We start from the raw sequence: 72,089 nt of genomic DNA on the forward strand, positions 1-72,089 counted from the left end.
TATTTCAGTATTGCAGAGCCATGGCAATTCTGTGCTGTGAACTTCCCCTATTCATTTATCCTGTTCTGAGCATTGATTGTCACACAAAGTTCTATCATTTTGCCACACCGATGGTGGTACAAATCTTGAACTAAGACTTACACTAGCATTTCTCCAAAATAAGAGGCTTGCTTCATCACAGAGTAGTTTGTGTTGTAAGGGGCCTTCAAAGATGATCTTTTCCAACTCCCCTGCTGTGGGTAGGGACTCCTCCCACTAGAACAGCTTGCTCAGAGCTCCATCAAAACTGGCCTTGAACACTTCCAGCGATGGGACATCCACAACTTCCCTCATCAGCCTGTTCTCGTGCCTCACCACCCTCATCATAAAAAAAATTCTTCCTTATGTCCTGTCTAAACCAAACTATTGAGAGACTGCCAGCTATTCACCAGTCTTCACAGAAGTAATTGTGAACGCTGTTTATTTCTATCTTTAGCACACCTTTTATAGGGTTCTACAGGGTCCGCAGGCAGAGCAAGCTACTATTGGCTAACACACACAGTTTACATTTTTTCTCCTACACACAAGAATATTGTTTTGCCTTACTCTCTCTTCTGCAGGCAAGTTTCAAGGATTTTAGCCCTTAATATCATGACTTATTTCAAAGGCTGGTTTGTGCATTGTCATGGAGTTACTTTACCTTTAAGAAAGTTTAAGTTGCTGGGATCTGCCTGGCGTCTTTTCTCCTGACCAATTATCGGTCATTGCTGAGAATTGACAGCAGTTTAGGCCATTGAAAAGTGGGATCAACTTGTGAACCCTACCTTAAAGTGTAAAACCAGAGCTCTCTTGGTTCTCTTTGTTTCCTGGCTGTGAAGGGCGGCAGAGCTCCAGGCCTCCCGTTCCCTGCCCAGGCCATGAGGCCGGGCGGGGACTGGGCTGGGCCCTGCGGAAGGTTTTCTCCGGGCTCGGGCCGGGCCAAGCTGTTCTCTGGCTCGGCTGCAGGTTTTTTGCTGTAACTAAATTCACTAGAAACTGCTGAGTGAAGAAGGAGAGAGAGAGGCTCTGGACCTGCAGCGGGCTGGGCGCGGCTCCTACACTCTCCAGAGCAGCCATGAGGAACTTTCCATCGCAGACGGCTCCAGCTCCTGCACCGGCCGAGGCCACAGAACTGCCTACAACAGCCTGGGCAAGATTTTAACTCTTTCATTACCCAGATGAGACTTGCGGATTAATCTTTTTATCCAGACAGAGAAAAAGAGAGTGATCAACATGAAAAGAGACTTCATAAACTACCAGTGACAGGAAAGAAAAGAAGCTTCAGAAAAGGTAGAGAATTAAGAAGATGCTTTAATTAAGCTGAAATATCTTTCTGTTAAAACTATGGAAATGGACAATAAGGTCTTGAAAACACTCCTTTAATTCATGACAGTATATAGGGAGGAATAGGGTGTTCAAAGTGTAAATTTTGAGTAAAAAGTAGAGTAATTATGGTACAGTGAAGTGCTGGAAGATTTGAAGCCTTGAGAGGCAATGAGAAAACTGTTTTCTGGTGAAGCTCACAGAAACAGATGAAGAAGACTTTTTGCCTTTGAATAACTTATCCTTAAAAATCCCATCCCTAGACTCATGGCCCATACACACTTGAGAGTGATGTGAAAATGGGAGGAGTGGGCTCTAATAATAGCAGCTCTGGGCAGCTAACATTAGGGCAATGGAAAACTATAACAAAAATAGTTTTTCTTGTGAGAAACTCCATAAATTAACAGGAAGAAACTTCTGTTTCTCTACAAAGACTGGTGAAAAGACTGTAGCAAGAATTGGGACTGTTTTAACCATCAAAGTTCCAAAGTTTTTGTCTCTTTTGTCATGTGAACAAGGGAATAGTGGGTAGACAGGGGATGAAAAGGTTTTTCTGGAAGTTTATTCTGGTGTTCTTATTATTGTAGTTTGTCAATAAACTTTTTTTTTCCTTTTAAGTTTTATGCCTGTTTTGCTCTTGTTCTAATCCATATCTCACAGCAAGAAATAAGTAATTTTCTTAGTTATTGGTTTAAAACCATGCCATCCATACAGGCCTTTACTAATACATAAAATATATCAACAATTCCCCCTTTCTCTTTTTGCACAAACCAGGCTTTGGATAAGATAACATACAACTTAGACTGTCATCTCAATTAACAGTATAAGTAAAGTCCGTCCCCCTTCTAGCACGAGAGACCTCAGCCATCCAGTGATACCCCAGCTGGCGAACCAACTTCCAGTGGGGTCACTATCTTCTTTCAGGGTATGTAACCCATCCTGTAGCTGTTGTAGTTGCTTATGGATGGAAGCTGAATGATCAGTAAGATCCAAGCAGCACTTGCCTTCAAACTCCCCACAACCATGTCCTTGTGCTAAGAGCAAAAAGTCAATTGCAGCTCAATTTTATAATACTGCATGACATACACTACTCACATCGGCTGAAAGCTCACTTAACATTGTGGATGTTAAGTTCAATCCTTCCTTAGTCTAACAAGCGAGCCTTTTTAGAGTTGCTAAGCCTTAATTCATTCAGGCTTCGCTTTGACTGTTTGATGTTCTTCATTTTGCTAGCTATGTTCAACAATTGATGTAAGCTTGGGTGGAACAAAGTGAGTTTCCCAAGATAACAGGGTCTTCTATGTGGACTAGCAGGAATCTAATTCCACGCTCTATCTCCACAGATTAGGAATATGGAATTAGGTAATCGCTTTGGTAATTGTCCTGTGAGATTGCACCGTGAATAAAGGCTTTACTTTCAATGGTAGTAATGAGATCAGCCATAGGGTTGACTGCAGCTCAGTGCTGCATTACTTTGTTAGAATGACTTTTTGTCGGGGGTTCAAACATTATCCATCCACCTGAGGTACTGGTGGAACTTAACAAATCTAATTCTTCTGAGGGTTGTAACATTGAGAACTTTGGTAATTTTTGCTTGCCAACAGGCTTCAAGTTGTCTTAATGTGAAGCCAACAGTGCGACTGCACTCTTGCAACATTGCCAATCGATTCAATCGAGTCTCGTTACTAATTAAACCTTTAAATGCTGGAGGATCCCATTCAGAGACTCCTATGAGACAGGTGCGAAAGGATCTCCAGGGGTGGCTAGGCTTAGACACATTGACCTTTGGCCAGTTCAATGTGCCAGAGTGACCCATATGTTCTGTTGCTTTTGGATGTTAGTTAGCAGACGGTTGGGGTTACACACAGCACAATTACCATAAGCAGTTTGTTCCATGCAAATGGCGTCATGTTTGCAAGCTCACGGCTAAAACTTCAATCGTTAAATGAACTTTCAAAGATGCTTACGCTAGCTCTTGAAGGGGGAATACTTATACTTTATACTAACATAACAATTATTACACAGGCTAAACTCTTTTATCTTAAACTATTATCTAACTACCTTTAACACACGTGCTCTGGTATATATGTAGTCTAAGCATGAAAGCAATTTGCTGAAAGGGTAAACACACAACTACAATTTGCTTTATATACAGTTAGATGGAGTCTCTACACTTTTCTTAGGTCTTCTACAAAATTTCTCCAGCACGATTCAGTCCTGGAACGTTCACTGCTCCTGTGATGCCAGCTGGCAGTTGATCGGTGACTGAGGGCTTTGATGTTCAAGTTGTTCTTCAGATCCTTCTAAATCTTAAAACAAAGGATAACTGAAAAATTGGTAGAGACACAACATCATAATAACAACATAAAAGTTCTGTTGGTAAACTGTCTGTATAGTGTTCAGACACAACTGTGTCCTGACAGCTCCACTTCTGATCCATGTCTGAAGTACCAAGGCTGTGTGATGACATCTCTGTTCACTGGATCTCGTGTGTTCAGAGGCACACAGTCTGGTCAGATGGACAGGTGACCTTTTTGAGCCTGCCAACAAAACACAGACACTTCTCTCCTTGAAGTTAATGAATTACACTAATCAAATGCTTTTAGGGCATCAATCTCCCCCGTTTTCTTTTAAAAAAAGAATAAAAATGAGATGTACTTCTGTTATAAACATCAACATCAACACAAAACCATATACACAATTAATAAGAACTTATACCAGTTAAAAATCAATTAAATCATAAACATTATTAATAACATATGTAATATAAAAGTACTATTAATTACTAAAACACTGCACCAGCATCCCATAGTTAGCAAACAAACAGAAACAAAAAAATCAGTGAAGGATTGGATAATCACCTCCAGAAATTATTCTCCAAGCTCACTTCAAAATTGATCCAGCTGTCATATTAATAGGGTCAAATTGCTGAATCAAAAACTGACTCAAATACTCTTTTGGTACAGAAAACATCTGGATCTGTTGACAAACATTCTGTCCAGGTAAAGTCAAGGCTTGGCCAGGGCCTGGCTTTAAACTGGAAAGATGCCTCTTAACATATTTTTAGAACAAGGTTCTCAACAGTAGCAGCTATGAGATGCTTACAGCGCAGCAAACTCTTAAAATGCATTTGTACAAAGCAAATGATCAGGAGCCTTAGGTACCAGACCAATTAAACCATGCAGCAGTTGGTTTAATCTGAAGCCTCTCCTATGGCAGCTGATCTTCAACAATGGTACATCTTCTTAAAATTCCGGAAACACTGAAAAATAAGAAAGCTATAACAAACAAAAACTGCAGAAATTGCAACAACCAATAGAACTCCCAGTGAAGTCAAGGGTGTCACAGACTGCATTCACTTCTATCCACAAGCAGGTGTTCATCAGTGTTCTATCACAGCTGTTTCAGTTGTAGCTGTCTTCATATCTCTAGGAAAATAACTATACTTTGCAGTTTAAACAAGTGTCTCCAATAAAACATAAAACAATTTAAATTAAACAATATTTAAACCTAACAATAATTATTTATGACAAAAGGAAATAACAAACTTAACCTTAAAAGAATATCTAAGTTAGAAAACTTAACTTAAAAACATTCAAGCCTAAACATTATAAAACTTGACTATCCTTAATTCTATTAACACTTAATCTATATTAAATAAAAACATAACTTAATCTTATTCTGTTACTACAAAAAAGCAACTAAAAATTTGATATATACCTTTTAGACACAATATAACAATAACATGGATTCACTATAAAGATTATAAAACTGTAACAAATACATCACAATTCTATTGTCATCTGGCTTTGAGAATAACCCACAATAACTGCAAATGTTACTAAAAATACTTATTCATAACAGGAATTTACCTAGTATATGCTTAAATTAGTTAGGATTTTAAAGTGCAATTTTTCTAGAGAAAAACCACAACAACACAGGATTTGGCAGGTTGCCATTTAGCTTTTCAAGAACATCAAGTCCAATTTCTAAACTAAAATCCAAAATCCAAATTGGTGTATATGCAGTTATATGTGTTTTATATAACAAAAGGACTCACATTGAAATTACCTTATTAAAATTGTGGAAAAAACAAGCAAATGGATAATATATACTTTAACTTAACTTCGTCTTGTACAGTAAAGTTCTCTTAACTAATTATTTTTTAAACCACAAATCTCTTCTGTAGATAACATTAATTGGAAGGTTTTCCTAGAAGCTGTAAATCACACCATATTTTAACCTTAAGTTCTAAAACCAATTATTGCAAGGCAACTTCTGTTAAAACACTTTAAACACTTTTTTTTTTTTTTAAACTTTCAAAGAACCACAATAATTTCTCCAGTAAAACTCTAAAAACTGCAATTGCATAAACTCATAATTACTTAAAACACAAAATTAACTCTACAGTGGTATATAAAAACATTTTGAAAACCCAATAAATCATGACTTTTTAACAAACTGGGTACTATCCCGGTGCTTTTTCTTAGAGAGGGAGCTGGGGGGGGTTTGACTGCCCACTCTGCTGCTGCTGCAGCTCTGCTCTTATCTTTCTTCACATTCTCTACATACTCTCGCAGAGAGGAAAAATGGAGAGAAAGAAAAAAAAACCTCACAAAGTTAACTTTAACAAATGCAGTTTTTTCTCTCAATCTCTCTTGTTGTTCGCAGATAGAGGAAAAAGAGCACGATTTTACAAAAGCAGGCGATGTTACACGAAAAGTCTCTCACGGCCAGGTGCTAACAACGGCGATCATTGCAGCTTATCAGCATGGCCTTGGAACTTTTCATGCAGTGCTTCTACCCCGAGGGTGCCTTTGTTCTCTGCACCCACCTCAGTGCTCCCCCATGTCCCCCTGGTTCAGGTGGAAACCAGTCTAAATTTGGCTTCTTTTCTTCCAGGGTAGTCAAGATGGAACTTAAATAAGATTGTAATGCTAAAAGTGACTCCAAAAATGAAGCAAATATTTCTGGATGTATCACATCCTGCCATAACTGAACAGATTCTGTTTGTTGTTTCAGCATTCGCTGTGGAACTTTTTTTTTCTCATTATTTTCTTCTCTTTGACTCTCCCTCCCTCTCTTCAAGGGCAGCATAGATAGGAGTGCTTGCCCAGCTGTGGGAGGTAAAGGCATCTGCCGCTGTGACGCAGGTAGAATTACGGGGCTCACAGCCTCAGCATATCTCGCTTTTCTGTTTTTTAAGGTATTAATTACAATCTGCCAAGTTCAACCAAGAGACACAGTGTCCTTGCTCTTTTCCGTGATTGCCGTTTCCCATATCAGAATCCTTATTTCAGTCCATTCTTCGACCGCAAAAAGCAGTGTGGGCACTGCAAATGCCTGTGACAATTAGCCCATATAATGAGCATATCCAGGTCCTTTTCCCGGGCTGCTTTGCCTCGTTTAACGAGGATGCGGAGAAGCAGTTTTTCCGCTGCCGCACATTCCGCTTCCATGCTAGCGGCAAACCACGAGAGGGAAGGTTGCGACCCTTCTACTACACCCTCGCCTCTCGGTCCCCCCCAGTAGCCTGAATTTCCACGTCCTACCGCTCCGCATCTCACTGCGCTCAGGCTGCCTATCTGGTACCAATCCAAGGCAGCATCTATCTGCTCTCAGATCCGCTCCACCAACCTCGGTCCAAGGCTCCATCCCACCGTGCGTGGATCCACTGAAGCCCCCCTGCCTGCAGGGTGTCCCTGTTCGGGCGCCAAATATTGAGAGACTGCCCATCTATTTACCAGTCTTCACAGAACTAATTGTGAACACCGTTTATTTCTATCTTTAGCACACCTTTTATAGGGTTCTACAGGGTCCGCAGGCAGAGCAAGCTACTATTGGCTAACACACACAGTTTACATTTTTTCTCCTACACACAAGAATATTGTTTTGCCTTACTCTCTCTTCTGCAGGCAAGTTTCAAGGATTTTAGCCCTTAATATCATGACTTATTTCAAAGGCTGGTTTGTGCATACAGGCCTTTACTAATATATAAAATATATCAACACCAAACATTTTAAGTTTAAAGTTTAAAACGGTTATCCCCTTGTCCTCTAAGTACAAATCCTTATATAAGTCTTGTTCTATATTTCTTATAATCTCCCTTGTACACTGAAAGACGACAGTAAGGTCTCCCCAAAGCAGTGTCAATGGAATAACTGTTGGACCTATTTCCATATTGGATAAATAAGTCACAATTAAGGGTATATATAAAATCATGGGAATCAACACAATCAGAACACGAATTAAAATTTCATAAAACAAGGGTATCTAATATTCACCTATACACAGTATCTTTTAAAATACAAAAGATCTGTGGTTGATTTTTGGAATGTGTTCCTTTACACGTGTCTCACTGAATGGATATGGTTGGAAGGCACTATGGTAGGTTTCAACCTTCCTGCTCAAACAGGGTCATCCTAGAGCACAAAGCACAGAATTGCGTCGACAATTCTTGAATTTTCCCAGTGAAGGAGACCCCGCAACCTCTCTGCACACTCTGTTCCAGTGCTAAGTCAAGTTCTTCTTTGTATTCAAATGGGAGGTCCTGTGCATACATCTGTGCCCATTGCCTCTTGTCCTGTTGCTCAGCACCACTAAGCAGAGCCTGGATCCTCCCTTTTGACGCCCTCCCACCAGGTACTTATTGACATTGTTCAGGTCCCCTTTCAGTCATCTCTCCTCTGGGCTGAACAGGCCCTGCTCCCTCAACCTTTCCTCATAAGAGGAATGATCCAGTCCCCTCATCACTTTGTTGCCATCCACCGAACTTGCTCCAGCAGCTCCATGTCCTTTTTGTGCTGACAAGCTTAAAAGTAGACAAAGCACTCCAAACGTGTCTCACCAGGGTTGAACAGAAGAGCAGGATGATCTCCCTTGACCTGCTGGCAATGCTCTTCCTTGTGCACCCCAGGATGCCACTGGCCTTCTGGGCCACAAGGGCAAAATTTTGTTTTTTTTTTCATTCAGGTGCAGTTCAGAGCATCTACCAACAAGCAGTGAGATGTCAAACCAATCAAAACTTGGCAGAGAGCTACCTCAGCATTCCGGATGTGGTTGTCTTTGCATCAAATGTAGTAGGGATAGAAGTAATATTCTGGCTTACTTTACACATAAAAATGTGTGAATTTTGCATTAAAAAACTAAAGGTTTGGTGGTAACACAGTGCATTATTTTTCACTTACTGAAATGTACACTCTACTGCTAGTTAAAGATTCTGACTAGTGCTGTCAAACAAGCAATCTGATTTCAGAGGAACGATGTAATTAAAACTACTGCTGGTGGGCATCTGGAACACAATGGGACTGCTTCTATTGTAACAGATTGTAACAGAGATGTAAAGAAGTAATTGAATAGAGAATTTTTTTTCATCTGCAGCTATCGCTACAATACGGATCAAGTAAATTATACATTGCGGGTACATTGTGTGGGTGTGCAGGGGAAGTGAGAGTGTAGCTCAATCCTGACATTTAACTGACATATGTCAGTTCTGCATTGCTTCCCAGCCTAGCCAGGTTTTTGCTACAGCCCTTATGGTGATAGCAGTGATAGAGCCACAAAATAAGCAGTATTCCTCCTGGAAATAAAGAGGAAGTAAAGAGGGTAGGGAAGCAAGGCAGAGGGCCACCTCTTCAAAGTGTTTCTAACTGGTACACCAATAGGTGACAAAACAACAACTTAATGTTTTACCATATTCTTAATGTTTTTCTTCTGTTTCTATTCCACTCCTTTAAATTTACACAAACTAACTCTAAACCTTGCAATATACTCTCCTGTTCACCAGCTGTCACTCAGATTTAACTTGCCCATACCTCACCACTAACTTGGTCCAATGCTTCATTCAGAAGTCACAGAGCACATAGGGTGATAGACACTGACACCAGAGCTTTCTCCTGCCACACCTGAGGACACCTCACAGCACCACAGCAATGACCTGTCTTGCACCAAACTACTTCACATCACCAGATAGATTTAGGAAACTGAAGACAAGCTTCCATGAGGTACCAAACTGGAAGAGATACCGTTTGGGTGGCTTAGTAAAATACCTCCACAGACAAAACCTTCTATTTCAGTACTGAGAGACTAGACCTGACAATACAACTCAGTACTGTGACATCAGGCAAAGCACAATCACAACACAGTGATTAACATTAACAGAGTGATCAAGCATTAACATGTCTAACGTTAAGGCCAGAGGTGTTCTTCACAATAAAAATGCGCCCAAGAGCAGCATGACTGGGGGCTGCCCTGGAAAGAAAAGCCGCAAGCCAGTGTGACTCCGTACTGACAGGTCACTACCAGCCCAGAAGGTTTCCAGCTTTTATCATTCTTTAAGTCTGGTTTTCCAAGCTTCAAAACCTAGCACCAGAGTTTGAAACTTCCATACAGTTGTTTCAATTCCAAAGACTACTACTTACACTATGGAAGAATATTTACTAAGTTTTACTAAGTAAAGAGTTTGTTACTACCATCACTAGTTTTAGCAATACATCCCTCAAATCTCTTCAGATTACATCATGGAACTACAACATAGAATCATACCCAAATTGGTTCATTATAGTAAAAATTCTAAGCAGTTTAATGGCAATTTCTCTTATAATAATATATATATTAAAATAATATAATAGTTCAACGAATTTCCACTTTCTCACATTCTTTCTTTACATCACTTTTTAAATTAATCCATTTACCAAAATATACAATTTTTGCCTTTTTTGCATAGTGTAAAGGTAGGAGATAGAATTCCAAATTTCTTGGATTTCAGAAACTGTACAGCTTTTGGGTTTCTTACATCAAATACGTATTTATTCTTTATCTACTTACAAAAAAATAAATCTATCCTTGCCTCTCTTTGATCACGCTCCTCGAAACATTCAGTAATCCATTGGTAATTGAAACTTCTTTGTTTCTTTAGCCTAAAAGGGTGGCATTTATCACAGATTTTCATGAATTCTGGTTTTGAATTATCAAAAGGCCAGTTGCTGACTGGAATGGGGAATTGTCTTTCCAATTAAATAGACTGATTTAATGTAAAAACTTGCAACATTTCACTTCTTAATTAGGTATATCATTATTAAGTACAAAAAGGTTCATCCTCATTTTATTTTCTACCCAGAGAATGAAATATGGTGAAAATTAAGCATACATCAATATAGTGCCAGACCTAGTAAAACCTTCAGCATAACTTTGCAACTACTAATACATCAGTACATGATGTCTTTTATTCCTGCTTCACTCCAAACACTTACTTGAATGTCAGGAATAGGCTCAAGCTTTTTACATCCAAGCATCCCTGGATGTATCAAAAAATATTGAGCCAGTTAAGAGTTGAAAAGAAAAAAATGGGATTAATTTGAACAGAAACAGGGAAACATATGAAAATATAGAGCATCAGCTGACACAAGAGCAGGACTCCCCACACTACTGCCTGTATGAATAATTTCTCTCCACTAGAATTACTAGTTAAATAAGGATGTGGCAATCCAGACTTCCAATTCTTATTTAATTCTTGCTTGGCTTACAGAAGATGGAGTTACCATAGGAAGTTCTTATCATAGACAACTTAGAGGAATCTCTGGGATCTGGTACCTCCCTGAAGGACAGGTGGCACATGGACTAAAGCATCCCTCACTGCACACAGCAGAAACAGTGGGAGCATGCAGCTTTCCCACCAGCTTTCTCTTTTTAGGCTAGGTCTGGGAAAGACACTGGCCAGAGACTTCTATACTACAAAGGAGAATGCTAGAATGTGCTTTTGTGAAATCAAACACAAGAGCTGGGAGATGATTCACTAGAAAAAGAATTGAAAGACTGAAAGAAGTGAAAAGAAATAATTCCCTCTCTTTCAGGTGAAACCAGTATTTTAACACCTTTCAATGGTGTCCTGCTGCCAAACACTGAAATTACTGACCCAGCTTGTAAGTGCTGATGAGAAAAAAAGACCAGGAGTCCCAGCAACAGGTCCTAAAATTCCTTCTACCAGTCTGATACGGGGGAATCAGGATTTCGCTATCCACAAGGGCTCAAAACCCAAATACAGACAAACAGCTTGGAAGGCTAGAATTGCTCCATGGATTAGTCTGAAAGAAACCTCAAGTAAATAATTAATTCAGGACATGCTTCTGTGTTCCCAGTATTTATTCCTGTATGCCACTCACTTGATATTCAGTCAACCACTGTCTGCTTAATGCAGTTGTCACTCTGTATTTTAATTCTACATAATTTTAACGTCTTACTGCGTTAAAAAAAATTGACAAGATGCTAGGCACAATTCAGAACCAGCAAGAGGTTCCTTGTTGGACTCATGAATCAGCTGCACAAATCAGTGCAAGGGTTTTTGTAAACACACAAAAAAGCATGCTTGCTAAGAGAATGCAAGTCTATTATAAAATAGAAAGGTTGGCTATTTTTTGGAAAGAGATAAACCAGAGCTACAGCTGAAAGCAAGTACACAAAACTCAGAAAAATAAATTTAAAAAGTTAAAAAGCTTAATATGGAATCCAAATCAGATATTCATAATTGGCATGGCAAAAAGGGTTCTTTAAGCATTCATAATAGTAGTTTTGTTTCCATGGCTTCTATTGGAAAGACTCTTCTTGGAAAGAAATAAAACATCCATGAGGGAGGCTTGCTTTTTAGGGAAAAGGAGTACACCAGAATCTAAAATTCTAACACACATTAGTCTTGATTTTCATCCTGAAAGTGACAAAATTAATAAGTTTCAGACACAATGGCACATTACATTATGACATGATTAAATTTTATTTTTTTGCATAATTTACTTACTTTGAGTTACACTAAGTTGACAAAAATCTCCAAACAGCAGTCTTAAAATGATGACTTTTCAGATAGGAATGTAACTTAACCCTAGAACATTCCACTGACTTGCTCTGAGGTTCTATCAACAAAGGGATAGTACATCATTATCATTAATAAATTGTTACCACTGTACTGACATTACACAAAAATTAAAAATAAAAAGAAATCCCCATTGTGTGCCAAAGAGTTTAGTCTGAAACCAGCTGTAGTAATGCTAAGCACTCTGACAGTAGCAGATAGTTTCTACACAAGTTAAAATAGGAGATTAAGATCAACATATGGGCATTTGCAGTAAAGTCACAAGCTGAGAAAAAAAAGTAACTCAAGGGTTCTTTAACAGGGGATCTTCTGAAAATCTTTGCATAATGAGTGACCTCTTTAGCCCAGAGTATCAAAGTCTGCAATAAGCTAGAAAGGAGCAAGTGAGAAGGTGGGACCAAAAGTACACTGTAGCATCAGGAAAAGGCAGAGAAGATTATTATTTACGCCAGTTGGACAAAGTTCCACATATAAAAGGCTACAGAACTGAAAGAATGAAAAAGTAGAACAAATACTGGGGCAAGCAGACATGGAAACCACTTAAGAACACCAGACAAATAAGTCTGCTGTACTTTGGGCTCAAAGTCAGTGCAGAGAAAGTCACAGGCCCATTGAGTGTAATACAGCAATCCAGTCTGGCACAACGTTAAGAAATGAAAAGCAGATTTCTTGCAGCAGCAAATATGCATGTTCCAAAATAAGAATATAACATTAATAAACTAGGAGTTTAATATACAAAATGAAAAGGGAAATAAAAAACATCTTAGAAATTGATTTAGTCAGACTTACTAATCTTAGCTTTAAAGTAATAAATGTTGATAGGAAGAAAAGCCCAGTCCTGCAGACTTTATTCACAATTACTTGCAATGGTTATGATAGTACTTCTAGCATTGGAGCAGTAGTCTGAAGGCCAGATCCTCATGTTAGGAATGCTGATGTTAACTTCTCAATACTACTGGTGGTACACTGCTGGAAGATACCCCATAAACCAACTAGATGTCCCTAGAGACTGTGCTAGTTTACCTTCATTATGCACCCACAGAGTATTTGTAAAGCATTACAGAGAGCTTATGACAAATTATGCTTTCTGAATTTTACTAAAAAGGAGGCATTGTTGAAGTCACTTGTAAATAGAAGTGAGAAGCAGACTCAGATCCATAGCACCTTACAATGTTATTCATGTTTTAACCACACATTTTCAAATTTTCCTGTCAATCATGATCAGTCTAGGGATCCTCACCTTCAGCAAAGCCAAAGTTGCCACATCATTGCAAGACTGGGTCTCTGTCCCATTCAGTTAATTAAAATTACTACAGGAACTAAAAGAAAATAAAACTTGTGCGCTACAGCTGTACAGTACCACAGTAATGTTAAAACCCTTTAGCTTTAATTTAATGGATGTGCAGCATGGCTCTAACCCACGGGCATTTATGACTGATGCATCTGCATGAAGCTTCTCATGAACGTTGCAAGCTTCTGAACATCTTCTACAGTTACCGCGTTATATAAAGAGGCACGGATTCCTCCCACAGACCTGAATTGAAAATAGGAGAGGGGAAAAAAAAAAACAGGAAAGTTTTGCATGTTCTAAAAAAGACATTAGTAGCAGTCAGAGATAGTTAAATCTATTCCTACTCCAAAATGATAAAAATTTACATCTATGTGCATGAGAAGCAATATTTAATTCTTCAAGGCAGGTTTGCAATCTAGAGAAGCTTAGTATTTATTAGTTATTTACAGCTCCAAATCTGTAGCCCAATGACATCAAAAAAACTAATCCCACAAACACTACTGAACATGGGAAAGAACTGGTGCAACCAGGTAGACAAGCGACCTGAGAGACTTTACACACTGATACAATCTGACCTCAAAAGATATCTTCTTTGGCATCTGCAAAGAGACAGATTTGCAGGAGAAAGCAGAATTAAGGATAAAGCTCTGTGAAGCCCACCACTTCACCTAAGCAGATTGCTGAGCCACCAGCAATCTCTGATTACAATCTCTAGATTGCTATTCTCAAGTGTTGCCAAACCAGTATGTGGAACAGCTTATGCGTAAGAAAGGCTGGCATGTCAATGCACAATGCCTGACGCTGTACCACTGCAGTAATAGTTTATCCTGCACAGGACAGAGATTTCACTTGACTAATACTTACCGATGTCCTTTCAGAGATATCATGTTAAGTTCCACAGCCTTCTCAAGAAATTTCTTTTCCAGGGCTTCATCACCCTTGACACTGCCAATGCGGAAAGGTACATTCATTCTGCTTCGGTTCTTTCTCTCCACTGGACATCTAAAAAGGTTGCAGAATGTAATGCTTAATCCACTTTGTGCTTAATTTATATTTCAGCTATTTGCAGTTGGAGCAAGTAAATAATCACACCTGTTTAGAACCAAAGTCAATCCTTTATAACTGAAATTGTCATTACTTTCTGTGAAAGATAGCAACCTTCCTTTTTTAACCAACTGTAATAATGGAAGTGGTAAAGTGGAAGGCTTATTAACCCTTCTGGACGTACTCAAAATTGTGCCAGAGAAACGAACATGAGGCTTGTATACAGACCAAATTAAAGGAAAAAAAGAAAAAAAAGAAGAAAAAAGAAAAATAAATATAGTTACTTAGGATAGGTGAGGAATTTTGACTAAGTCTAAAGCAGTTTCTTCTCTTCCTCTTCAAAGACTGACACTTCTCAACTAGTCAAAAGTGCTACCAGAATTACACTCAGCTAAACAGAACTAAAGGAAGTATAAGAATGCAGCATAAATAAATTTTCATAGACATTAGAAACTTCTGTCAGTGATTTCAGACCATCTTCTAAATGAGCATTACTTAGAATCATGAAGTAGAGAAGAGGTACCCTAGAACAAATCTTTCACTGCATACATGGCCACAACATTACATGAGATGCATCGCAGTTCCTTAATATCCTAAAATCCCATTTAATCCAAAGTGGAAAACTCAAGACGTGTAATTTCTCTTCAACAATTTTATGAAGGCAAGAAATTATAGGGGAGGAAGGGAAGATTTAAATATCTTTTTTTTAGTGTTTCTAGTTATAATGAAGATATGAAGCCTTCACATTTATTTTTTTCTAAGGCTGTGATGTAGATTCTTGCAGGCATTCAATATAAATGAGTTTTCATAAACTGCATGTTAATTTCATACCTATTATTACACTGTTTGGAAAAGAATGAGTACCATTCCTTTTAATTCCTCTCTTGTTCTTTTGTCCAGATGTCTCCATGATGAAAAGAAAAAAAGATCCATAAAACCTGCCGGTGCAAATCTTCTACCTCAGGTCCAACCAGGAAAATAATGTTCAGAAAGGCCTATGCTTCTAAGCACTCCCATATCTGAATTACTGCAGCCATGCTTTAGTTTTTAGAATATCCAGCTGCTACTAATGCTAGTAGTGCACTCAGTGCACAGACGTTGAAAAACAAACTACAAATGGCACAGAGCACTTCATGGAAGAAAGGCTCCATTTGCTAAATGGCTTGTCACATGGCTTACTCAGGGAAGCATGCCACAGATTAAGTGCCACATTACAGCTGGGAAGGCAGCTTCAAATTAAGTCTTCCTTTTAGTTATAGATACAATTAAAAAATTCACAGTCTTAACTGTATTGCTTATGAAGCTGCGTACAGCTCAGTTAGTGAAGCTTGTTCTGCTTTCCCAACTGACTATTTACCATCCAATTTGCATTGCATTTCCCACTCACTGCCTTACAGACCAACTTGCCAGATATAGATTTCTGTTTGTCACAGAATGTTTTTTTCAAGGCTTCATTTGCTTTCTGACGTTTATGAAAAACTCCCAGGATTTCCCTGGAGTAGGATCACAATCCTGATCTTGATGATACTAAAGGCAAAGCTATTCTCATTAACTAAATGGATAAGAAGAATGTATTAAATATTATGATGAAACTTTATCCCTACCAATTATGACTGCAGACAGCTTTAATTTAAAATCCAAATTTAATTTGCTCTATCTTAACTTTGACTTGAAGATAAATTAGGTCCCTGCACTGTTGCTTTTACACTGAAGGTGAAGGAAAGTATTTTGTTTCATGGTCAATTAGTAGTCTGAGCTTGGCAAATATTGTAATTATTACAGTATCAGGTTTTAGCTATGCATAGGTCCTGTGAGCTCAAAAATACCTTGCAACTCTATGTAGAAGTCAAGAGTGTTAAATCTGCTTTGGAAAGGCAGCAAAAATAACTGAAGAAAATAAACTGTGCATGAAGTACATACAGGAAATGTATTCCATTTTGAGGTCTGGTCTTTCTATTTTATTTCAGGAAGTGTTTCAGAACTTAACATAATCAGCTAATAAAATGCACTGCTTGACAGAGAAAAAGCAGAGTCTTTGACTCCTGGAAGGTGGTAGGGGAAATAGAATGCAAAGGTGTCTACAATTTCTTACAGGCAATTTTTCTCTGTTTTGGCCTGTATTTCCCCAGGAGATTCAGTATGCATACAAACCAGAATCTGAGTATCTATTTTTTTGTATATTCTTCTCCCGTGCCCCCATTTCATTAATTTTAGAATATGTTTTTTGTAGGGTTCACTACTGATCCACACAAGGCAAGCTGAAATAACTTCCTACTGGAATGATACTTAACCTTGGACAGTTACCAAGTGAATGGTTTGCACAAATAGTATCCTAGAAGTCCTCAAAAAAGGTGACTTCAAAAATACAATTAAACTCTCAAAAGTTATGAATGTTTGGTTATGTAGCAAATATTGAACAAAGGAGAAAAGCATTGCAACTTACGCATAAAATCCATTAGATTTGTCTATAATATCATAAATCATCCGTGACTTGATTAAACTAAGCTTATCCATAGCTGCAGCTCCACCGTTATTCTTTATCCATTCCAGTACCAATCCCATGATATAAATACTGCAAAAGGAAATAACATTTTTCAGTGAAATTATTCAAACAGGAAAAACCTAAGTCTTGTCTAATAGTTCATAAAATTCTTCAGCAACAAAATGCCATGTTTGATTTAAGGGCACATAAGATTAACAAATCAAAACCTAGACTATTTTACAAGTCACAACAACTCTAAACAGACAACGTTTTCTGGACACAGATGAAATATCCTGAAATTCAAATGCCACACATTATCTGTTGGACCCAGCTTAATCCTTTGTATGACAGGACATTTCCTGCAGCCCTGCAGGGCTCCCAAAGATATCCCCAGACATGCTGCATGCACTGCCAACTCATTGCCTACATAACTGCCTGTCAGATCCTAGCTAGAGGGACTACACAACTGCCTAGAAGGAGACAGATTTAGCAAAAAAGTTAATAGCATTTGCCCTGTGCAGCTGTTCTAGCAAAAATACAGGAGTAAATTTCAAATACATGTACATATACATTATCATGCCAGAAATTAAACCATATTTTCACAAATGATGAAAATAAGAACTCTAATCCTATTTCTGCCTACAAACACCTTTTGCCCACATGAACAGTGAAGTTTGGCAAAACAAATTATGATGCATCACACTTAATTATTTGTTACCAGTCAAGTCCTTAGCAGAGATCTGGAAGCCTACTGGCATCACATGGCTTGAGACCAAGAATTTCAATGCTAGTTACTAAGTGCAACATAAAAAAATCCTTGAGGCCTTTTGCCTTTGTGCTTTTGCTACAAAACTCAGCTTGTTCAAGTTCAGACATTTCCCACGACTACAACAATTTACATAAAAACCTGCTCACAAGTTTTTATGGCCTATATCCAACAAGTTCATTCTTGTGAATCCCTTCATTATTGATTCCAAGGGAGTGCTCAAAGAACATTACCCTGCAAGTTTCCCTAACACATATCTAGCAGGAGGCTGTTTTAAATTTTGCTGCTTTTTATTTCTAAAGGGATGCCAGTACCAAATCCTTGAACACTTCAGAAAGGCTGCAAAATAACCAAGGTTACAGACTGCCTTTTATAGCAAGTACCTTACAGCTCTGAGAGCATAATCTTGTCACATTTATGACAACACACTATCAACTACTCCAGTGTAAAGAATTTAAGTGAAGTATTAGGTTATGCCCTTACCAAATATACAGGGCTACATTCACCTCTTGCCCTCACTTCCTTGAGCAAAACTTTTTGGACAAGTGAAATCTTAGAAGTCAGCCTTAGAGTCATTCACAAAAACCCAGACAGCTGAAACCTTTTATCCTTCTTTTACGTCAATTAAAATAATGTTTCTGGAACAATTTTAAGTGCGAAATGCATTTCAGAGCTTGCAAATGAGATTTTTATAGCACATTCATTGTTAAATTTAGCTAAACAGATTAGGGTCAAAGAGTCAACTATGTAGTGCCATGAGGTTAAAGCCATTAGCATCACCTTAATTTAATTTAACATCTTGCTGAAGTAGCTTTTGCAAATTCAGTTAATATTTCCTGCCTGTTTGCCAGCAAGCCATTAACAAGTGCAAGGAAAAGAGCAGAGAAAAAGAGAACTGAGAAGCTTTGCCAGTTCCTTAAACTGGAACAGGCAGTTAAGGCCAAGCCAAACAGATGTGCATCCTGCCAACATTTCAGTCTGTTACATTCTGGATTCTGGAGTGTACTCCAATGTGAGTCTGCAGCATGAAGTTTAATCTGGCAAGACAGTGATGAAAAAGGAGAAAGACTGTTAGTTCAACTTTATTTTCAGTTCTCTTAACCACCCACTACTTTGTTAAGGCTACTGTCAGATACTGAGTAACAGCTAAAGCAGCACTTTCTTTTCAGAAGTTCTTTGCAATGGCTAAAATAAGGCTGCAGAATTTGATTTGTTTTGCATTTCAAATCAGAGGAACAACACTGTCCAAGTACTGAGATTAAGCAGAACTTCAGTTTTTCAAATGGAAATAGCTGTGTACTTGGAAAACATGAATGGCTGGATTTAAAACCTGGCATATTCAAGTATACAGTGTCCAAAAACAGTATGTTTTGGCAGTCAGGCAAATAATTGATCATGAAATAGAGGTTTCATCAAGCACTGGAAAAGAAAGACAAACATACTGCCTATGTTACAAAGCTACATTGATCAGACCAAAATCTGGAAACATTGTATGTAGCTAATTCTCACTGGGTGTGCCCAGCCAACAGGGCAGACGGGCTGCCAGTAAGAATACATAATTACAGCACTACATACTGTACAGTATGCACACAATTTGGGGGAAGTTCTGTACTGTAAAATCTGGCATAAACAAATGTTCACAAGATTCACTGTTCTGTTGATAAAAATAGCTGCTCCTATGGCATTGCAATAGGCAGCTTGTGACAATCAGCAAATTCAGAGACACTTAAATTCAGTAAAATTTGAAATTATACTAATTGTAATGATGGAATTAAGTTATAGAGTTTATATAAAGGAATCACTGAACTTTAGGCCCATAAAGTACATTTAATATGTCTCAGAGATCATTAGGCAACCTAATTTTCCAATTCTAGAACACAGAAGCTGTAAGAGCTGAGACTAAACATCAGTATAAAACTGCATTATCAAATTATCTGAATGAAAAGGAAATCTTTATTTCCAAAGTAATTTTAAAAGCTTCTGGAGAAAAATTATATCCAGATTGAAGACCTTTTCTTAAGTAATCATTTCAGAGGACACTGATAAAAAAATTCTTCAGGTTAAGAATGGGTAGATACTACTGGCTCAACACCTAAACATTCTTTTAGCAAAGAATCATTTTACTAGTTATCAGAAGCTACAAGATAGCAATTTTTTAAAAAAAAGCTGAAGTCTGATCTGCTTCTTATATAATTAAACCATCAGGTACATGGCAATTTTATGATTTTGATTACTAGATATATCAATTTTATCTTTGGATGCCAAACCAAACACTGAGATGGCAGTCTAAGAATTATGCAAAACTTTACAAGAGTAGAGCAACCACTAAAAAAGCAAAGCAAAGCAACTACTAAAATGCCTTTTAAAAAAATTCAACAGTTTCATTTCAAAACCAACAGTAGTGAAAGACGTACAAAGAACAAGAAATATTTTTAAAGATTAGAAGAATACATATTCTTGCAATATCTTATATTATTTAAAACTTTAATCACAATAATATTTACCATTTTCCAGTAAAGAAAGTCAGTGGGGATCTGGAGGTTCAAATGCTGAGAACAATGTCAGGAAGAAATTAAATCAAACTGTATTTAGTGATCAAGAAGCAAGTCTTAGTGCCAAATTACTTCCTTGCAGTGAGAGAAACATCACCATGAATTGACTAGAGCTGTGCTCATGTAAACCAGAACTGCATCCTGCAACTTCTACAATGGAGGTATGACATATAATATTTACTTTGAAAAAGGCTACATCCTCTATGGCTAAGTCGCACTAGGCAACGCAAAGCCTGCTAGTCACAGGGCTGGACACTGCGCATGTTTTCACAGGAATCACGTGAAACACTCCAACGTACCAGTGGCTTGAGGGCAAATACGCAACTTTGGAAGCTTTTCTAGATAAGACCGGCAGATGGCACTGCGACAGCTTTCTGAGTAAGGGATATCACATAGCAGGGTGAGTTACCTGTAGCATGGTGGAGTGTTATACAATGAGCTATTTGCTGCCTGTGTTTTGTAATCCAGTACAACAGGGCATTCCTTCAGTGCAAATCCCAGCAAGTCCTCACGTACTATTACAACAGTAACTCCAGCACAGCCAACGTTCTTCTGAGCACCAGCGAAAATCACACCAAACTTTAAAAGGAAGAAGAAAAATCTTGGTACATGAATTCACTTGAGGATCTTATTACTGAGTAATAGCCCAGGCATACTAGTCAGCTGAACAGAACAGAGAATGTGTTGAAAATTAGCAAGCTGTAGGTTAAAAGAAGAGTCAGCAGAAGTTCTGATTTCAAAGTGCACTTACGGCTACTCAGCTGAGGAAGATAATCATAACGAATTTCACAACAGTTTCCTAAATGTTTATTTAATAGCTGCAAACAATTCTCAAGGCAGCCTGTTGCAATTTCACACTACTCCAAGAAAATTTACTAAAAACAAATTCCTACACAGTTCACAGTATTTTCAATCCATCTGGTATTTCAGAACAGTCATCATAAAATACACCTGTTCAAAGAGGCAGATCAGGAAAAGCAAAGTTGAATGCATAAATAACTACTTTTTGCTACACACAGGTAAGAAAGGTCAAACATGCTTTTTCACTAGTCAGAAACACTTCTACTCACAGTATACTTTACAAATATAGCAACTGTCTATGTTCTGCCTCTGTACTATCTATGAAACAGACATCATAATCATGAGGCAGAGAAAACTTCAGGAGTGTAAAAGAGGTTACAGAATTTTCATGTACGAGGCAGGATTAAAAAACTGATTCACAGTACCCTGCTCTAGCTATACACTATCAACAGAATAAATATGATTTAGAAGGTATTTATTTTAGCTGTTATTTTAATCTAGCAGGCATGTTCTTCGTCAGTGAAGATCACACCAGTAGCTAAATAATCTTGGGCAGCTATTTCCATGAACTATTTCAACATAATTAGTTAAGTATGTTTTTATGAGAAAAAGGAAAACAAATACACATTGAAATCTCAAACCTGAAATTTCAACACTTCTATCCATCATCAGATACTCAATTAACAAAACAATTAATAATTCACTTCTCAGCATCTCTAGCCATCCAGACATTTCAAAGTGCTTCACTATATTAAATTTTGAAAATACTTTATGTGTAGTCACTGTGTCCAATTATTTACCTTGGAAACATCCACAGGTTTGGACAGGAAGTTTGATGACATATCACAAACCAAGACTGCTCCTTTGACATCAGGTACAAAGTCAAACTCCACACCATGGACAGTTTCATTAGCACAATAATACACATACGATGCATCGGGATTAAGATTCCAAGTGCTTGGGTCAGGAATGCCTAAGAAACAAAAAATAAACCCAGAGGTCACTGGAGACTTCCTGGCATGCAGTTTTACCTGAAGAAACTAAAGTATAAACCAAAAACAATTTTGCCATATAGACTATTAATCATGCTGTTACCAGGAAGATAATGTACCTGCAAAGCCAATACACCCATGCATTCCCAAAGTTCTCTGGTGAGCCATCATTAAGCTTGCAAAACCTTTGTTTTTCACCCCTTATTCTTCAAATTATTTTCATCCAGTTTGCAATTCCAGACTACAAACTACTGCCCTAAGGGGTTCAAAACAGCATTTCAGAAGAATTCAAACACTGAGCCCAAGAATCTTCTTGCTGCCTTTTGAACCACTGGAACATCCAAATTCTCACTGGAAAATTTCTCTAAAGCTCTCTTTCTGTGCAATCTCAGAAGCTTTTAAGTCTTGCCCAATCTGAACAAACACAAAGTTACCTACCTTTCTCCCATTTTAAGCTTTGCAATTGATTTACAAAACTAAGATTTCCTCTGTCAACAGGCAATATACAGGCATGTCCTGACAGCACAGAACAGATTTGGCATAGAACAAATAGTTGCTCTTCCTTTCTTTTCTCCTCTGGGACCTAATGGGAGGTGAAGGGAGGGGTGGGAGATGGTGCTATTGCTTCCAGCTTTATTTACTGCCTCTCCTCTTATCTACAGCTACAGAATGCTGAATTACACTCCCCAAGACTGGAAAGTCCTAGGTTCAATTCCTTCCTGTGCCTCACAGAATATAAAATTACTTTCCAAGTTAGTGCCTTAATCACCACTTAATACACTAACTTATGTGGGGATATTATTTGTCTTTCTTGCTGCCACTCTTTTTAGTTCAAGCGTTGCAATTTGGACCAGAGGAAAGAAAAGTGAGCAAGAATAGCAGGAATAGAAACTACATCTCATGTATTCCTGCTCCAAGATTATCTATGCATATTCACTGACACTGTGGTGGGAAAGAACAGAATTTAGGAAATTTAAAAGGAGGTAACAGATTTCAGGTCTCTCCTATCCTGGGTAAACAAGGTTAAAATCTCAGACCTGCTTCTGACTTTTACAGCAATCCCATTACCAAGTGTACATGAAATTGAAATACCTCACAATATCCCTGTGAATAGCTTAAGAACTCAGTTAAATATTAAAAGAACAGAGAGAGCCCAGACCACTTTTCCTACTTAGACATTTGTTTCTTGCCACTTATTTTCTGGCATCTGCTCAGCCCCATTTCACGTTTTTTTTCTGGTGGAAACTGTTAAGCCATTTAATAAATCTCCCAGTGGTGGACAAGGAGAGATGCAGCAGACATTCTTTTGAGTGCTGGGCAGTCAACTCTAGTTAACATTCAACAGCCCAATAACTACATTGGGTCCACTTTTAGAGCAAGTCAAAAAGCTAAGTATTCACATGGATAGATGCAATCATCAACTTACTTGTATAGGCTCCTAATTTGGGATGAACAATATTTACTTTGGCATACTTCTCTGCTTCTTTAGCTGCTTTTGCCGACCAGCCTCCAGTAACCACATAATCTGCCTGTCTTCCCTCCTTTAAACCAATAAGGTTAAGAGGGACTGCACTGAACTGAGCAGATCCACCTCCTTGAAGGAAAATAACTTTGTAGTTGTCTGGTATATTTCTGCATAAAAGAAATAACCATTTATGTTATTCCCAGATGACATAGGATGCATACAACTTGATGCATATATAAAAACATGCATTTAACCGTGACTGAGAAAGAACGCTGTCATTTCAGAAGACTCTTTGCCTAGAGTTTAGATCAAGTCCCACTAACTTACCTCAGCACTGGTCTTGAGAAACAACTTAAATATTTAAGAGTAACTGCTATGAATTTTAGTGATAAAAATTTGCTGGAAAAAAGCTTTCTGTCCCCAAGCCTGGGACTGCATTAAACAAACTCACTCCTAAGTAGCTCTACACACGAACTTGAGAGATATTCCTCACAATTAATCTTGGCTTTTAATTTTATCTATTGCTAGCCTCATGACTTTTCTGTCAGGCTAAGAACATCACACAGAAGTGCTTACAGTAGCACTCAGCTTTGAGACCCTTCAGTCTGAAAGTGCAACAGTACAGTAAAGCATAGAACGTGCAATAAAGAGCTGCTCATGCAATCACAAAAATTACATATCCAAATTATTCATTAAAATCCCTTTGTCAGTGATTCTGGCTATAACTGAGGGTCAAGTGTTTGTGTTAAATGACCAATATTATTAACTACTATAAGAAGAGTAATTCTAATCTGTTATATATTTATTTCAAAATTTTTAAAATGTGTCATTCTACAAATAGGAAAAGGTCTCTTGATCAGTGATTCTAACACTGATCCACAGAACTTTTGTTAATAAAGTAGGACTTACGGACAACATGCAGATCACATTTATACCACTAGAGAACTTATTTTTATTGTTTGCACTTATTTCTTGTAGGTCCTTCATGAATTCTATGACGGTGTGATAAAAATCAAAATTTCAAAACAAACTCAGCTAGATATATAAAAAACATCAATTTTAACCCAATAAGAACCCTTTGTCACATTCAAAAATATAAGAATCAAACAGAAGATCAGTGTCCTCCCCAAGGTTATTACTCTAGGATACACAGTATTCATGCATGAAAAACACCATCAAAGAGGTGCTTTCAGGGAAAGATCTCCACATTAGACATTACTAGATAGATAGATTACTAGATAGATACAACTAGCACACACATAACATAAAAATAAGCAGAAAGCAATTCACTTACAGCAATTCACGCATGAGGTTTTCAGTTGTATTTAAAATTTTTGTGAAATCTGAGGACCGATGGCTCATTTCTTCAGTGGAAAAGAGACAAGAAAGAACATGAAACAAGGTGGTAATACATTAATTTGATTTTAAAATTGTGTTAAGCTCTAAACCTTTTACACTACAGACCCAAAATGCCTGAAGGCTGTCGTTCCCAGTTCCTACTCCTCTTTAAATACGGAAATACTCCTAAATACCCACAGAAGACTTATACCTGCAGTCTTGTCCAGATACAGGCAAATACTGTTCATTGACATTTGGCACCCATATAACCTTATTGCAACTAGGAACAACCACATTTGAGGGCAAAAAAATAGTCTTTAGAAAGGTTTCATTTTTCCTCATGCTAAGAACCTTCTCTGCTGCTTATGCTGTAAGAAGTATATAATAAAGCAAAGGAGTTTGTTTTGTTCTCTTACCTTTAGCAAGGCTTCTTCACACAGCAAAGCTAATTAAACATTAAGGACAATTACACAGTAATTCCTTTTAAATCCTAGGCTGTCTTCCATGTGTAAGTGTACAATTTAAACATTAATCTAAATTGTGAGGAGACAGCTGCACGTTCTACTTTTAGCAACTAATCAGTTTCGTAGGCTAATAAAATGCTTGCTGTCTTGGTGCATAAATCTTTTGTGCAACTGGGGCTGAAAAGCCAGGAAGCTACCCATATGGCACAGAAGACACTTCCTCCTTATCACAGGAGAGCACAGCCTTCCTACTAGGAAGGATGCTATACATCTGTATGGTATCTATACACATCTATACAGACACACGGGTATGAGAAATGGAGCTAAAATACCAAGATCAGAAAGTCTTATTAAACAGTTCAGTTAAACATCAAAATCATGAAAAATGTAGATTTTTTTTTAAGTCTTACCAAGAACACTTATACCAAGTCCTTTGTAGTCCACCAATTCTTTCTGTGCTTCTAATAATACCTATCAATAGAAAAAAAATCCAGAAATAAATTAAGGGAACTTTCCACTATCTGGAGTCTCTGATGCATCATGCCTATGCCAGCTGCCCCAGTTGCAATAACTTGACATTTGTCAAGTGAGATTAACAGAAGTATATAGTCACTAATACAATTTTGTTATACCTAGAAGCTTAAGGCTTTCCATAAAATAGCAAACTTATATCATATGCTTGTTGTGGAAACCATATTTTAAGTTATTATTTCAAATGCTACATTTCCAGATTTCTGAACAACTTCTAGGCATTGAATGGAACTCTAAACCCTTACAGAACATACTCTTTCTAAGCAAGCATTCTAAATACCCACTCCCACCATTTCATTCTGCATCCTTTCACTTGACTTGTACAAATAGGACAGCCGAAGTGCATACATACTCTTTCTAAGCAAGCATTCTAAATACCCACTCCCACCATTTCATTCTGCATCCTTTCACTTGACTTGTACAAATAGGACAGCCGAAGTATTGAAGAAAACATAACAAGAAAGATAGGCTTGGGGAATTGCATACCTTAAACTGAGCAAACATGACAATGACTGGTTCCACAAAATTAATTTCCACACTTTTGGAAGATGAGTCTTTATCTTATTGAGAGTTAAGGAATAAGCAAAATTTTGAGACAACCAAAAAAAAAATCACTAAAATCCTAGCCAAGCAGTGCTTCAGACATCCATTTTTTTTTTTTCTGCCTTCTCCCCTAGCTCTTGAATATCAACGAAGTAGCATTAGATTCTAACCACTGGATCTGCAGCTTCTGATTTTGGCAAATTCTTGTCTGAGAGCCAGAACACTCTTGGCTGTTCCTGAAGAAGCAGGAGAAGAGGGAGCCCCAGTACAACAGCCACCAAATAAATGCTGTGTGCATGAACCCTAGAATCTGACAAGAAACTGCACTCTCTGGGCAATTTCAGGAACAAGAAATCTGCCTTGCTGACAGGGTGTCTGCATGGCCTGTCAACTGTAACAGCTGGCTACCAAAAGGTCAACCAAGATTTGTGAAGTTTTAACCACCACATTTTATAAGCGAACTTATCCATGCCAGAGAAAGAGGCAAAAAAAGTATGGGAGAAGACACAGACTGTTTAGAGTAATGTTTGCTAAACTGCTTGATAAAATCTAATCCTGTTAGTAACATTTTTCATCAGAAAATCTGCACATGCCTCACAACAGACATCTACGACATCCATTATAATCTATGAATTGCTCCATCTTCTTGCCTCACCGAGTCTGAATGCGTTATGGGCAGCATCAGCCCACAATCAAGAGAAACAAACCATCGAGGTGATACAGCAGTCCACACAAGAGCACTGCTTTTTCAAGAGGGTAAACAGATTAATAATAGCGAGCTCAGCTGTGCCCACCTGCACTCTTCAAATCTTAAATCCAGTTTTAAGCCGTCTCTGTCAGAGAGCTGGGTAGTGCGGCAGTGCCTGTGAGAGCCCCTTTTGGAATCTAAAGCCCGACACAGAACAAGAAATTTCTTTGCAACAAATTTCTTTGCAACCTTATCCACAAAGGACATTTCCTCGAGAAAACAGACAGAAGGGGAAAGAAACCCAAACAAATAAAAAAAAAAAAGAAAGTTGCTCCGCAACAAATCTGTTCATCTAAAGAATTTTTTTAAAGAAGTAACACATAAAATAACGAAGAATACTATGAAGGGAACGAAGAAAACAACAACAACAACAAAAAGAATTCCACAGCAGATAACCCTTAAAATGAAAGTCAGATACGTACAGTTCGACAGAAACCACCCCTCTCCATATGTAACTGGATAATCCATAGCTGCTGATGCAACTTTCCAGAAGGTTGAGTGTACACCACATTCACTCACTATAACTTCTTATAAAAAGGCGTCTCAGGGAATTACCATGCTATTTATCAACTCCAGAGAGTGTGCGCTTAGGTCCTACTTCCCATCCCAAAACTAATGATATAGGTGCTGGTGCCATATCATCCAGCAGGAAAAAAAAACAAAAAAAAAAACAACAAAAAAAAAAAAAAAAACAAAAAAAAAACAACCAAAAAAACCCTATAGAGTATTCCGACAACTACACTCGAGCTCGCTACCAAAAATCCGAGCTTATTGTTGCAGTTCGTTGGAGGAGAAGACACGAGGTTTCGGCGCTGTGCGGGTAAACTTCTGTAATTACTATTTACTAGTTTCCCCAGCCTTCGCTTTGCAGCCGGAATCCCGCGGGGAGCCGGGGGGACGAGGACACCCAGGCTCGCCGTGCCCCAGCCCGGCCCCTACTCACGGAGCGCGGCAGCTTCGCTGGCCCGGCGCCGAAGTTCGCAACCTGCCGTCCGCCCTCCATCGCTGCTATGCTGCCACTTCTGCTGCGGCCACACCCTCAACCCCTCCGCTATAAACCCGCGGCCGCCGGGGCCCGGCACCTTCCACCCCTGTCCCGGGCGCCCATTGGCAGCGCGGCCGCGGGGAGGCGGTGAGGGGAGGGCCTGGCGGCGGTAGGGGGGCGGGCGGGCGGTGTGAGGGGGGTGCCCGGGGGGTGTGAGGGGGGGGGCCGGGCGGTGTGAGTGGAGGGCGGGGCGGTGTGAGTGGAGGGCCGGGCGGTGTGAGGGGGGTGGCCGGGCCGCGGCGCTCCGCGGGGTCCCCACAGCGGCGCGGGGCGCAGCGAGCCCTGGCGGGCGCAGCGCACACGAGCCGGCGGGGGTGGGCGTCAGAGGCACACACACAGGCACACGTAGGAAGACACAAACGCGCACACACATGCACAGACACAACTGCCTGATGCATGATGCACTCTTTCACTCTTAATGTGCTCCATGGTATCTTTTTACTTTTTATGAAATCCAAGAGTTCAAAATCTTAAGTAATTTGTGCAAAAGTTATACTTACGTGTCTTAAGATTATTTTTAGGTATTAGTTACAAAAAAAAAACAACAAAACAACCCACTCTTTCATTAAATATTAAAATACTACATTTAAGTACTTTTTAATATCTCTGAATACTAAAGCATTCCTTCTACAGGTACTTTGGTTAATTGAAAACACAAAGGTATTACACCAAAACTGTTGTAACTGAGAGAAAGAGACTTCAGCTCATTCAAATTTTTATTATTGTTTCAGGGCAAAACATTTTGCCCAAGTCAGTTCACAGAAGTTGCCATGAGGTATAACTGAAAACAGACGGGCATTACAGTCCCATAATTTCCAAGTACCTTGGACAAGATTCACAATTCTCATATGTAACTGTGTAAAGTACAGCTCTTGAACACACTAGATTGCCCAGTGTTTCCTATAATCTGACCCTATGTTAGTCTCATGGATGTTCACCAGGCTTATCATCAACATTAATCATCTGTACAGAAATCTGAATTTTTAAAAGAAATTATTGATGTCCATTATTTTGTGAATACTGAGATGGACATAAAATGACATCTTTCATTACCAACTGTTTCACTGAAGAAATACTGACTAGTTGAATTTGTTCCTTTTTCTGTCAAGGCAGCCAATACCTGGAACCACAAAAAGAATTTACAGACACAGCCTGATCTGGTATTTAGCTGAAAGATTTTCATCTTATGGAAGTTATTTTGTTTAAAAAATTGTGAACAGAGACGCTGATGTTAGAGCAAAGATAACTTTCATTTCAATGATTGCTACAGCTTAAGAAAAACCTACCAAACTTCCTTTCAGACACCAGAAACCTCCTCGGTTTTTAAGAGATGATAGCAAACTTCACAGACATCACAGGCTGGATACATTAGTTTCAAAACACAAAGGTATTTTTAAAGTATGTCTCACACCCCAACACCCAGAACAACTATGTTACTTCTGGTTATTAAACTTAGTTATCATTAAATAGAAACCTCTACTGAAATGCTTAGTAGCAACATAAATGTGACTAAAAATAATTTTCACTCATGTCTCAAGCAGAAGTAGGATCAAAAGATACAGGCTACTCATATGGGCTTTTTCCAGTATTAAATCTAAAGCACCTATGTAGGCCCAGAGAGGCAACTTCCAACTCCAGTCTGGCTAGGAAACTGGTGGAAGCAGTCAGAAATAGTGTAGGTTGGGGAATTGGGTCAGGAAGCCTGCCCACTACTACAAAGCATGCTTCAACATCCAACCAGGGTCAATCTTGAATCCTAATTGTGTGGCACAAACCACAAGGGAAATTAAAACTCTGGAGTTAAAAAAGTATTTCAAATGCTGGCACGAAGAGCTGGAGAACAAAAATAGAAACGAGGCAAGCTGGTGCTGGTATCAGCTCAGAGCACTGGTATAAATACCAGGTATTGGAGTTTTTAGTTCACAGAAGTCTCAGCCCAACCAGAAGAGTCAAAAATAGCAGCTCCCACAAGATCAGAGGACAACTCTGCTGGAAGCCTTGTCACCCAGAAGCTTTAGAAAATCCTCTTCATACTGTGCACTGATGGCAAATATATAAAACTGGAAAGAATGTATAAACGTGATTTTTTTTGCTGTGGACAAGGGATCATTATGCTTTTGCAGATGAAAAGAATGAAGAGAAATAGTATAGGTCGCATTACAGTTTTGTCTGTACTTGATTGAGATTTCTCCTATTTTAGTATTTTGCTAGCAGCAATCGTGATTTAATGTTTTAATTACATCAAAAACCATTAACTCCATCATAGAATCTTATCAATTCATAGTCACCCAGTATAAGCTTTCAAAACCATGATTTCCAGGAATGCTTCTGAGTTCTACAATTTGACAGAGATTTGGACCCTTCAAGTGCCACAAATCAGTCCCTGCAGGTGAACATGGATTTGTGTAATTAACATAAAAGCAAGGAGAGCTGTATTTACTATGATGCATATATAGAAAAAAAAAATTAAAAGAAAAAGTGTAAGTGAAGTTTCAGAGTTTTCAGTGAAGTTTTATTTGGTTCATTGTGACTTCAGGTTATGCTGGACAGCAAAACCTTGATCGACTACTGCTGGAAAAGAATCAGCTCACTAAAGGAGAGCACGTGTACACGAGTTCTCTGTCTGGTACCACGGCTGACAAACCAACGTCATTATTAGAAGACAAATAATGCTGACTACACAGCAACCTGGCAAGCATTTTAGGAGGCAGCTTGGGATGTCTGGTCCAGCAAACTCATGAGATAAGCAAATTTTGGTGAAACATTACACTTGGGCGGTTCAAGTAAGGGTTTGGGGCTATTTTGTTTTTCAGAGATCGAAGTTCTGAACTGTGAAGAGTAGGTCTTGGGAAGACTAAGTGAAAAGAGAAAAAATTACTGAGCTTTATGAATAAACAGTAACATGTTCTCTAGCAAATAGCTGGCCTATTGATTTTAGGCTTTTATGTCAAACAGGAACAGAGACAATTATATAAAACATTAATTAACAGTAACAATAAAATAGTTTACAGTCAGAGTAGAAATGGTTTTTTTTAGTAATTTAAAATAAAAATATTTTTATTTTTTATTAGAATACTGTTAAGTATATATAGAAAATATACATTTTTAAGTGTAAAATACTTTTTGCAAATGAATTTTTAAATCATTAGGAAAAAACCTTGAAATTTCTGATGTATTCATGATAGCCTTATAAAGAATACCTCTCCCCTAGCAGCTTCAATTCATTGTCTCTGCCAATTTTGGATCCAACTATATATAAAGTATATATAGTTATGCACTACAGATTCTCACAGTTAGAGTGAAATACCATAGCACCAGTAACATGAAGAATCCTTCATGCTTCTGATTTAACAGGAGAAAAAAAAAAAATTAAGTATTAACTCACTGAAAAAAAGTATGCCTATCTAAATTGCAAACTGCCTGGTCAATTTTGCTTTTAAAGGTGATTTCTGATGTAATTCATACTCTTAATGCAAATATTGAAAAGCAAGTATTTAACATGCAAGGTACTTAATATCACCTGCTTTTGAGCATGTAATACATAAATTGTTCTAAGTTTTTCATGGTATTTTTAGGGACAAGTAACAGATTCCTAACTCCTAACATCACAAATAAACCAATTCTGAATTTATACTTTTATCAAGCATTTCTCAATGATTACCTTTAGAATTTCTTTTAAAAGGGACTAGGTGGCCTTTTACCGCTGAATATAAAGATTGGATGTAATTGTTCAGTCAAACCAAAATCACAAAGACTGACTGAAGAATTAGACAAGCAATTGGGAAAATATATAAAAAATAACAGATTAATGTATTACCTTCTAATATTCTGAAGTGACGAAGTCTGTACAAAGAACATACCTTCATTGTGCAATTACTTGTGCAATATTGCAATAGCTAAGGTAATCTTGTGCTATTTGCTCTGTAGGATTGCATTTGAGGATTCATGAGTTTTTTTTTGTATTTGTCAAGCAACCAGAGTCAGGAATTTCTACAGATTCTGTGTGTTCCAGAAATCACATAGCAGATGACTGAGTAAAAAATAGTTAGAGGCTGTTTTTTCCCCCTGATCAGCCTAAATCATCCTGCCTAGTTCCTGCATGTAGTAAGTATATTCTGCCTCAGAAGCTTCAAACTAGCTGCCTGAGCACAAGGACAAGAACAAGATGCCAGAGGTAAATACCATGAGTCTGAAAACAATTGTAATTCTCTTAGTTTTATATTCTCACATTTCCCTAGGTCCTGAGGGCAATGAGTTAGTCTATACATCCTCTAGAGGCTCCTTCCAACATGTGCTGTTCTACGATCTGCATCATAGCACTAACAATGGTTGTATTAAAGGTTTATTATACGGATGCTTCTGGGCTCATTTTTGACCCTGAAACTTAACACTGATCTTCAGAATGTCATACCCACACTGTTAGGCAGGAACTGATGTTTGTCCCAAAACCACTTCTGCACTCCCACTGGAATACACTGAAAATAAACACTAGAAAAAGACAGTACTCAAATTAACTTTTATTAGCTCAAAAAAAATCTGTGATAATGAAATCCGTATGTCAAGAATGCCTTATATGTTTTACAAACTGATGGGTACCATTTTAGGTGTATCACGTGTTTTCAAAACTAAAAATCTAGTGCCAAGGAATGAAAACATGAAACAGGAATACTGAGCAGTATGCAATGTTTTAAAAAGTCATTAAGTCTATAAAACTTTACAAAAAACTTACTCATTATACTGAAACACCCAAAACCTAATCCTGCAAGTGTAAAAAACAGTTCAAACATTTTAGAACCATTTCAAATGCTGGCAACACTTTGTATACTTTCCTGTATTTCAGACCCAGATCCTACAGTATCTGTTCCAGAGTTAACATTTACTACCTGCAGTCTACTTTTGTCTCCTCTCATTCCGTTACTTGGAGTTGCTGTTTCATTTGCTACAGAGATGTATTTCTTAGAGGAATAATTTTGGCTTTTTTCACCAGGAATACTGCTGGATATTCTGCTATCATCACTTTTGATTTGTACACTGGAATCAGAAAATGAATGCAGACTGGGAGTCAACTGCCTTGCTGAGTGACGTCCTTTTGCTTGTTCATTTTGTTTGACTATCCTCTCAGATAATACTGGAGTAGTACTTCCAGGCTTATCCTCTTTATTTTGGTTAATTATTTGAGCTTCATTTTCCTTCCACGAACCTGGTTGATACGGCTGTCCAGCAGCTTGAACTTCTCTTATTTCTCTAAGTGATGAAAAGGCATTATTCACAAATGTCTGGGATTGAAACGTGCCAGAAGGAGGAAGTTGGACATCTCCAGCTCTGGTCTGAAACAGAAGATTCCAATGAAGAAACTGAGACAACTAGAGGAAAAAAAAGGAGTTTTGCAACGCCAAATATACTGGGGTCTGCAGAAAAAAACAGTCTTTACCTAATGTAGGTAAGATGCAGAGGTAAAAGCAATTGCATGATCTTTATCACCTTTCAGAACAGGCTTCTGAAGGTAACTAGGGTGATAATGACACAGGGCACGCACATTACAGTTTCACATCTAGCTTGAAATTTATACTACAGGGATATATCAGTTACACAAAAGCAGCCAAAACTTAAAGCACATCTATCATTCTGAAACACCTGCAATTCTTTATGTTTACTAGCAATCCACTGAAGTTTAGTCTCAACACTCTATACCACATCATCTAGCTGCTACAAGAATGCAAGCTAATCACCAATACTAGGAGGTAAGAATGAGAGTCTTCAAACTGCAAAACTGAAAATTCTCTCCACACTGTTAAAACAATCCCCAAATTTTTATCATTATATTTAAGGAGCTCATGTGCTCTTGAGGAAATTGGAACAGTTAGAGGGGAAGACATTGGATATAAGAAACAAACACTGGAATGCAGAGTGATTCTTAGTACAGTTTTATTCAACTTGGACATAGCTATAGGCTGCCAGTATCTAAATTTTTAACAGCCTTTAAAAAAGCCTGTGTTTTTTTCTTTGTTACAGGAGCTTTAATATCTCCTTTGAAAAATCCAGATGGATTACTATTATTTCACAAAGTAGAACCTAAAACCTTACGTAATATTTAGAAATTGCAATTACAAAATTGTAGTTGCCTGAAACTAATGTCATGGCTACAGAAAAATCTATCAGGACTGGACATATACACTGCAATTATTTACAAGATAATTTATGGTTTCCAGAAGGTACATTGTATAGCCTCTCTTGTAAGATCAGGTTTCTTAGAAACACTATGCTTCATTATTAAATGTTTCTGAAAAACCTGATCATGGTATTTTCCAATTCGAATGGATGCATACCACTATTGGAACTTCCTATTTCAGACTAGGAAACAACACAATTACCATCAAAGTTTAACACATTATAAAATACTGCAGTTTGTGCTCCAAGTGGTAAACACTTCAGAAGATTACATTAATCACTGAATTATTATGATCTGTATAAATGCAGCCATAGCAAAGAGTTGTGGTAAAAACCTCATGAATCAGAGGGGGATTAACAGCTGAAAAATACATTCAAGAGTATCAAGTAAAACTGCCTCTAGCATTCCTTCTAAAGACTTACTTTGCTATTCTCAGTATGTTCCTGTCTTTCCTCTTCAAAAGACTTCTCCAATACCATGTTCACAGGCTTACTGAGAGTAGAATTCATTTGTGGATGCCCCAAAATACCAAAATCTGATTGGTCTATCCCAGCTACTACAGCAAGTTGTCCAAGCCTGCAAAATAAGCGTTTAATAGAAAAACACAAAAACTATTCTTACTCTTCAAAAGACTAAACGTTCAAAATCAGAAGTAGAATTTGTTTAAAGCTTTGAACATAGTTTTCTGTTATTTTATGTGAAGCTCAAAGTATCTTAACCAAGATGAAAACAAGTAGCTGAAGGTGTTTTCTTGTTTTTGCACAAATTAGCCTGCAGATTCAAAACAAGTGTTACAAGGCTGAGAATGAAGCTCTCTTAGTTAGCACTGAAGTCAGGGCAGCATATTGACTATGAGAGTCCATGTCAGGCAGAACAAAGATTAAAACTCTGTCATTCAAGCAGAAACTGGTGCACATCTCCAAATTGCATAATCTCTAACATGTCGATGACAAGCTTCACAAATACTATTACGTTGGGTCACCTGCCAGCTTGGAAGTTGGCCAAACCAATCACATGTAGGTTTTAAGCCTCAGTAAAAAGAGAGAAGTTGCAGTCATTAACTAATAGCACAGCATACGATATATAGAAGCTTACTGAGAAAGCATTCTTCTTGATTAGGATTCTGTAACTTTCACAGCAGCTTCTTATTGCTACGAATAGATATAGGGCCCATATGAAGATATTTTTTTCATATAGTGAAAATGCATTTTTCCCTTCCTGAGAAGTTTGAAACTCCTGTAGTAATGGCAACTCTACAAACTGATTGTTGCAAAATTAGAAAACAGCCTCAGGGTGAACTTTACAGTAAGTTAGAATCATTGAATCATGGAATCATTAAGGCTGAAAAAGACCTCTTAAGATCATCAAGTCCTGCCATTGATCTAACACTGCTAAATTCATCACTGAATCATGTCCCTAAGCACCAACATCCAGATGTTTTCTGGACACTTCCAGGGATGGCCATTTCACCACCTCCTGGAGGCTGGAGATTCATCCATCTGTATTTTCATACTTCAATTAGTGAATGGAGAGCACAAGGTAACAGGACACTTTCTGAAGGTAATTCAACTGCATTTTGAGCCTTTCATATTGTGGGCATGCTAAGACCCAAAGGTGATTCACTAAGGACTTGGAAACGTGCTTTAGTAGGAGTTTTCTACTCTTTTGGAAAAGGCTTCTTGAAAGCCTTTCCCAAAGACAAATGCATGAACTCAGCTGAACAGCACATAGATCATGCTTTTTCCACTAGGAAAAGACTAAACAATAGGTACACAGCTAATTTATTTTCCTTTGCTCTCTGAGAGTACAGACCTAGAAATCTGGTGGGGTAGCAGGCAGCACACTTCATTGTGAGGATAATTTTGGAAAGATCTTAGGAAAAAGAGCAAGATTTAAAGTGACAACCTACCCAGCATCTTTAAGGAGGTCTAAAAAAGCATGAAACTTTTGGAAAGAGCTCTCAATGCTGCCTAGAACACCTTCATCTTCCAAAATCATGCTGGTTACTGACTGTGAATGAAGAACCTTGGATAGGGAGATATTTAGACTCCTTAATCTTGCATTTTCAATTTCCAGCTATGCAAGGGAAAAAAAAATAAAAAAAAAAAAAAAAAAGAAATGTCTTTCATTTTCAGTTTAAAAGATGCCAGAATATCAAACCTCACCTCTGTGTGCCTAAACAGCAGCATCAAAGAGAAGAATATCTGAAATAACTGATTTAACAAGATCCAGAGTTTGCTGTACCACACTTTTCAGAGCACTGTTGCATGAGCTGTGTGCAGGTTTGCTTATCCACAGATACAGTTCTATGCTACCATAGATATTCCTGCAGGCATTCAAAACCACTGGCTCCGTACTGTCAGTGATGCACAGGATATTACAGAGCAACCACAAGCAGAAAAATTTAGCTTTCTTATGCTTTTACTTTGCATGTATTGTATGACATGTTAACACCAAAGAATTTATTTTACTAGTAGAAAAACCTTAATGAATGTCAATGTCCTCCTTATATTCACCCCTCTGTATTGCAGGAATGCATACTACTCTTACCTCTCCCCTGCACTGTGCATCCCAAAACTGAAAGTTTAAGATGATTCCATTTTTCTTGACATAGACCATTAATCAAATCAACAAAATGGAACTGAAAACTGCATGATAACTGCAGGATATACAAGGTTTTGTGCTAACTCACTCATTTAAGGCTACAACTATGCAGTCAAGTACTACCACAGGCTGTCTTATATTTTTTATGTGAGGACGAAAAAATTACAGATTATGTAATGCACCATAGCTGATAAATAAGCAACTAATTAGAGATTAATGCTATTTGGTTTATTCCACCTCCTGGGACAAGGTCTAAATCCAACCAGCCTAGCCCTGATAAAGATACCCTGTAGGGGGTGTTTAGACTAAAAAAGCATTTAAGGATCTAACCCAGCAGAGCCCACTGGTGCACATCACATTGGAGAAAAATGGGGATAGTTAAACAAAAGAGCTACAATCTGTCTTTGAGAAGTGCAGAGTCCTCTGTAAATATCTACTCTACTCCCTCTATTGTGGGATAACACTTGCAGCTCATATTTCAAAAGGCAACACCACTTTCACTCCCCTCCAAATCACATGTAAGGACCAAATCTATGTGCTACTTTAAACACAACTATGATACAAGAAATTCAGCTTATTCATGCAGAAGAATATTTTTAAGTCAGCAACAGCAGAGGGGAATAAGAACTTGCAATTTAACTGTTAGAAGTTGTTCAGTTTTGTCAAAGCTGAACTGCACTTTACAACAACTGACATGCAGAAAACCATCCAATATGGTTATTGCCTGCAGAAACAAAACATAAAAATCAAAGGTACAGAATAAATTGAACAACAATTGCAACACACAGCTTTTCAGCACAAGTCATGGTAAGTGAGTCAGAAGACGAAGAACTATCTATGTGTACACACTGCAAACAGATTTAATCACTTTGAGAAAAACGAGTATCAGGATGCCCCAGATCATAAGTGTTTCAGAAAAGGAATAAAACACATTGAAAGAGCAGCTTGAGCTGGAGTTCAAGGCTCCGGAACAGTATCAGTAGAACAAACATTACTAAACACAGATTTCATCACTGCCCTTAAGACCAGTAAATGATCCACATGACTTTGAACTGAAATTCTGGAAGCTACCACACTAGTGGTCATTGAAAATTACTCCTAATTAAGCAAGTGGATTATCTGAGCAAGTGCCTCCTTTAAAAGTAAAGACCATTAACAGTTAAGTATCTTTACCTCTAGTAATCGTTCCTCAACCTTTACTCTAGTTTTCTGTTCTTCCTTTAGTTTTTCCATGCATTCTTCCAGCTCCAACTATCAAAACACGTGAAATGAAGTTTATCTCAAAATGTCAGACTAACATGCAATAAAAAAACAACTGGCAAACAGCATTCCAAATATATTCTTCAAAAATACAAGACAGAGGTCTACCAGTACATAATTCTAGGATGCAAAATATTAAGACAGAGTAGGAGTAAGTGTGATTCACTTAACACATTTGTAGGACTGCAATAGATCACATGAAATTACAGCCCAAATCTCTTTATCTTATGACATAACCATCAAGAATGTATGCTCTTTTCTATTTCCCCTTCACTTTTTCAAGCATCATTTTTAACCAAATATATTATCAAAAGCTCAAATTGGGCTCTAATAAGAAATCCTTAACACCCATATCTAGTTTTCCAACTATACTCTTTATCCAGGATTTTATTCCTTCTTACAGCTGTACAAATACAAAATTCTGAAGAACTGTAGTCTCAAAAGTAAGAATACAAAACTCTGAAGGTAAGAACGGTACTCATTCTAATTGGCTTCATTAGTTCCTCAGTAAAAAGTTTTTCACAATTCCAAGTTTAGTGTTGAACTAAGAAGAATAAAAATTAACCCAAAACACCTAATAAATATATTTGAGTCTTATTAATGAGATGCCTAAACTTGTATTTTAATTACTGGGTCTAAGTAGTAAAGCTCAGTTTCAGTAAGAGTAGTCAGGACTAGCAACACCACACTTTCTTGCATCCTAATAGAGCATTATCATCTTTAATTACAGCATCTGAACCGGAAAGACAAGCACGAATTTTTGTTCTTGCACACCTTAATAATCTTATGGTTCAAAAGGTCAAAATTGTTCAAATTATCAAGCTATTCTATTTTCCATGGGTTAGACTATACAAATTAATAGTATATAAAACTTCTCCCTTTCACTCTGTATACAAGCACATACCTGTAAAAGGACACTGCTTTTTGTACATACCGTATCAACCACTTCTAAAGAGAATCAAAGATTCAAATAGCTTGGAATAGTTTGTTTACTAGCAAAAGCTTATTCAAGTGCATACACTTCATATAAGCTATCGCTAAGAAGACTGGTGTGCTATAGAATATATATAAATATATAGTAAAAAGAAACCTTCTACAGATGCAAAGATGTCATAAATTGTGAAGTACTTTTGCAACTGAATCCAACATCCAGGTTCTAGAACACTCTCTATACATAGCCTTCCTAGCGACAATCACTCAAACTGATGATTATGGATCTGTCACTACTCCAGTAAAGCCCAATCCTAAAATCCCTAACTAGCATCAACCAAGCAAACGCTTCAAGTAGAAAGCTAGTCATATCTTCATCGTACTCACATTTTAGCATCAAAACAGATTTAGCACTATCTAACCTGCAGGCACAGGGTGGAGAGCCAAAAATCTAAGGAGAATCATCCAAAAATACCACAATCTTACTGCCATCTACCTTTTAACACGTGGAAGTCACTGGGATCTATAAAACCTCTAACAGCACAGAAAGTAGAAACCATAATGTTCCACACTGACAACCTGACATGCAACCTGAAATCTCCCAACCTAGCTTTGAAGAACAGTAACAGCTACCACAGTCTTCTTAGAATTCTTACCCTTCCATTTATACTGCAGGTGTGTACATATTATTATGTCTATTTTGAAGTTTCTAGGATGTAGGAACTCTAGTAGGAACTTTACTTTAGAAACCGTAGTATTTTTGTTGTGGACGGATTTTACATAATTTTGAAGATGAAAGCACTGACCTTTTTCTTCAAATTGCTGGTTTGCAACATCAAAGGTCAATGACTTAGACAGCAATCAAATGATCATGATTTTTTAAATAGAAATTTAGATGTTTTGCAGTATTGTTTAAACTTGATTTTTCACACTCAAGATGTACATAGTATTTCATGGTTACGGGCTGAATTCATAACAAAATTGAACACTGCAGTTGCATCTTCTCATAAGCAGTATCAAAGCTAGCCATTATATTACAAGTATATGTACACTTCAATCTTTGGTTTGCTTTTAAGAAATTCTCTAGTTGACACAATGCCCTATTGCTCTCTAGCAGAGAAAGTTATTAAAATATATCAGAGTTAAAAAAGTGTACATCCAAACTACAAGACTAAGCCTTCAAGTATTATAGCCCAGAAAGACAGCACTGATAGACTTTTAAGATTAAACTAAATACTAAAAATATAGCTAGCCCTCAGAATTACCATAAGCACTATGTCTGTTCAACACTAGACAGAGGTACAAAACTGAAGTTTAAAAGATTAAATTATACTTTAAAAATTTAGTAACTAATCAGCTATGTTCTTCTACTTGACTGCATGATACTTAAAAAGAACAGTTACAGTGCAATCTCTACTTCTTTGTAATTCACAAAGTAGTGAGATGTAGAAAGAGTTGCCCTGTTAACTGTATTAAAGGTGAAGTTCTCCATTTAAACTCCTAGTTAAAATTTAAAAGTATGGGAGTAACCTCAACTACACACTTCATCAAAACCAACTGTGACATCTGATTCCCTCTAGTGGAAGGAAAGAATATTTATCAGTTCTTATTTTTCATTTAAGCAGAAATTAGGCTTTCACTAGCTAAGTCTTTTTTTTAATGAAAACTCAAGTACTTGTTTCAGTAAGTAGTACGCTTAAAGCCCCTTTTTGAGCAGAAGGATGTAGAGAAGTTCTCAAAGATGTGCATACTTAGGTGAAAGTCTGTTCATTCAGCCACACCAAGAGACGTTTGGACAGCTTTTTTTGACAAAGCAGTTAAAGGAATTCCCACCTCTCACTGTTTATTCCCACTCTGCATTCCCATGATTATTCTAGCGCTACCATTTACTGAAAGTATTTGCTACCACCAAATACACTGGACTACTTTTCAGTTGGATCAGCTCCTCCAAGCACCTCCCTTCACAAGCTGCTGTGCAGTAACAGCTGTTTAATGACAGTCTTATGATCAGAGAACCCTGAAAAAAGGCATAAGAGAAAAAAACTGAAGCAACAAATGAAATGGCAATAACTGACAGAGGGGAAATAGACAATTCAGTGGTGCCAATTTGATAGTTTGATGCTGCTATAATGTGAAACCTGCTTTGTGTTGAGGTAACAGGAACAATGAGTGAGGCACAAAAGCAGGTGTAAATTGCTTAAATGGTACTATCTGATAAGCAACCATTGCCTAAAAAGTATTTTGGTCTTCAAATTCAGAAAGTTAGAAAAATCTGAACCTTTACAAGCACAGAAAAATCAAAATTTTTGGGTAGGTTGCCAGAATTTATACGTCTTCTCCAAGGAAGTTCAACTTAATCACAAATTGTCCCTTCCTTACAGCTGCCCTACATGTAGTACTACAGCTAATATTGACATATTAAGTTAGTATGACAACCCTTCCCCAAAGCACAAAACACTGCCTGCCTCTGCCGTGTGTCCTAAATACAATATTCTTCCTTCTCCAAACACCAAAAATAAATACATCAAAAGCGAAATTTCTGCAAGCACAGTAGTTCCTTCATAGAGGTTTTTGGAGCAATTCGCACATGGTATGGAATTCTATGACTTCAGACACAATGCTCTTGGTAAGCGTTGAAGCCATGACACAGTGCAATGTCAATACACTGCACACTGACATCAAAAGTTGCTACAAAACTAAGTTCCAACAACATGTGAAAACCTTGAAATCTTCCTGAACACAGATGAAAAGGCTGGTAGTTATTTATGAAGTATTTGTACAGTCCTTTTGCTTTCCACAACTCTATCCCACCCTAAACATTCCAACTACTGCTATACCTAGCAAGTTAAAGCTTAACTTCACTCCTCTTAGACAAAGACAGGTACACAGTCCAATATTTACACATGTGAACAGCACATTCACCCACTAGGGTGCTCTGACAACAACCAGCAAACCCAGACTGACTGTAGATATTACTTACAGAAGTAATCAATGGTTTCTCCAAACAGAATTCAAATCTTAACACTTCAGAAACAACTCAGTTATTCTGCCTGAGGGTGTTACCTTATAATAGTGCTAGATTACCTCTGCAACATTACTGAGCCACTGATACGTATCTTTTTTTCCACCCCTTTCTTTTCTAAGAACATTCTCAGTCAAGACATTTCTAGAAATGTTTCACTACTGTTTCACTACTGTTTCACTACTGTTAAGTTTCTTAAGTATCAAAGAAGTAGAATAATAGAAAGCAAATGAAAAAATTTACTGGGCTCAAATATAAAATGGAACTCAAACACTTTCAGATATTTTTACATAACAGTCATTACTATATCTTAGCTATAAGAAATAACATTACTTTTTTAAAGGAAGTACTTGAAAGAAAATACTACAAGCAATAACACTGATTAAAAGATCTGCACACCATGATTCAAGACTGGAACAGAGTAATTATACATAGTGCAGTTGCATTAAGTTATTCTGAAATACTTCTTCAAAACAGGTTATTTGTTAAATTACAAGTTTCTGAATAAAACATGGTTTAATTGATATAATTTGCCTTAATCAAGTCTAAAGCACTGAACCTTACCTGTAACTGTTGATATTGTGCTATATCTGTCTTATCTAATGATTCTGCCAAATCAGGCCGCTGGATAACATACTCTAAATCTTCTGTGTCTTCAGTTTCAGATGTGGAGGCACTTTCTAATGTCACTTTCACAGGAACACCTCCCTAGTTACAACAGAAAAGAAAAATATGTCCACTCATAGCATTACAAAAATCAAAAGCAAAAATCAAAGATTAAATCATATCAAAAGCTTAATTTAAACACAGTTGTTTCCCAGAGACCCCTACCATGTATACACATTTCCCAGCCATACAACTTTGAAATAAATTTGTATAAAACAGAAAAAATTCAATCCTGTGTGTGCCTATGTTGAGTATTTGTGGTGAGGATTTATCAGTAGAGTCAGCCCCTGCAAGGTACAGCCAGGCTTTCCCCATGCAAGACAGCCAGTCCCAGCTGACCCATTGCAAGGCAAAAAATGTCAGACAGACAAAAGAAGCAGGAACAAAAAGAGTGAGAAAATGTGGAGGGAAAACCATGGAGCAGGAAGAGGTGCTCCATGGTGGAACCAATACCCTCATTCCAGCCAGGGAAGACCCGTGTCAGAGCTGAGGGATGGGTCAAAGGAGCTGCTGCCCACGAGCATCCTGTGCCAGCCCATATTTTTCCAAAGGACTGGAGTCAATGGGAAGCCTACACCAGAGCAGAGGATAATTGGTGGCTTCTGCAGCCATCAGATTCTTCTGTGTTGGAAACGAAATCCAAAGGAGAAGGAAGAAAGATGGGGTTTTTCTTCTCCTGGTAGGTTTACTAGAGCAGCTCACAGGTACAAAAACAAGTACATATAATCCAAATCCAAGACAGAAAAGATGGTACAAAGCCTTCAGAGAAAAACGCTTTTAGCTATTCTGATTGCCTACGGAGGGATTGTGCCTACACTCCAACTCAGCTAGTGCATAGGACTAGGAAACCAAAAGATACAGAGACAGAAATGGAAGTAACCTAAGCATGAAAGAAGCTTCAACCAAATGCTGATGTAAACTACCTTTTCTCACTTTTATGAGTGACAATCTTTAACAGTATGTTCCAGTCTTAGCTTTCAGACAATGAGATTCTGTTGGTAACACTTTCCTGTTTTTTCAGGCATCTACCCACTAAAAACAAAACCATTATGTGAGAGAAACAGTACCTGAATCTTCAATGGCAATTCTCCAGCACATTCCACTGCCCCACCTCTGAAGTTAGAGGAAAAAAGAAAAGCATACTTCTGAGGAAAGTGAGTTTATAATGTTCCAAACACAAGATTTTAGGATAGATGGAGTACATAAACAGCATCAGACACTGCACTATATCCCTTCAGGCCTCATTACATTGTCATTTTGATTAGAACTCCCTACTTAATTATGACTTAGAGCAACACTACTGGATGCTAAAATTAATTATCTTCAATAGGCGTCTTACTCAGTTAATTATTTTGAACTAAAGTCAACAGGAGAATTTGGTATTCAGCATTTTGAAAAACAAGCTTAATAACCACAGTTGCCATAGAGCATTAAGTAATTTTTTTGTTCAAATAGTTATATAGTCTCCATTTTGAGAGGCCAAGATCTAAGGAATAGATTAAAACAAACAAACAAACAAAAAAACACCCAAAAAAACAAAATCAAAACTTCTGTTTCAAGAGACAGCTTCCATGTGTAAGTTTGTTTCAGTTTTAACTTAGAGCTCTTAGATGATCACAATAATTGGGGTATTGGGTAAGGTGAAGCAGAAAAAAGAGGCAGGTAAATACCTAAGCACCTCGAACTGGATATCTCAAAGCAACTATACTACAAATTTAGAATGCTTACTTGCCTCTTCAGCTATGATACATCTGATAAATTATTATTAACAATAGTAATTTTATTTCTGTTATAACAACTATATATTTTTATTATAATATGTAATTATATAGTTGTATTATAATATATGAGCTATAATTATATATCAATAATTTATATTTGTTTAATACATTAATAATTAATAATAACAGATATTATTCATTATCTTGTTATAAGTAAAACAAGGTAGGTTTGGTTGTGGTGAGGTTTTTTTGTTGCATATAAATAACTCTACGGCTACCATGCTTTTTTGTTTATTTTAAATACTTGCTAGAGAAGAATCTATGTAAAATCCTCAAAATTTATACCAACAGAAAAAACGATAATGACATTCTGTATGTAAATTTCAAATCCTATTTTAAAAAGCAAACATTGCTCTCTACTGTATTTGTCATGCAAGTTTACTGTTTTCCCTTCTACTATGAAAACCTCACCTGCATCTCTTTGCACGTTCTGCAGTCCGCCACGGAAGGAAGCCCTTTGTGCCTGGTGGTAGTGGTTTTGGTGCGTAACTCTCTCTCACAGTGGAATTTTTTTTCCCAGGATTTACAGATTTTTTAGATGATGATCCTGTATTGAAGAGCAAGATCAGAAGAAAAGAGAATTCATTATACCTTATTATTCACATACAAATTCACAGCTTCCTGTTCATAAAATTTACAATGTAATAGAAAGGACTGTAGGAAATCTGCCATTCAGTCTAATTTTGCTTAAGTGTCCAAAAAGTTCTGATTATAAACTGGTATACTTAACTGCTGTTAGGCTGATGCAAGACAAGCTGGTTTTCAAAAGAGACAAAGTTTTGTAGCAGAAGGGGTTTATTCACATTACTAACTTCAGACACCTAATTCCATTGTCTCACGTCAGAATTTAGACCATCCATGTAGACAGTAGACGTGTGCTTCAGATTGCCTTCTAGTGGCTTTACAGTGAAGAACATTATTTTATTTATGGGAAAAGTAATTAAAAATTAAGTCAGTACTCATTCAGATCGCTTTTACAGGACATGACACCAGCAATCTCTTCCCTTCACTAATAAGAAAATGTGTATTTTCTAGTAAGTAAATCACTAGTCTGATCTTTTTGTTTTTGCTTAAATCATACAGCATCAAAATAGACTCAGCAAAGAAATCTAATTTGGATGATCACTCTACCTCACGTTCTCTCAAAGCCAGAAACTGTTAAGTCTAGAAAACTAATTACCTTATATTTCCTACAGTTAAACTAGTGAGAACACAGGTTATTGTTTCTCTGACATCAATAAAATAACTGATTTTGTAATGGTATAGAAATGCATAACTTAGTTAATGAGATTCAAAATCTCAATTAATTCTGAACACAACGAACACAGGATAGTTTTCACCTTGACTCCCTCCTTCTCTTGAAAAAAACCCTAAAACACATACAAAACCCACACACAACAAACAACCCCAAAACAGAAAAAAAGCCAAACAAAAAACCACAAAACCCTCCACACTTGCCAGGCATTTTTTTCTCCCCCCACCACCCTGATCACCAACATTTCTTTGTACAAAGATTTCTTTTGGGTCATGCTTACCTCTCTGCTTCCAGATAACTAAAGCAAGACGAGAGACAGTGACATGTATTACAGTGAAATTTTTTAGCAGCTTACTGAAAAGCGCGTATTGGAGCTATCACTACTTAATTATAAATGTTCAAGATACCTATGTTACTTTAAACATACTATTTATATTAGGTTTACATGAAGTTTTAAAAAAAAAATCTTTTTGTACATTAGTACGTTTTGTACATTAGTTAAAAAATGTATGTTTGTTCTGGCAGAGGACAGCCTGCTACAGAAAGGTTCCAATAGCAGGAGAACGTGATAACTCACTACTGCCAGGCTTCTCAGAAGTGAAAACTTGTGGAGACACAGAACAAATACATGCAATGCTTCCACGCATTTTAAAGCCAGCATATCCTACCATTTTTCCAGCCATATATCTAGCAGCTCTAAAAACAAAAGCAAGCTTCCTACATATACCAATGATGACAGAAAATGCATTATATAATTAAAAGAAATGGATTTGTTTTTTGAAGACAAGTGTTCTATAAAATATTAACATTTAGACACATCATACATTTTTTAATTTAAGTTCTTCTGCATTAAGATAAAATTTTCAAGACAAAATTTACCAGAGCCAGAAAAAACAAAGAATTACCAATACGAATAGTAGCTTTTCCTTTCCGACCACTTCCTAGGACAATAGTTCTTTTCTTTGGCTTAGTTTTCAAAGCATCTTTGGAAGATGGAGACATCAGCCACTTAAACTGGAATTTGGTGGGTTTTTTTAAAGACAAAGAAATCAATTTAGTAACTGACAGTTGAAGAGGTGCTTATTTAAAGAGGTAGCTTGTCAGATATGGAGAACACTGCCACTTAAAGAAAACTTTATACGCTGTAAAATTAAGAAAAAACAGAAGTCTCACAAAGCCCACATTAGAACACAGATGATCGTCTACATTACCAGAAAGTGTTCCCAAAACACCACTACAATATCCCATCCAATATTATCCTTTCTTCTGTGCAAAATAGTTCTCCTACAGCAAAAAACCTCCAGCACCAACCCTATGAAGAGGCAGTTTTGGCTTCTGCACCTCATTCTCAGAAAACTGGCTTGTTAGGAATGACTGGCTCAGGCCAAAGCTCTCCAGAGTAATAAAAGCTTCCCTAATGTGGTTTTGTATTACTGATAAAGTCAATTTTTTAAAAAACATGAAGTTTATTTTTACTGCCTGTAATGAAAATTCATCCTTACAAAGTAAAAGCCCAGAACTAAAACTAAGAGACAGTGGTGATCAAAGGCCACAACTGTACTTCAAACTTCATTTCCTTACAGCAACAGCTCTATTCCTAAAGGCTCTCCTTGCCCTGATAAAATGTTTAATTACTCCTGGTAGATATTCTAAAATTACCCTGCACTTACCCTTCAGTGTGTATCACTAATATAGGGTCTAGTGCTGAAGTAGTCATTGAAGAAAATACAGATGACATTAACACAAAACTTGTCTCACAAAGCCCTACATCCCACAACATAAGAGTAACTAGGAACAGTACACCAGAGCTATTTCCATCTAAAGCATCAGAATGATCAAAATGCCACCCACTACTGTGCTCTAACCAACCAAGTTTAATCCAAATTTATCATTGTCAATAAAAACCTTTTCTTTTCACTTTGGACTCAGCTAATCCTTGTACAAATTTTGCTGCGTCTCCAGCTGGATCTAGTCCCTGTGCATCATTTTAAACTAGAACACACCCAGAAAGAGTAAAATTAAATTACAAGCTTCTACAATCAGAAGTCATTTTAATTTTGTTTTACAAGACACCTAAAAGGGCAGCTTTACTAGGTTAAACCTAAAGTTCATCTAGCCCATAGCCTGTCTCATCTGGATGCCTACTACTGTTGTTGTACATCTAAGTATCCAAGTATAAAGACACCAAAATACAAAAAGAATACTTTGAAAGCATCCTGTTTTGTAGACACCTTCAATGGATTTTCCCTTATTTTATTCAGTCTCTCAGAAACTACACAAACTTTCACCACCTATTGCACTTTGTCATATCTATGATTACAGCTCACTATACTGCTACATAGAGCTGCTAAAATATGTAGCTTTTGTTTTAGCAAAGGCATCAATTAGCAGTAGACAATTCTTCTTGAAAACCTAAAAAAACAGCTAAGGGAATCAACTACATGCTACTGAAAAACAACCAACTGCTTTTTGCACAAAGCAGGATGGAAGGAAAGACAGCTGTGACTGGCAGAAGAAGCAAAGCTACTTAGAAATCCAGTGGCCAATATTTCTTCATCCATGTCGTTAATGAAGTATGAAGAATTCTAAAACTAATGTCTTGAGTCAAGTGATCCTGGATTTCAAGATCTGGGAAATCTGCTTGACTCTGCTTGAGTCAAGCAGATTTCCCAGAGTTGCTTCTTTCCATTGTTTCACTTTCCAATTATCTTTAACTCTTCCACGCAGATGTTATTTTCATGTAATCCCTATGACATTTTGCAAGTTTTGACTGCATCTGCCAAGCAGAAAGAGTACTTCTTCATAACCAGCATCAACTTCTCAAATAAGGTCTTCTAGTGATTGAAGTGGGGAACTATCTTAATCCTCCAGAAATTCTATACATGAATTTTCAGTTTATTAGAGTGTCCCTACACATCCACAGCTCTGTCTTTATTTAGTCTTTTCAAAACCCCAAAGAGCATTAGATTACAACACAAGGACGGGGATTGCTGGGACTGCTTTGATAACTGAATCAGATTTCTGTACATTTCAATGGTATACATAATCATAAATGTCTAGATACTCAGTTTATGCACATTACTGTGAACTCTGTGTGGACTGTTAGACAAAGGTGAAATGGGGTACTGCACTTTAACTGAACTCTGTTCTTATAGACAGCCTGCATTGGGAAGGACAGTCTTGAGCAACTTAAAAAAAAAATTAGTTACAGAAGTTAAAGACAAGAAATACATCTTAAAATCAATAAAGTGATAAATTTTAAACTGTAGTTTTCTTTACTTTTTAATTAGAAGTTATTATTACCATGTCGGCAAGGACACATGTAGTAGAAAGCCCTACAGCAGTCCTGGAGCAATATTTAGTTAACCTTCTATGGTAATGCTCAAATACACACACATTTCCATTTTTCCTTCTATTAAATGTATATCCAGATTTTATTACATCTGACAGCTTTTCCATAAGAAATCATACAGAAAGCCCAATACAGTAACATGTTCATCACAGTAATTTTAGGTTTTCCCTAAGACAGTGTTTTTTTATTTATACTGAGTCAAAGTTCTGTTTAGAACTAAAATAGTTGTTCTAGATTCATTCTGAAAGAAGTCACCCTTTAAAAAAAATTGCAATGGAAGTTACAAAGAAAACCCCAAACTCATTCCAAAATGTGTAAAGCATACCTCTGAATCAGCACTGTTTCCATTCTTAAGAGCTCTTTCAATAATTTTTTTCATCAGAACATGACCTAAAATTAATTAAAACACTTTATTAAGAATTTTCTGTAAAAGACAACTCTTTATGCAAACCAACAGATCATTGAGCAGTAAGTACACATTACCTACCCTGCTTGTTTACCAATTTAAAAAACATTTAGCAAATTACTGTGGCATGTTCTTTTTTTTTAAAAGCAATTTACATTTCCCCATATAGTTACTGAAGAAGAAAAAAAAAAAAACCCAACAAACACAGAAAGAGAATAAATGCAGACACAGATACATACCAATTAATGGATTTTTTCTTATGTCAAGTACCACTAATGTTGTATTAGCTTGAAGAGCAGCTAATAATGACCTGGCTCCCTCATTGGATATTCCACACTGCTGCAAATCAAGTGCTAAAATGTTTAAGGAGGGAAAAAAAAAAAAAAAAAAAAATCAGTGGAGGTAGTACTGCATTTAGCTAGTAATTAAATTTAATAGTTGATACATAAAAAAATTAATCCTGCTGAAAACCTCCATTTCATAGAACATGAACCAGGAGAGCTGCTTTCCAGCCACACAGCCCCAGCATGTTCTAGTGCACAGGATTATTCGTGTCCATCTGCAGGACTTTGCATTTCCTTTTCTCAAACTGCATCAGGTTCCCACCAGCTCAGTTCTCCAGCCTGATGAGGTCCCTCTGGATGGCAGCACATCCTTGCCTTTCTAGGGATCCAAGTAAGACTGACTGGTCTGTGGTTTCCTGGATCCTTCTTCACAAACTTCTTGAAAATAGGCATGACATTAGCTATCCTCCTCCAGTCCTCAGGCACCCCCTTCCCAATCACTATGATCTTTCAAAGACTACTGAGAGTGGCCTCAAAATAACATCAGCCAGCTCCCTCAGCACTTGTAAATGCATCCCGTTAAGGTCTATGGACTGCTGTTTGTACAGTTTAACTATTCCCTAATCTGATCCTCTTCCATTACTATGGATGTTATCTGTAGACCTGCCTCAAACTATAAAACAGAGCTATAAAACAGGTATTTTATTCCACATACAGAATGCTATGATTTACATCAGCACCACTAGTAATTTTGTATAATTACTAGATATAGTAACAGATATACTGCAGAACAAATTCATTCTCAAAAATAATGAAGGACAATATTAGATAATACAACAGTATTCAGGTATTTATAAAGAGGAAGAGAGATTTCTTTGGAAAAAATTGTACTCTTTCCAAGCTACAGAGTGAGTTACTCCTCTGGCTAAAATTGTTACAACTGACAATTTTAAGTCTTCTGCCTGACACTACTATATTTTAAGAGATGCAGTAGTATAAGAGACAGTAGTAGGGATATAGAAATATGGAGATCTTGCAGACATCATTACAGCAACTAGTAATATCCAGACATGAAGTACACAGAGAATTTGCTGGTGTAGGCAAAGTTCTATGCTATATGGAATATCTCAATATGTGTACATCAATATGTTTATAATTACTATATAAGGAAGCTCCTGAATTACTCTGCTATTCATTAGTGAAAGGACTTCGTAATACCTTTTAGCCAAAGGTCCTCTCCTAGACACTCTGCCAAGATACTTGCTCCTCTATCTCCAACAAGCATGTTGCAGTTCAAAGTAATCCTCCTCAAACCTGACATATATTCAAGGTCAGGTCTCCTGTAACGTAGGCTTTCAGCCCAAGCTTCACCGTGTCTTCTTATTGCCTGGTGCTTTGCAAACAAAGAAGCTGTTAATAATTGCAATGGCAAAGTCATAACTGATGACATGATCACAAGTTACCTTTCTTAAATCAAGTGGCTTGAATGCTGGTATAAGAAATATATGCTGGTATAAGTACACCGTTCCTGATTTCAAGGAACATAACTAATTCTCAAACCTTACCAGTAACTCATTTGTTGTGACTGCCCAGTTTGCAATGCAAATTATTAAACTTGGCTACAAAGCATTTATCACCTTCTTTTGACAGACACTTTCAAGGCACACTGACATAAATACATACTATAAAATTATGTCGAATCACAATTAACGCTATTTAAAACATAGCACTAGGCAGAAGACTACTGATCAATTAATTAGTCAGTAGCTTCTAAACTGTAAACTTGACTATTCTTACCCAGTGCCTAAGAATACTTGATATTTTTTTCTCATAATTAGCGATAATGAAAGAAGCACCCCCAAAACAGGTGTCAGACATTTACAAGCCTAGTCCTCATTTAAAGAAAACACTTTACTCCATTCTTTATGTTTTTTTCTAAGAAACAGCGAATTTAAATCCCACACCAGTAAACTAAGCTACTTTTGTCATATAAAGGCACAGCTTTTGTAAAAACGTACACTTAATTTTGGTATTCACATCAGCTCCTCATTAAGTGCCTTAATGGATTTTGGGCTTTAACACAAAAGTAAAAAATTAAATTTATTAAGTTCTTACAAACACTCCGTTCTAAGAAAGCTGACTGCATTACCTTTAATAAATTTGCTATATGTTCTGCCCCTCGCCACGTGAGGCTACATGCCGTGAAGTTTACAAATCTGATAGTAGCTGTATTCTTTATACTCTGACAGATTTCTGAAGAAAACAAAAGCATGCATGTTATTTACACACAATTTCATATTATTCATATTATTAGAACACACTCTTTCAGCGGCCTATTAAGAGGCAGCTTTAACAGCCAAAAGCTTTGACAAACAACTAGTGCTGAAATACAGAGTATATTTTAAATACACTTAAATGTATTCTAAGTTTATACATTTCTAGTATATATTCAGGAATGTTCTAGCAAATTTTCAGCAAAGACTATCTGAACGAGCTGTAACATAATGATTTCAGTTTACTTACAGAAACTTAAGAAAATCAGGTAAGAATAAAGAAGTAAGAATGCTGTTTTATTTAAAAGCATAAACATCACTATAAAGTAGTATAGCTATTTACTAGCCTGAAGTGAAGAAACTCAAGTCTTCAAATGCTACTGCGTTATGCAGAATAAAGTGAAGACTGTCATTTTCATTTCCATGGATAAATTTAAAACCGGAACGGAAATACTGAGAAATTTGCTTATCTATTGGGAAACTTAAAAAGATCAAAGTATATTTATAGGTTTTGATTGTGAACTTACTTTCCAACCCTCCATCTCCAATTGGACAGTGGGCTAAAGAGACACTCTCCAGGGATGAAGCTGTGGCCAAGCCCTTAAGAATAAAAGAAACAATGTTGTTATCCAGCTTGAAAAGCAAAAAAAAGGAAAAAAACCCAAAAACACCAAGTCACCCAAGTCTGTTCCTTACAAGAAACTCCAGGTGATTCAGATGAAGGTCAAAACAAGCAAAAGTTCAATTTAAGTAGGTTCATTTCTTTAGCACAGAGGAAGCTTGCCTGTGGGCAACCATCAGCAACCTCCCTTCCCAGAAACCACTCACAAGCAAATTGGAGCTTTTCAGTAACACATCTGAAGACCAGTTTTTATCTCCTTGGTGTCCCACAACTTCCCTTCTATCACAAACACACACAGTGGTTTCAGTCATGAACGTATGTCATATGCCTCAAGCACATGGCGGGGATGTTGCTAAGATCTTTCTAACAAGCCTTGGGACTCTGACACATTCAGTTAAGACTAGGTTACAATAAATGTCTCAGCAGAATCCTTCTATATACATATATATATGTAAAGACTACACAAAGGTATCTTAGAACAGAAATATCCTTGTCTGCAACAAATACTTAGAAAGATTACTCGCTACTGTTCTGTGTTCTGGGCATATATTCCACTTATTTGTATATTATTACATTCTCACCTTTGTTAAAAGTGCTAGGTCTCTTTCCCTCAGAAGCAAACCCTGTAGGTCTAAATTTTTTAGTACATCTGATATACTGAGACAGCCTTTCACAGCTTTGCATAGCTGGCCAGTCAAGTCTTTTGATAGAGTTGCTGGAATTCTCCTTTTAAAATGAGTTTTGTATCTTTCAATACCTACTGAAAAACAAAAAGTACACGTCAGTAAAATCTAGTCCCTATTGGCTTAAAAGCAATTATAATCATACCTTCCTTTTTTGTGTACTTTCTTAAATTAAAATAATTCCTCAGGTGTAACAATTCCTCCCCCCATGTATTCAATCACACAGAAGTTTTATGCAAAGAATTCTAACATGCATACACCAACATACTTATCTTTTATACAGACCTGATTCTTCAAGACCGTGGTGATGTAAACTTCTTATTCCAATAGAAGTCAGAGTCTTATTATGCCTGAGCGCATTAAGAAGTGGTGCCCAATCAGTAGCTTTAATGTGATCTACTATTAGATTAACAGCACCACGAGTCATGTTAGCCTTCACAGATTTCAGTGGGAGAGAGCCTTGAAGTTCACAAAGATGTTCATAATAGGAGTAGAAATCCAGCATGCACTGTCTTCTTAATTTGACTGACTCAATCATTTCTTTTATGTGATAAATTTCTCTCTAAAGTAAGAAAGAGGAAGAAATATATAAACTTTTTTCAATATAAAACTATCTTGCATCACAGTGCCAATTCAACACACATACCCAAAACATGGAAATGTTCTTGGATATTGTATAGCATTTGCACATCTTTAACGTGTAGCTAAAAACCCTATGTCTTATGACACGCACTACCTGTGCAAGTAAAGCTGAATGAGTAAAGGGCTGGGGAAAAAAAACCCAGACATCAAAAAACAAGTGATCTGTATTTTTTTTCCTCCCCACGCTAACAGGTATATCAAGAAACAAAATCCATGATCATTAAGCACTGACTGTTGTAAAAATCTTGTTTTCATCTTAAGATTTGACTTTATATAGTCAAGGTCTGCCCAAAAGCCTTGGACACTCCCTGACTCAACATCAAGAGAAACATACAGAACTACTTGTGAGCTTCTCTGCTACTTCAGAGTTTAAAAGAATTTAAAAGTCTCAACTCTCATCATACATAATAAAATTTGATTGCCTAAATATTTTTGCTACTGCATACTGGATATATACATCCCAATAAAATTCAGTAACCACTTTTCAGGCATAAGGTTTTGTTATACTTTAGTACCCACATAGAAAACCACTACTAACTTCCAAGCCGAATCTCTAAATACTGCTATGACATAGCTATTAAGGGTTAAGTAATTCCACAGACTAAATAGGAACATTTGTCAGTACACTTAGAAGGTAAATTTATTTATAGTCAAGGTGGAATTAAGTATTCCACACAGGCTATCAAACATTGTTCACATTGCAAACTTTTTTTCCTATTTGTCACAGAGTAGAAAGAGTTAATAAATCTTCTCAAGTATTCTGTATGTCAAATTAAGACAAGTTACTGGACAGATAAAAGCACGTGAGGACAGCCATCTGTAAAAGCATAATTTAGTAAAAAAAAAAATATCGTTAGCATCTAAATTATTGGAAATGCAATATTCATAAAATATAAGCTCTAATAATAAAGTTCCACCACACCCTTTTACTTTTTTTTAGCTCTGATTTACCAGCATTTAATAACGACACTGTGGCGACCATAACAGTAGTGACTGAATTATAATCCAACGCTTCAGATTCAGAAAAGGACCAAAAGTTTCAAGGCACCAAATGCCTTCTGGTGATGTATCAATGAGCAAAATATTAGCCTTTTTTCTCCGGCTTAAACTTAAGCAATACTCTTTTCATGGGGGCTTTCACTGCAACATCTTAACACCATACCTCTAACTAAAGGAAGGCGCTCCTGATCCTACCACTGAAGTTTAACCCACTTGTAGGAAAGGAGAAAAAAAGACAAACTAATCAGACCCACAGCGCTTTCCAAACGGAAAACTATATAAACTCGAACTCTTCTGCACTGAAGGCAGTGATACCACCAATCTGACATCACCTGAGACTATCCTGACTGGCTCTGAGAATGTATGCAGACGATAATTACTCAGTACGGATCCACTATCACACTAGCGGGTGACAAATTACAAGAAATACAGCACACAGTAAAACTGAAAATTCCAGCTCCACGCTAGGAGTTTTCAGGAAGTTATATGCGTTTGTAGCGATTAAAATAACCAGCTGGCCAAATTTGTACGGTGGGAAAACAGATGGCACCCAAGAGCGCTGCCAGCAGCAGCCACGGCCACACGCCGGCCTGCGGGGTACCGGGGAGGCCGAGCCGCGCTCACTCGGGGTTGGCGCCTTGCGAAGCGCGGCCTGGGGGTCTGCAGGGGCCAGGCACCCTTTACTGGACCTGCGGCACAACTCCTTTTAAGGATGTTACACAGCACCCAGCTACACACAGCTCCGGTTAGCCCCGGGGTAAAAATAGCGGGGCTTTTATGCTGCACCCACTCAAGACCGACACCGACTCAGGGAGCCACTTCAGACCGCACACCACTGAGCGGGCATCAACACAGGGCTGCGCTGTCCACCACCACCCCGCGGGCTCCCAAGACGCGCCCGGGAGCAGGCACCAGCCAGTCCCTCCCGCACTCACAACAGCCCCGACGGCCCCGCCTTCCCTGAACCGACTACGGCCAGCTCCGCGGACACCCCGCTGCCCCTCCGCGCCGCGGGCCCGCCGTTACCGCTGTTAGGCGCCGCTAACCGCCACTGCCCAGCGTTACCCGTCGTTACCCGTTGTTATCCGCTGTTACCTGTTGTTATCCCCTGTTACTCGGTACTGCTCAGCACTGCATTACCGTAGTTACCGCCGCTGCCGCGCCCGACGCCGTTGGCGCGGCCGCCGCGTGGCGCGCGAGGCTGGCCCCCGATTGGCTGGCGCCCCGCCGCCCTCCCGCCCGCGATCAAAATGGCCGCGCCCGGCCGTCGCCACAGCGGGAGTGGCCCATAGCAACATTACCGCTCGAGCGGAGTACTGCTTCCCTTTCCTGAAGGAAAACAAACAAGGAAAAAAGGAAAAAAAAAGCCAAACCCATCCTCCAAACACACATACAGAAAAAAAAAACAACAAACTAAAACAAACAACCAAAAAAAAAAAAAACAAGCACCACAAAACAAAACCAAAAAACCAAACCACAAAAATCCCTCATAAAACCAATCAAAAGCCAACAGTGCAGTTCTAGAAGAAAGCGGGCACTGCTTCAGCCTTCCATTAGTAAGAGCACGCGTGTGAGCAGCACCACAGGTGGGGAAACGTTTTGATACACAGCAGTATCCACAGCCAGATGGCCTGAGTTCGTATTTCACAGCTATGTTTCCCATTAGGTTGCTAGGTGAGTTTACACACACGGGATCACAGAATTTTCATCAACATTCAGTACAGTGCATTACACAGTGTGACACTTAAGGCAGAATAACTCAAAATGGAGTCCAGGTGCTGCCCCTAGAACTTACAGTTCATTCATGGATAGGGACAGCAGCTAATTAGGAAAAATTATTGCTGTAGATTAATGAAGAAGAGCAATTTTGGTTTCTAGTCTGGTGGCAGGTGGCAGGATTTAAATTCTAAAGGTGAGCGAACTCCAGAGAGCTTTCCAGAGAAACTAGACAAGCTGCTAGAACATTCAGAGGACACCGTGTTTACACAGATGCAATGTTACTCGCTGTCTCTGACTGACATCAGAGCAACTCAAGCACCTTAAGTGCTATCAAGTGTACCAGAGCAAGACTTATTTCAGTAAGTCTGACATCACCATCTGTACTAATTGTTTTGCTGTGACATTTGGGGAATTCAATGTAAAAGACAAGAAACACGGGACCATTATCAGTGAAATGGCAAAACCAATGTTTCTGTGACTGTATGACAGAGTATTTCCTGTGCTTGCCATACCTCTCAGTGTCACAGACCAAACTCAAGCAAAATAAAATTAATATATTTTTTAAGAATCTTTACTTTTAAAGGTTTCTTGTTCATGCTAGTTAGTTACACAGATACCTCCAAAACTGAAGTTCAAAGTCTTGCTGAGAAACTGCTTCAAGTTGCTCCCTACTAAACTTGGTTTTCTTCAAAAAATAATGCTATGGGCCCATTTCCTCAGCATTTGATTCAGTGTTTTAGGTTTTCATTCTGTTAGTAACTCTAAAATTTCTGCTTGATTTGGTTTGGTTTGGTTTGGTTTGGTTTGGTTTGATTGGGGATTTTTGGTTGGTTTTTTTTTTTTCTGATTGGTTGGTTGGTTTTGGTTTTGTTAGTTTGTGTGAGTATGGTTTTGTTTGGGTTTTTTTGGATTGGGTTGGGGGTCTTTGGCTACATTGAATGGTACACATGACACAGCTTTTGGTACACCGTCCAAAAGGGAGGATTACTGAGGAAGTGTCAAAAGTGTTCCTTGTGCATTGATTGTGCATCAATCATTGGGTGGGCCCTAAAGACAGGCTTTATATAGTACTTGTGAGGATGTCTCGTTCTACATTCCAGTCTCTCATGTGTACGCCTTTCACAGCCCACAGATGTGTTGCAGAATACACCTGTGCAGGTAGCTTGGAGTACAAGCTACAGATTGTACCCTGGCTGGTGGGAAACATCTGCAGCCCCAAACAACAAGCTGTGAAGGGGCACTGCCCTTCTGCCTAACAAAGAGCACAATCCTGGAATGCCAGCCATCATCCAGAGCCTCTGCGGCGCCAATGAACAGTGAGAAGACCCCAGATGCCACATAATTTTTACTGTTGTTTTATGTTTTCTCTTTGACTTGAGATCTGATTTCTTTTGTAATATATCCTATATACTGCATTTGCGACTATAATCACTACTTTATTTTGTAGTCAAAGGCAGTTCCCTTTACTGTTTTAGAGCTTCAAAAGCATAAAGTAATTTGGTGAGATACCAGATGTCTCTGTAGAGAGAACAGTCCCAAACAGACCCAATTCTGTCACTTTGGTAAATGATGTCTTCTTCACCAGACATCATTTTGCTGAATTTGTTGAAGCGCTTTTTGTTCGTGCTGTTTTCTTCCTGTATCTTCCTAGGCCATATGCTCTTTGGAGGTTTTTTTCGTTAATGTATAATAATTTATTTTTTTAATCTGATTCAACAGTACAAGCATTTCTCAGTCTCACACCATAACCAATGTTAGTTTTCTTAGAGGCATCAGGAGATAAAAAAGGGACTGTGCACGCTACCCTGTTAATGAGTGGCAGCAGATGTTGACTTTATGAGGATGTCTGGAAGATACCCTACTTGACTGGTGTTCTTCCACTTTTATTGCTTACTGCCTAGTAAGGATGTGTTAAAGGAACAACTTCATATTTTGCCCCTTCCTTTTTTGTTTTTTTGACTCCCCTATCTAGCTTTTTAAAGCCTGCCTCCAAGACTAAATAACTGTCTGATTCCAAAACTAATTAGTTAAAAACTATTTTCCTCTGTTCTGCAGAATGCCAGTGGGGTTGAATGCTAAGTGCAAAACAACCAAAATTTCCACAACTATTTGACAGGTTTTAAGAGCTGCAGACAGGGCAACTCTGTATAGTTTTTGTCCAGAAGCCTGAGAGAGTCCTTTGTTGCTAGGTGGCAAGGTTCATCAAGCAAAGCTGTATTGAAAGAGCTCATAAATCTGCTTAAAGCAAGGAGGAAATAGTTATTTCATTCTGTCCTTATTCAGTAGTTTTATCATATTTTTATTGAAAGCTCCTAGTTGCATAATGATGAGTGCCAAGTGTTCCTTATTATTTGCATTATACTGTAACAGGACTTGATACTTCAACACACTCTAAATGTGACAAACTACAGAACTTCAATGTCTACTTCAGGGCAATCTAAAGTTACATCAAGTTAAAAAGAGTCATTGTTCTCACACCAAGAGATCCAAAAAAGGTATGAAACTTGGTCTGAAGACAGAAGTTTTTCTGTTAATTGTCAATTGTACAAAACCATTTGCAACATGGAGTGGGCACTGGAGACTGAAGCAATGGTAAGGAAATAGGCTTAAAAAAAACTGAAAGGAAAAGGAAACTCGGCCAAGATGCAAGAAGAAGAGACTTTATGGACTAAGGAGGAAAAAAAGTGCTGAATATTCCTTGTTTTAGAAATCTTGGGCTGGACACAGGGCAACAGATTCAGTTCTTTTCTCCCTGCAATATCTACCCATTCCCTCCATTCCATGGCTTAGCACTCCTTTTTGTAGATTTGGGAGCTCCACATTCATGTAACAAAGACTGAATGTAAAGCAGGACTTGTTCAGTGGAAATAGAACTTTTTTTCATTTATCTATCAATGGCTTATTTTTTTTGTTCTCAAAAGACTGTTGTTTCTTTCATTGACAGATACATACAGAAAAGCTTTTCTCTCCTTTTGTCTCTTCTTGTTATTCACTGTCTCACTTTTTCCTACTTTATTTTCTCTTTTTCAAAATAGCTGTTTAACCATATCAACTATCTAGGGTACAAAAGTCTTTGAAAATAAATTACTATTCCTCCCAAAGTTGCACTGAAAATTACCTACATTAATTCAGAAAGCCGTAACTGTAACAAGAAGCAACACTGAAAAACTCATCCAGAAAATTTAATTCCCCAAAGTTAGGAGATTAGTAAATATTGAGTGTGGAGTTTATAGAAAGGGAGCATGAACGAAAATATCAACATTATGTACTATTGCTATAACATATACTTAATAAGATATCGTACATAAAATATATATCAATGTATAGAGAGGAAGATATATAACGTACAATTATATGTAATCGTGTACATAAGCATACAAATTGAATGTGCAAAATAACATATGAAAAATAACATTTTTTTTTCTTTTGAAATTAAGCTGGAATGTTTTATGTGCAGGAAAATAACACACTTTTAGCTAAATGTTCTTGCTCCTAACTTTTTTCCTAGATTAGGAACCATTTCAGTGGCTTCTTTGCACAAGGTTTGTAATTTGCTTCTGATTCACTACACAGATCTGCACAGCCTCAACTGCCAAAGTAAGTTATAGGAATAGTAGTATTTACTACACACTAATTTTGATATATATACTAACTTTCAGAAACAATGCTGAGAAAGGATAGAAAACGTGTTTTTTCACTAAGGTAGCTTTCAGTTATTATAGAATCACAGAATGGCCTGGGTCGGAAGGGGCCTTAAAGATCATCTAGTTCCAATCCCCCTGCGACAGGCAGGGACAGCTTTCACTAGACTGCCTTGCTCAGAGCTCCATCCAGCCTGACCTTGAAAACTTCCACAGATGGGGCATCTGCAACTTTTCTGGGCAACCTGTCCCAGTGTAACACCACCCTCATACCATAGATTTTTTCCTAACATCTAACCTAAACCTGCTCTTTTGCACCTTGAAGCCATTCCCCCTTGTCCTTTCACTACATGTTCTTGTATCTTTCTTGTAGGCTCCCTTCAGGTACTGGAAGGCTGCAGTTAGGTCACCCCAAAGCCTTCACTTCTTTAGAGTGAACAATCCCAATTCTCCCAGCCTTTCCTCACAGGAGATGTATTCCATCCCTCTGATCAACTTGGTGGCCTTCTCCTGACTCTCTCCAACAGGTCCATGTCCTTCCTGTGCTGGGACCCCAGAGCTGATGCAGGGTTCCAGGAGGGGTCTCAGCAGAGCAGAGCAGAGGGGCAGAATCCCCTCCCTGGCCCTGCTGCCAACACTGCTCTGGATGCAGCCCAGGGCATGTTTGGCTTTCTGTGCTGTGAGTGCTCATGGCTGGGTCATGTCCAGCCTCCCATCCACCAGCACCCCCAAGTCCTTCTCCCCAGGGTTGCTGTCCATCTGTCTATCTCACAGTCTGTATTGGAACCAGGGGTTTCTCCAACCCAGGTGCAGCACCTTGCACTTGGTCTTGTTAAACCTCATGAGGTTACCATGGGCCCACTCCTCCAGGTTGTCCAGGTCCTTCTGGATGGCACTGTGTCTTTCAGATGTAGTAACAGCACCACTTGGCTTGGTGTAACCAGCAAATCTGCTGAGGTTACACTCAATCCCTTCATCTGTGTCATTAATGAAGATTTTAAATAGCGCTGCCCCAATAAGGACTCATGAGGGACATCACTTGTCGCTGATGTCCATCAGGACTCTGAGCCATTGACCCTTTGGACTATCCTTTGGATGCAGCCATCCAATCCTAAAAGGCTGCTCTCAGAGACAAGGAAGGGGAATAGAGGTGGCAGATCATTAAGGAATTAATTCATAGAGTACAAAAACTAGCAATCTCCAGGAGTAAAAAATGATGCAAGGAAGGCAGGAGACTGACGTGGCTGAGTGGGAAACTGCTGGTCAAAGTAAAGGGTATGCACACAGTGGAAACAAGAATAGGTGGCCTCAGAAGTTTATAGAAATAAGATAGGGATGGGTTGAGGAAGCCAAGGCAAAGCTAGAACTGAACCTATCAAGGGATGCATAGAATAACAAGACATCTTCTATAGATACATTAGGCAAAAAACAAAGGTCAGAGAAGGAGGGTAAGGATAAGGGGGAGGAAAGGACAAGTCACATGGGCCAATGGGGCCTCGAGGGATAGGGGATTTCCAGAGGGGTGGTACAGTAAGGGATTGGCCCAACTGGGGATTGACAGGGAAGGACCTGGAAGAAAGGGCAGGATTGTAGCGATAGGCAGGGAAGGTTCAGGAATAAGGGGTTGGGTCGCAGTGATAGGCAGTGTAGGGGAAGATACAACTTAGGGATGTACCAATTTGAAAAGAACATAGAGGAACATTTGAATAAACTATTAACATTGAACAATTAACTATAAACTACAAAATTACTGAACAATGCAACAGGTTTTAATTTGATTTGTCAAATCTTTCATTTTTTTAAGCTGCTTGTGGATGGATTCTGAATGGTCAGACAAATTCATACACCACAATCCTTCAAATTCTTCACAACCACGTCCATGAGCCAGTAGAGAAAATCGATGGCAGCTCTGTTCTGTAAGGTTGCATGTCTGACAGCATTAATGTCTGTCATCATATCACTAATTACAATGGAAGTAGTATTGGTTTCTTTGCTCAACCAATACCCCAATCAGTCTAATTGTTTTAATGCTACAACTGAGGTAGATTAAGGTAAAACCAAACCTGACGTAACTCATTTTGCAGGGCTCCAGAGTTTAAAATTGCTATTACAGTTTTCTTCATAATGATGGGCATACCCCTCTTTCCTCTATGCTTTTCTTGGTGGCCTTTTTAACACTAGATGCTATCACAATGAGCTGCCCAATGCTACATGGGCCACCTTTAATTTTTGAGGGAATGCCCAGCAAGGCTCTATCTCCACAAATGAGCCAATATCCTTTCAGCAATTGCCATGGGAATTCATAAAGATCAACACCTTAGGGGGCACAGGGGTGGGACAATTGCACCAAACACTTGTGTTTCTGTACACAGGATGAAGGGGAGTAACATTTCACTGTGAACCTCCTTGATACTTGAAACTCAGCACAAAATTCCATTGTCAAAGAACCAAGAATTTCCAATTCTTGAGGTTCAAGGAGTGCTTTAAGAAGATGATGGGTCCAATGATACCAATCAGTTATGGGATTTGTCTTGTTGGCAACTGAATGCCAGTAACTGTCAGGGTTAGGTATTGGCCACTCTCCCTGGCTGGCACTGGCACACTGACCAAACAGGTTGTGGAGGATTTGTCTGGGCTCGAATTGGTCAAACATATGGTGTCTGAACCAGCTGACTTGGCTAAAGCAACCTAAATATTTGTTTTGGTTGATCTACAGGCACATCTGCACTGCAAAAGCAAGCAAGCAAAACTAACAAGCACCAATATATCATTTGATCTAACTCCATGTTTTTTTCAGCTACTCTTGGCAAAAGGCTTTTCTATGTATTTCAATTTCCAAGCTGACTTTCAGCTTTTGTGTTTTCCCAAATTTGTTCAGGGACTGGCCAGCTATAAGGCACTAAATTGTCCTGTTTACACTCAATTTTGCAAATTTGGATATCTTGGGATTCTTTTTAACATAATGGACACCACACATTTGCCAAAAGAGCTGTATGATATCAATGATTTTTACAGTTTTAACATTGACATAAAACCCAAGGTTTGCAGTTTTTGCAGGTTGGGCAGAGTATGTCAGGCATGAACCATAGTCTTTCTGTGTGGCTCATGCCTGTGTGCTCATTTCCCTGCTTGTGGAATTGTCAGTGTGCTCTTGTGTGATACGGCTTCATGTTCTTAACTGGAAGCCACTTAGGTCCTGCACCTGTGGAAACACAAACAAACTCTTCGCCCCAGGTTATTAGTCAAAAAGGGCCTTCAATTTGTCCTGTCTCAGGGTTTCTAACTAAAACTGGAGGATTTTCTTTCATTTTTACCTGTGTGTTATTTGAAAAATGCCTAAAAATTGGTGGATTGGTTCTGCAAATCAGCTATTTAAAAAATTAAAAACATATAAAGCTTTACTCAGTCTCATCTGAGGTATGGCTTGGGCCATTTCCCCCTTTTGTTGGTCTAAAATGAGTTTTTAAAGCATGACATGTCCATTCAATAATGGTGTGACTTGTGGGAGCATAGGAAATTCCAAAAGCGTGACGAACACCCCAATCCATTAAAAATGTGGCCAATTATTCAGATGTATATGCAGGGCCATTGTCTGTTTTTATTTCTTGGGGTATATCTAATGAAGCCAAAGCTTGTAGAAAATGTTGACAAGCATGATTGGCTGTTTCTCCTGTCTGGACAGAGCAAAAACTGCACCTGAAAAAGTATCTACTGATACATGAGTATTTTTAAATTTCCCAAAAGATGGGTATTTGGTGATACCTGTCTGCCATAGTTGTAGGTTTTGCAGCCCTTGTGAGCTGACAACTCCTGTAGAAACAGAAGGTTGTACAAGTTGACAATCAGGGCAAGCGCCAATAATGGCTTTCACTTGATCTTTAGAGATGTGAAACATTCACACAAGTGCTTGTGTATTTTGATGGGAAAAGGCATGACTCAGTTTTGCTTGTTCAAAAATGTTTGGCAAAGTGTTTGAAACAACCATCGTCAGTTTGTTGGTTCTTGTGTTTCCTTCTGCCATGAATCCTGGGAGCAAGGAATGAACCCTGATATGAGAGACAAAATAGTGGTCAGTTCTGTATTGCAAAATTGTATAATGACATGAAAGCCAATGATACAGGTATAATTTTTAACATCCTTTAAAATTGATCCTTCCTTTTTTTTTACAATACGAGCAACATAAGATGAATTTGTAATTAAGTCAAAAGGTTCTGAAAAGAGCTGAAACACCCTAACTACTGCAGCCAATTCAGCAAGCTGAGGAGAGCCTTATACTGTTTGAACATCTGACTCCCATGTTTTGGTTGTTTGGTTCTGCGATACTGTTACTGATTTGTGTGTTTCCCATCCATCAGTGCAGAGAGTTATAGCACTTAAAGGCTCCTTACTTAGCCTTTTCTCCAAAACTTAATTTTGCTTGCAACCATTTGTGGCTTGGGTATTGAACAGAACAAACATCTGAATAATTTAACAATGCAATTTGCAAGTCTTCTGAATTTTGCAAAGCCCAGTCAAGGTAATCTCTTTTCACAGGTAAATAAATAATTACAAAATCTTGGCCTGCCATAGTTAGCAATCTTGTTCTGGCTCTAATTATCATTTGAGCTATCATCTCCACGGTTGTATGCTGGAGGTTTTTTTTCACAAATGGGATGGGACTGCCATCACAAGCTTTTATTTTGGGCACCAGTCTCAGCTACAGATACTGGAGATGGCAAAAGCTCACATCTGCTACAAGCAGCTCAAGATCTCTTTGTTACAGAACATTTTATATGTTTTTCAACCAATAGCATATTGCTAAAGCTTACAGACAACTGTTCAATCCAATCACTAGAAGCACACGTACACCTTCAAACAATGCTTGCTTGTTTGCTTTTTATTAATAATACACAATACTCTGTTACTAAGCTTAAAACTTTCTACTATCTTGATAAGCATATTTTTCTGCAGTCTTAAGGTCTATTTTGGCCAAACCTAAAAACTCAACTATTGTTTCATTCCTTGCATATTGTATCTTCCTTACTTTCAGGCCTTGCAGCTGTAAGTTCTCTGCTTTTTCTTTTCTGTGGCTTATTTTCATGGCTTCTGAAAGTCTTCTTACCTTTACTGTTTCCCACAATTCCCCCTCTTGGTACAACCACAAAGAAACTTTCTTAACTGTGTCGCTTATTGACTACCTTGTGGTGTTACATAGCTCTACTACAGTACTTTTATCTAGCAGACTAGTGTTACAAATTTTCTATGTAAAGGCACATCAGCAAAACTTAAAAGTCTTTTAATACTTAATGTATTTCTTTTTGCTTCTTTAAGGCACTTCTCTTGCTTGCTTTAAGCACTATTATTTTAAACCACAGCAGTTTTAATGCTGAAAAAAATCTTGTCTATTCCAAGGACATAAGTCGAATCTAGTAGCAATTGTCATTTCTTATTCAAATAAGTCTCATCCATTCCAGGGTCTTATTTCAAAGCCTTCATCTATATCTATACTTGTATCTACTACCTTTGTAAGATTTTGAGAACTTTCTGTGACTCCTTGTACGATAAAAACTTCTTTGACAGCTTTGTTCATCATTCGTTGAACACACTGAAGCATACAAGGCATTACTACTAATATCACCACAACAACAATTAATACATAAAAACCTATTTTGCAAAGCTCCTTTAACCAAGGTGCAAAGTTCCATCCTTCAAACAAATGGTCTAACTGCGATTCGTCTCTTCTAATTTGAGATGTTAAATCATTCAGCTTTTGTATGCTTTTGTGGATGGACTCAGAGTAGTCAGACAAGCACATACAACAGTCCTTCAAATTCCTCACAACTGTGTCCATGTGCCAGTAAAAGAAAATCAATTGCTGCTCTGTTTGAAGGGTAGCATGTCTAACACTGCTGACATCAGTCAGCATATCACTGATTGCAATGGATGTGGCATTGGTCTGCCTACTCAGACAAGATCCTACCCTATCTAAATGTTTCAATGCCATTCCTGAGGCAAGCTGGGGTAGTAGCAAAGCTGCCAAAACTCTTTGTGCAGTTTTCCAGGGTCTAAAATCACTCTGACAATTTTCATCATACAGATGGACAAATCTTTTTCCTCTATGTTTTTTCTTAATAACACTTTTAGCACTAGATGCTAGCGCAGTGAGTTGTCCAGTGTTGCATGGACTACCTTCAAGGCATGATGGAATACTCTGCCAAGCCCTATCTCCACAAATGAACCAGTATCCTTTTGGTAATTGTCATGGATATTGGTCAGTCCCGGAAAATTTACCCCAACTGTCTGAGTACTTACACCAAAAACTGGAGTTCCTAAAAGTAATTGAGTAATTGGGAGTGACATTGCACTTTGGAGAATCATTCTCCAATTCTGAGAATGCCAAAATTAGCTAGCCAATTGCCAATTGCCAATTGCTAGCTGAAAAGTGAGACAAAAATCCATAGTCAAAGAACCAAGAATTTCCAATTATTTGGGTTCAGATTTTGCTTTTGGAAGTTCTTTGGTCCAAATGTCCCAGTCACTCACAGGATTGCTCCTGTTAGCAACCTCACCTGGCTTGCTATTAAGTTGGTTTTTGGGCAAGGGACCATAATATATGGGTATTGGCCAATCTTTTACTAGCACACCAACTAGACAGGTTGAAAAGGGCTTTTCTGGATTCAAATTGGACAGGCATACAGTGTCTGAGCCTGCAGCCTCGGCTAAGCCAACCCAAACATTTGTTTTTGGTTGTTCTACAGGCAAATCTGCACTGCATAGAACAAGCAAGACCATCAAGTACCAGCATAATACTTGATTTTGCTCCATACTTTTTGTGAGCTATTTTTTGGCAAAAGACATTTCCATGTATCTTAATTCCCAAATTCTACTTTTGTACTTTCCCAAATTTGCTTGGGGACTAGCTACCTACAACAACAAAAAAAAAAGGGGTAATTTCACCTTTGCAAATTCGATGAGGGGATATACTCTCTATATCACAAAAATACCACACTTTTGCCAAAAGAGCTCTACAAAATCAACAATTTACACATTTTTCACAATGACATAAATATCAGGGTTGGCAGGTTGCACAGGTGAACAAGAGATGTCAGGTGGGTCTTGTGGGCTCTCCATTGGCTCACGTCTGTGTGCTTGTTTCTCTGCTCTTGGACTCATCAGCGCATTCTCATGTGCAATATGGTTTGATGTTCTTTGCTGGAACTCACTTAGGTCCGGCACCTGTGGAGACACAGGTTAGTAGTCGAAAAGGGCTTTCAATTTGTCCTATCTCAGGGTTTCTAATTAAAACAGGAGGATTTTCTTTCAATTTTGCCTGTATGTTATTTGAAAAATGCCTAAAAATTGGTGGATCAGGTTCTGCAAAAGAGCTGTTCAAGAAATTAAAAACATATAAAGCTTTGCTCAAACTCATCTGTGGTGTCGCCTCTACTCCCCCATTCTGTTGATCTACAATGCATTTTAGGGTATGATGTGTCCTTTCAATACCTGCTTGGCTTGTGGGGGAGTAGAGAATCCCAAAAGCCCAGCAAACACCCCGGTCCATCAAAAATGTGGCCAATTTTTGGGCTATGTGTGCAGGGCCATTGTCTGTTTTTACTTCTTGGTGTACTCCTAGTGAAGCGAATGCTTGAAAAAAGTGTTGACAGGCATGATTGGCTGTTTCTCCCACGTGAACAGAAGCAAAAACTGCACCTGAAAAGGTGCCAATTGATACATGAATGCTTTTAAATTTCTCAAAGGAAGGGTACTTAGTGATGTCTGTTTGCCATAACTGCAGTCCTTCCAAACCCCATGGGTTGGCAGCTCCTGTAGAAACTGGGGGCTGCATAAGCTGACAGTCAGGGCAGGTACTAATGATGGCTTTAGCTAGACTTTTGGAAATGTGAAACATCCGCACAAGTGCTTGTGCATTTTTGTGAAAGAAGGCATGACTTAGTTTTGCTTGTTCAAAAATGTTTGACAAAGTATTAGAAACAACCATTGTCAGCTTATCCACTCTTGCGTTTCCTTCTGCTAAAAATCCTGGAAGTGAAGAATGAGCACTAATATGAGAAACAAAATATGGATTAGTTCTCTATTGTAAAATTGCATAAAAGCTTGAAAGCCAACAATACAAGGTATCATTTCCAACACCTTTAAAAACTGATCCTTCTAATTTTTAACTACATTAGCAACATAAGCAGAATCTGTAATTAAATTGAAAGGTTCTGGAAAAAGCTGAAAGGCCCTGACTACAGCAGCTAATTCAGTAATTAGAGGAGATCACCTTACTGTTTGAATATCTGATTCATGTTTTAGTTGTTTGATTTAGCCATACTCTTACTGATATGTGTGTTTTCCCTGATCCATCAGTGCAGAATGTTATAGCACTTAAAGACTCTGCACTCAGCATGGTTTTTCTCTAAAACTCAGTTTTACTTGCAACAATTTATGGGCTGGGTAATTAATAGAACAAACACCTGAGAAATTCAACAATGCATTTTGCAAATCATCTGAATTTTGCAATGCCCAGTCCAGGTAGTCTTTTTTCAGAGCCAAATAAATAACTGCAAAATCTTGGCCTGCTAAGGTTAACAATCTTGTTCTGGCTGTAATTCTAATCTGTGCTCTCATCTCCATAGATGTAAAAATTGTCTTTGGGGACCTGTAAGGAAGAAAAACCCAATCCATTATTTACAAAGGATCTCTTTCAGAAGGGTCCCATTGAAAAATGAGACCATAAAGTTGCAATTTGCTCCCAAAACTGCAAGGAAAAAGGGCTTTTCTGGAGCAAATTGATGGGCTTGTCTCCTTCGGAAAGCTTCTGTGTCCTTTTCAAGGGCTGCTTGAGCTTCAGGTGTTAGAGTTCTAGGAGATTTGATGTCAGCGTCTCCTCTTAATAAGTCAAAGAGTGGGGTAAGTTCATCATCAGTAATTCCCAAAATAGGTCTGATGCAATTAATCTCTCCCAAAAGCTGTTGTAAATTCCGCAAGGGGTTGACACTGGTCTGGGGTTGTATTTTCTGTGGAGTAATTGTTTGTTTAGTCATCCTCCATCCCAGATATTTCAAGGGTGGGACTTCTTGAATTTTGGATGTAGAAGTTTTCAGTCCAGCTGTTTGAATTTTGGTAACAATTCTTTCAATTTCTGTTCACGTTGGTGCTGCAATAAGCAAATCTTCCTAATCTTCCACTAAATGTAGTGTAGAATCATAGATTGTGGGTGTTTCTGTCGAGCTGGAGACAGAGCTTGTGCAACAAAATATTGGCAAACGAGGGGAGAATTTTTCATCTCTTGAGGCAAAGATTTCCAGTGATATCTTGGCAGTGGTTCTCCTCTATGGATAGATGGAACCAAAAAAGCAAACCTCAGTGCATCCTCTGGATGGAATGGAATGTTGAAAAAGCAATCCTTTAAACTGATGATAATGAGAGACCAGTCTCTTGGAATCCCTGACAGAGAGGGGAGTCCAGGTTGCAAGGACCTGGGCTTGATGTGACCTTTTTTGTAATTGTTCATTTACTAATTTTTTGAGGGCACTTAGTTTTTTCTCTGCTAAGAGATTCACCCAGACAGGGTTGTCAGTTTTCCATGACAGAGTGGCAGGTTCCACCATGGCTCCCGTAAAAAACTTACTTCTATCTTTGTTCCCCACTGGGTACAAAAAGTACATCTCTCCCCCATACTGTGATGGGTTTCTGCACCACAGAGGGACAGATGTTTGCTGTCTTCCCTTCAGGACTTGTATCAGTAATAATGAATTCACTTTGCATACACAGTGTGATTCCTCCAATTCCTGAGAGAGCACCCATGGGTGTCACTAGGCTCCAATTGCTCGGCCAAAACACATGAGAAATTACCATTACATCTGTGCCAGTGTCCAGCATGACTGTAATGTTAACTGTTTTACCATGATGTGTTAGACTGCAAGTCAGCTGTGGCTGTTCACTGCTGATATGTTCTACCCAAAGGACATCAGGTGTTGGGCAAAGGCTCTCAAGAGGCATTTCCCAGTGTACAGCTCGCTTAGTTAAAAGCGGAGTCTCTCGATTTATGTCTTGTTTAGCAATAGTCATGGGCAATGTAATAACAATACCTATTAGTATTTTTGGTTGAATTACCACTGGAGCCCTATAAGCAAGAGCTAAAACCATCATCTCTTCGTTACAATTTACTGAAACAACAGCTGGAAAAACTGAAAGTCCAAGAATTATGTTCCTGTCTCACACTACAATTAAAAAGTCTTGTCTCTGCTGTGAAGTACCAGTAACTCCTGCAGGGGGTATAAATTCATGGCAAGAGTCTTTTTAAAAGTATGTTAATTTAGAAGTTGCCAGTTTACATCGTGCTTCTGGGGGTAATAAGTCGGGGTTGCTTAGGAGATAACTGGCAATTTCACAAACTGCACTTGGTTTGAGTTTTCTTGTGATTGAACTGCCATTATTTGTTTCACCACGCGGTGGCGCAGCGCGCTCTTTTTTTGGGTTTCACGGCAGAGGGGGTACCATCGATGTCAGCTTTGGAGCGACAGTGGTTCGCATAATGCCTCCGTTTTCTGCACCGAAGGCAAATGTTAGGTAATTTTGCATTTTTCACTGCCTCATGACAGCTCTTTTTCAAATTTTCCACAGTTAAAATATGGCCCTTTAATGGGCTCCATCTGTAAAGCAGTGAGAGTTTTTTCCATCATTTTTATCTGTGTCTCAATGGCTCTTTTGAGTTTATCTCCCAGCAAATCTTGGGATTTTGCTAATTGTTCCCGCAGTGCACTCGCTTGTATGGTCGCGATATGCTGTGGAGTGCCCAGCTTGCTGCAAGCATTTGTGGCACTGTTGGTGGCTGCTCTGGTAAAGTTAGAATGACCGTAGGGCATTCATCATTTGCTTTAGCATATAAGAATGTGCGGCTTCATCAGGACACTGAACTAGAATCTCCGAACTAGAACCTGTGCCCCGCTCAATTCCCAAATCAACAAGATTGCAAATCACGTTTTTTTTTTTTTTTCTCACATTCCTCCCTTTTCAAGCAGCCAGAGCCTTTTGTAGCGTTAATAGTGCAGCCCCCCAGCTTTCCGCCGACAGAGCTTTCCTCTCCCTCCTTTCTAAAGGCAGCGGAGGCAGCGCTCTTTCCGCAAGAAGCAGCAATTTCGGCCTCTGTTCTCTTTAAATCGGTGACTGAAGGCAGAGGTGCAGAGATGCCGGGCGGGGATCAGTGTGAGTACGGCCGGGGAGACGGCGGAGGTGCCGCAGCCCCGTTCGGGGTTTCAGTGTCTCCGGTTAGGACCGAAGGTGGGAGAGGTTTTGAGGGCAAGGCCCGAAGCCCGGAGGAATCGGACGCGATCAAGGAAGCAGAGGGCTCCATTGTTTGTTTAAACATATCAATCAAAGTGCGACATGCAGGCAACAGCTTTGCAGCTGAATGGTCTCGATTTATGGTAAAAGCATTGCATAATTTGAGTCCAACCAAATCTCATAGAGAAAAGGTGAGTACAGAGGTGTCACCTACAGTTGGAAAGTGCTTTTGAACCCAAGATAACAAAT

At 38.2% G+C, this 72,089-nt stretch overlaps 2 protein-coding genes across 3 annotated transcripts; both read right to left on the reverse strand.

The window, feature by feature from the left end:
* Positions 1 to 12,082: 12,082 nt before the first annotated feature.
* PSAT1 (phosphoserine aminotransferase 1) lies at positions 12,083 to 28,263 on the reverse strand. The gene is made up of 9 exons (XM_005522643.3): positions 28,163 to 28,263; positions 25,808 to 25,868; positions 24,890 to 24,959; positions 23,557 to 23,762; positions 21,939 to 22,111; positions 20,747 to 20,916; positions 16,981 to 17,109; positions 14,358 to 14,495; positions 12,083 to 13,736 (listed from the first exon to the last, which is right to left on the reverse strand). The coding sequence occupies exons 1-9, from the start codon at positions 28,220 to 28,222 to the stop codon at positions 13,631 to 13,633; spliced, it is 1,113 nt and encodes a 370-aa protein (XP_005522700.1). The 5' UTR covers positions 28,223 to 28,263; the 3' UTR covers positions 12,083 to 13,630.
* A 4,498-nt stretch (positions 28,264 to 32,761) lies between these two features.
* On the reverse strand, positions 32,762 to 56,414 carry CEP78 (centrosomal protein 78). Of its 2 annotated transcripts, none has more exons than XM_005522644.3 (16): positions 56,308 to 56,414; positions 53,857 to 54,133; positions 53,470 to 53,645; positions 52,794 to 52,866; positions 52,143 to 52,246; positions 51,212 to 51,386; positions 49,949 to 50,062; positions 49,629 to 49,693; positions 46,857 to 46,965; positions 45,108 to 45,243; positions 43,983 to 44,028; positions 42,814 to 42,957; positions 38,211 to 38,288; positions 36,343 to 36,509; positions 34,856 to 35,009; positions 32,762 to 33,591 (listed from the first exon to the last, which is right to left on the reverse strand). In XM_005522644.3, the coding sequence occupies exons 2-16, from the start codon at positions 54,107 to 54,109 to the stop codon at positions 33,064 to 33,066; spliced, it is 2,322 nt and encodes a 773-aa protein (XP_005522701.1). In that variant the 5' UTR covers positions 54,110 to 54,133; positions 56,308 to 56,414; the 3' UTR covers positions 32,762 to 33,063. The 2 variants fall into 2 exon arrangements, with proteins under 2 accessions (XP_005522701.1, XP_087910285.1); XM_088054159.1 differs by having other exon boundaries at positions 53,470 to 53,648.
* Positions 56,415 to 72,089: the final 15,675 nt, after the last annotated feature.

The sequence above is a fragment of the Pseudopodoces humilis genome, chromosome 4 (genome assembly GCF_049639895.1).
Source record: "Pseudopodoces humilis isolate 2021_Gansu_Grassland_sample_001 chromosome 4, ASM4963989v1, whole genome shotgun sequence".
NCBI classification, from domain to species: Eukaryota; Metazoa; Chordata; class Aves; order Passeriformes; family Paridae; genus Pseudopodoces; species Pseudopodoces humilis.

Bases quoted from the DNA above. Each gene is read 5' to 3' on its own strand.
- PSAT1 (XM_005522643.3), bottom strand. From the start codon at position 28,222: ATGGAGGGCGGACGGCAGGTTGCGAACTTCGGCGCCGGGCCAGCGAAG. The intron at 25,869-28,162 runs GTGAGTAGGGGC...TTCTATTGATAG, and splicing joins CAGCGAAGCTGCCGCGCTCC to GTATTATTAGAAGCACAGAA. The intron at 14,496-16,980 runs GTAAGTTGCAAT...CAACCTTTTTAG, and splicing joins AAATCTAATGGATTTTATGC to ATGTCCAGTGGAGAGAAAGA.
- CEP78 (XM_088054159.1), bottom strand. From the start codon at position 54,109: ATGATTGAGTCAGTCAAATTAAGAAGACAGTGCATGCTGGATTTCTAC. The intron at 53,649-53,856 runs GTCTGTATAAAA...TTTGTTTTTCAG, and splicing joins CCACGGTCTTGAAGAATCAG to TAGGTATTGAAAGATACAAA. The intron at 52,247-52,793 runs GTAAGTTCACAA...TGTTTTCTTCAG, and splicing joins TGGAGATGGAGGGTTGGAAA to AAATCTGTCAGAGTATAAAG.